This window comes from Danio aesculapii, chromosome 19 (genome assembly GCF_903798145.1).
Source record: "Danio aesculapii chromosome 19, fDanAes4.1, whole genome shotgun sequence".
In the NCBI taxonomy this organism is placed as follows: Eukaryota; Metazoa; Chordata; class Actinopteri; order Cypriniformes; family Danionidae; genus Danio; species Danio aesculapii.
The window spans coordinates 17,958,449-18,030,537 of record NC_079453.1 but is presented as its reverse complement, the minus strand read 5'-3'; the positions used below and the strand labels follow the sequence as shown (position 1 = coordinate 18,030,537).

Below are 72,089 nucleotides of genomic sequence, written 5' to 3'. Positions count from 1 at the left end.
AATAGATAAGTAAAAAACTGATGTTCTCCACTGCTGAAAACTTCATACGCGATGAGAGGTCTGTTCTCACCTCTCAGAGCACTCTGATCAGTTAAAGAAAAAATATTAATTCATTAAAAATATTACAAATATTTAATGGATGATTGTTTATTCAAAATAAACCAGTGCTAAGCATAAAAAGTTTCCATGTTTTTATAAAATAAGTTCATCAAGTTGTTTTAAGTTTACAGAAAACTAGAAAGCAATAATTGACTATTTTGACAGTGTTTTCTTAAATGCATATTCCACAAAATTGAGATTCTGCTGCTATGATAGAGATGACTGTGTTTTTCAATCACAAACTGCTCTTTGCACATCAGCATTGTTAAGTTGTTTGACAGCTGTGCGCTTGTTTTACATTGTTGCAATTTTAGAAACATGCTGTTATTAAAAGAAATGCATCAACCTTTTGATGCATTTTTTCCTTTTTGCATTTTTTTATAATTTTTTTTTTCATTTTTGATGCATTTTTTTCATGATATATTTGTGATATATCATGATTGGTTATCTTGTGATCTGTTGATTTATCGCAGAATCACTGATATCGTGATTGAAGCAACAGTGCACGGCACAGCAGCAAAACGCTTCATAAACTTGGTGATAAAAAATAAGCTTCTGATTTATACATTTGTTTCAAATTTCTTATTACACAGCCATTAACTATGGATGGTAAATACACTGCAAAAATGATTTTCTTTCTTCTTTTTTTGTCTAGTCCAAATATCTAAAAAAAATTTAACCAATAAACATTTTCTAGACAGATTTTTAGTCAAAATTATGTGCGTTTTTTTTTTTTTTTTCATAAAAAAAGCTCAATAACCTGCCAATTAGGGTAAATAAAAGAATATTGTTTTTGGTTTTAAATAAGATTATTTTATTTATCTCATTGGCAGATTAATTTGTTCACTTTACAGAAAAATATTCACTTAATTTATAATTATTTATGAAAATGAATATTTTTCTAGATATTTAGTAATATGCTATATGCGAATATATCTACAAAATGCTTCCTGATTTAATTTGAATTTGATGTAAATAGTTTTAAGCTATTTGAACTACAAAATGCATTTATCCATTTAAAAATATATATTTTTATTGTCACTATTTTTGACTGTTTGGCAGCGTTTTGTGACTGAATAATAATAATAATAATAATAATAATAATAATAATAATAATAATAATAATAATAAGCATGCTATTGGCTACTTCCAACTGTTTTTGTTTCTGTCAACATTAATTACAGCTTAGATTAATGTTTTGTGTCTAATTGTTTAGTTTTGTGGCAAGTAGTCATATAAAAAGTGGGATCAATAGGCAGTTGTTTCTGCAGTATAATATTTGGAATTGTCTTTAAACATATTTTATGATTTAAGTAACACAACTACAGCAAATAAAATCGATAATGCATGTTTTAAATTTACAGTGTGCGAATAATCAAGGATCAACGATAATTTGTCACATTGTTTGCACCAAGGGGGCCCCAACTAAAATCCTGCTTAGGGCCCCCTAAAGGCTTGGGCCGGCCCTGATTCTGGCAAACCGTTTCCCAATCACGTTTTGCAATCGGCAAAGCAGAACGTAGCACACACAGTTTACCAATTCATGATGGATTACTCGCAAAGCAAAACTTCCCAGCAAACATTGGTCGGACGCCGACGTGCTTTCCCCGGCCAAAAGATGTCGCTCCGCGACGGCATCAATTGTGTACTGATGGTCTAAAAGCGACGTGCTTTCCACAGCCAAAATTCGTCGCGACCGCACGGCACCAATGCACAACATGTCCTAAAATGCATTAATATATGCTTGTATACATTTAAACATGTCTATTTATATTGGGGTTGCGTGTATTTACGATTTTATGTACATGTAGTTTAATATATACCATGTCCTGATTAAGTCCACAAATGACGTCCTTTACACGTGCATTTATAGTCCATCATATACCCTTGCTGAAATTATGAAATATTAAAAGGTATTGCACTTACATCTGGGTATACACTTAATATATGTCTGTCCCAAGTGGGTACGTGGACAGATTTCAGGCATCTAAACTCATTAAAAACAGATTTATCTTTATGAAATACAGAAATCACTTTTATTTACATCTTGTCAACTGACCAATTACATTCATAAAGTGTCCTGTGCGGTGAAAGGATAGTAAAGTCACTGTTTCTAAAACCATAATGCAATTTTATTTATTTTTTGCACCTAACGCTAACAAATCTCGCGATATGACCGCGGGATTCTAGGGCGCTGTTTTCAAATTTCATTTTCTTCCGGTTTTGTCCAGCACCACGAGAACATGAGGACGCGGCGAAAAGTTGGACAATGATCACAAGACTCCTACCGTGTAAGTACAGTTTGTATTCGTTTAATAACATTATTGAGTTTTACACGAAGGAACTGAAATAAATGATGCACATTGCCAGTAGCGATGTGGAGTTACTTTGATTAGGCTAAAATTAGCCGTTATGCTAAAAGTAAGTCGCGTTTGAGCAATATGTCATGTTATTACAGGAATCTGGCGCAGTTTATCAGGGGTTCCCTACACTGGTCCTCGAAGACAGCTGGTCAACATGTTTTCCAGCATCTCTGCCCATCATCCACCTGCTGTGTGTTCAGTCAGAGCTGAAAATGACCATTTCAGGTGAGTTTGGAGTGGAATGGTGTATAAATAAAACAATTTAATAATGATAATAATGCACGAATTTGTTAGAAAAGCTAACAAAAAGCTATATAGTATCATTCTATTGTAGAGATCTCCAGCATTTATTACCATACCAGTATTAATGATTTAGTTTAGCCTACATTAATAGGCTGTCATTAACAATAAGAGCAAAACTTATGAGCATGTATATAAAAAAGTTATTTACTTAATATTTTACACTAACATAAAATGGTAAATATATGCATGTAGGTGTTATTAGCTCATGTGGAGATTTAACAGGTAAAGTCTAACCACTTTTCTTTTAACTGCTCCTGTAAAATAGTTTTTGTACTGTAATTAATTAAACTGCATTAAGGTTCAAATTTGTCTTGCAGGGTGAATAACAGTCAGTCATCTGTCAGACAGAATTCAATACTCTTTCTCCAGGCCAACTGTAAGAATCATATAAGGCTTTGCATTTATTTATTTGCTGTTCATTAAATAATTTCATTATTACCTTTCTCACTGTTGTTTTGTTTGTCTGTAGAATTGTCTCCAGTGCAAATAATCCTTTGTCATCCCACTCCCTGAGGACACTCCAGAGTAGGTGAGAAACTTGTTGAATGCTTAAAAGTGTATTTAGGTGTATAATGTGTATGAGTTCACATTTGCAAACCTAGAGCTAGTTTTTATACCTGTGGTGAGTATTGTGATCTTATTACTGCGTATCCTAATAAACGCTTTAGTAAATAATTGCAACTAGAAACGTTAACGTCATCATAAGCCTGATGTTAGCTATTGCTCTGTTACAGTAATTGTTATTCTGGACTCCAGCAGGTCTACATGTTCTGTTAAGAGACTGGATTCTGAGAGCGAGATCCTGTGAAGTGTTCATCAAAGCTGAAGAGAAGAACTGCATCTGTGTAAGTTTGAAATGTGAAAGAATGTGTGTCTCTGTCTGTCTGGATCGCTCTGACTGTGATTTTGGTGTCACATTTAGGTTCAGCAACTGTCCGGAGTTGGTGGAGGTTCTGTCCGAGCCTGATTAAAAGATTGATAAACAGGTACATATTTATCTTGCATTGTTTGTGTTTATTTCTGCGCAATATTTCAGGAAAATATGTTTTACTACCCCAACAATTAACCCCGTATATGTTATATTATTTAAACTATAGATTTCATCTGTTATTCATCATTGTACGTCTCCTTATAGACATGCCTAATGTTCAGATGTTTTAAAATGTTTGTACAGACTCAGGCTGTCAAGCAGACTAAAAATATTAAATTATAATTTTAGTGTAAGCCATGAATGGCAGTCTTTGCTTGTCACAAAACTGTGGATGTGTGGATATGGGCAGTTGTAAAATGATGAGTAGTAGGGAATGTGTATGTATTGACATTAGATACTGCTCGGCGCATTGCTGTTCATTCACAAAACATGACAGTAATTCTTGATATATTGTACGTTTTTAGTTGTAGGATAATACAAAATCATATTCTCCTCCCTCAGATGCTGTGAAGTGAGTCCAGATGCTACAGACACAGAAAAAGATGCCGCAATGGAGGACAGCAAGCACCTTCCAGGAAGAGCTGAAGAATATTAGAAATAAAGACTCTAAAATAACATTTCACTTGTGTTGTCCATATTTCTGTGTTGTTGCTTTGTTTATTCTTATTAGATGTGTCTGTTTAACAGTGATGTACATCTGTTACTATGTTACTATATGCACAATAAATAATTTGCTTAATCGTAACACTATTGCATCCTTACATAATGTATTAATTATGATTTACACGTGATTACAATGCTATAAAGACGTTCAGGTATAACTGGTCTGAAATTGGACCTGATTGCATTTCACAGCTTTAAATAATAAGTAAGATTGTTTTATATGTATAATTAGGCTATTAAAACACTGATAATAAAGAAATAACATGTTTTAAAAACAACCAGAAAACGTCCAGAACATGACATATTTCGACGTGCAGGGACCGTGTAGAAAAGACGTGCGATTCACGGCCAGAAGACGTAAAAGACGTCGGTTGGATTTTCATTTTGGCACTACTTTTCAACCAGCACGCAACGTGGCGGAGCGACGTCTTTTCAACGGTAATCGGACGTCCAAATGTTTGCTGGGTTTCCTGCGTGCTTTCTTAACATATCGCTATCAATACGCATTAAAAGCAAGAGACTATAAACGTAAGAGGCAGGGCAAGGGTTTACATTTTTCAAATTAAAAGTAGGCCTATGTTTAAATGAAAAAATTATATGCTTATGTTAATTAAAAGTACAGCGCATTTGCGTCCATTCTGTATTTTTAAGCCTACACTGTGTAGGCTAGTAATAGAGGGTATCTAGTTAAAAAATGATGTAAAAATAGCAGCATAATATTTAATTTTAGTATGTTAAATATAGCACGGAGGCGCAGTGGGTAGCACAATCACCTCTCTGCCTGAGCTGGGATAGTTGGCAGTTCTATGGGGAATTTGCGTGTTCTCCCCGTGTTGGTGTGGGTATAGGGTGGTATAGGGTAACATGTGGTATAGGGTAACTGGGTAAAATAAATTCACCGTATTGTATGTGTGTGAATGAGTGTACGTGTGGATGTTTCACAGTGATGGGTTGTATGGAATAAAATCACTGTCATTAATATTTCGTGCGTAAATACAATTCACGCATCCGTAATTATAAAATCATAAAGGAAAACGGAGCGTACTCGTAATTTTACGAGGCTACAATTTCAAAATCTGCGATTAGAACAGACACAGATACGACATTTTGTTTTTCTGTTTGTTTATGACTGATACATTTACGATGGGTGTACTTTACAAACACGAATTACAGTTTCACCACAGACACGAAGTCCTGATTACGAGTACGAATCAAACAGCGAGACTTCACTGTCAAAATTACGTCACCGCTTCCACAGGCATTAAAAAACAAGCGAGAGTCATCGATCATACCCAGCAATCATTTGGACGTCCGATTACCGTTGAAAAGACGTCGCTCCGCCACGTTGCGTCCTGGTTGAAAAGTAGTGCCAAAATGAAAATCCAACCGACGTCTTTTACGTCTTCTGGCCGTGAATCGCACGTCTTTTCTACACGGTCCCTGCACGTCGAAATATGTCATGTTCTGGACGTTTTCTGGTTGTTTTTAAAACGTGTTATTTCTTTATAATAAGTGTTTTAATAGCCTAATTATACATATAAAACAATCTAACTTATAATTGAAAGCTGTGAAATGCAATCAGGTCCAATTTCAGACCAGTTATACCTGAACGTCTTTATAGCATTGTAATCACGTGTAAATCATAATTAATACATTATGTAAGGATGCAATAGTGTTACGATTAAGCAAATTATTTATTGTGCATATAGTAACATAGTAACAGATGTACATCACTGTTAAACAGACACATCTAATAAGAATAAACAAAGCAACAACACAGAAATATGGACAACACAAGTGAAATGTTATTTTAGAGTCTTTATTTCTAATATTCCTCAGCTCTTCCTGGAAGGTGCTTGCTGTGTTCCTCCATTGCAGCATCTTTTTCTGTGTCTGTAGCATCCGGACTTACTTCACAGCATCTGAGGGAGGAAAATATGATTTTGTATTATCCTACAACTAAAAACGTACAATATATCAAGAATTACTGTCATGTTTTGTGAATGAACAGCAATGTGCCGAGCAGTATCTAATGTCAATACATACACATTCCCTACTACTCATCATTTTACAACTGAACATATCCACACATCCACAGTATTGTGACAAGCAAAGACTGTCATTCATGGCTTACACTAAAATTATAATTTAATATTTTTAGTCTGCTTGACAGCCTGAGTCTGTACAAACATTAAAACATCTGAACATTAGGCATGTCTATAAGGAGACGTACAATGATGAATAACAGATGAAATCTATAGTTTAAATAATATAACATATACGGGGTTAATTGTTGGGGTAGTAAAACATATTTTCCTGAAATATTGTGCAGAAATAAACACAAACAATGCAAGATAAATATGTACCTGTTTATCAATCTTTTAATCAGGCTCGGACAGAACATCCACCAACTCCGGACAGTTGCTGAACCTAAATGTGACACCAAAATCACAGTCAGAGCGATCCAGACAGACAGAGACACACATTCTTTCACATTTCAAACTTACACAGATGCAGTTCTTCTCTTCAGCTTTGATGAACACTTCACAGGATCTCGCTCTCAGAATCCAGTCTCTTAACAGAACATGTAGACCTGCTGGAGTCCACAATGACAATTACTGTAACAGAGCAATAGCTAACATAAGGCTTATGATGACGTTAACGTTTCTAGTTGCAATTATTTACTAAAGCGTTTATCAGGATACGCAGTAATAAGATCACAATACTTACCACAGGTATAAAAACTAGCTCTAGGTTTGCAAATGTGAACTCATGTGGCCGATTCATTTGAGAGATTTATTTATTTATTTTTATATGCAAGTACTAGTTAACTTCAGCAAAACTTGCATCTAATGTTTTGTTTTATTCACTTCAAGAGTTCCTATGTTTGTTGTAGGTGGGGCTGTAAATAGTGTGACACCGGGTGAATGTTCAAGCTTCCCTCTGTGTGCCCGCGCTCAGTCGCGTGGTGCACGCAGATGGTGAAGCAGAGGTAATTTTCGCTCTCCTCTAATCCTACAATTATTATCCCTTTGCAGTCACAATCATTATATTTTGACACTAAAATGCTGTTAAGGGTTTCTGTTGTAATGTGTATCGTTGTGATGAGTATATTTTACTTTAAATGGTGTGTTTATTGTGATTTTAGAGTTTTCATTTGCACGTGTATTTTTCATGTAGGATTGAGAGAGTTTCCGGTGTTAAAGAGCCCATATTATGGGTTTTTGAAAATGCCCTTCCATGTAGTGTGTAACATAGCTCTAAGTGAAGTGAAATATCCAGCTAAGGCTTAAATCTGTAAGTGTACAGTGTTTAAAACTATTGATTCATCTATAAAAGAGTCGACTCATAGTGCTTCAAACGAGTCGTCTTGATAACGAGTCATTAGGTGTTTCGCGATGACGCAGCTACGAAACACAAGTAGTTGGGCGCGCAAACCCGGGAGATTTGAAACCTGCGGCCCCGCCCACTAACAGAAAAAAAAGTCTCTCACACACACAGACACAGGTCGAATGAAGTCACGCTGTGCAGATGGATATTATTGACAGTCTAATCAAAGATGAAACATCAACAATATAGCCCAGCCTTGAGCAGTTCTGAGTGCTTCTGAAAACTATATGCTTTCAAAGAAGACTTCTTCAGTTTGTTAAAGGAAGGATCAGTATAGACTGTCAGAACATGGATCAGTGCATCATGGATCAGTTTCTACCCCCATTTCACAAGTGTAAGTACGTGTGATTAAAATTATTGCCTTGTTTACTCTAGCTTGCAAATTATGTATTTAGTTGTGTTTTGTTACTTGTAACTGCGTGTGCTGTATCAGGTTAACTCTTTATATTCTCATATCGCGTGTAAAGCCACGTTGAAAACGCGACGCGTGCCGCTTTGATTACGGATCGTCAGCTGTTTACACACATGCAACGGTCAAGTTTCAAAATATTTCAGCTCAATATTATTGTCTCCTCGTGTGTGTAACGCACGGGTATTCACGGATATAACTGAGCGCCGCTCCTCTATGGACGCGCCGGCCCTGTGTGTGTCTGTGTCTCCTCGTGTGTGTCGCCATAACGCACGAGTATTCGCGGATATAACAGAGCGCCGCTCCTCTATGGACGCGCCGGCCCTCTGTGTGTGTGTGTGTGTGTGTGTGTCTCGTGTGTGTAACGCGCGGATATAACTGAGCGCCGCGCCCTCTCTATTCAGCCGGTCCTCTATGGACGCGCAGGCCCTGTGTGTGTGTGTGTGTGTGTGTGTGTGTGTGTGTGTGTTTGTGTGAAAAGAGCAAGAAGACTGTGACCTCCTCGCCAGTTCTTGGACTTTTTGCTCAATAAAATAGTTAGTCGTCAGTATTTTCTAGTCCATCGTCTGTGTTTACATTCACCCACTGGCAGCCAAAATCCACTATGAAGCGTGTGTGCACTGTGACTACTTTTATACTGTAGATTAGCAGCTGGGCATTTCACTCTCGCGCTGAAGCCTTGTCCGTGTCGACCAATCGCAGCAGGCTGTCATCGGTCCAATCAGCGCAGATTAGCTTCGCGCTGAGGACGGGTTTGGGAACAAATGAATCGCTGAACGATTCATATGGGAGTCGCTGGGATAATTAGGTAAAAATAAATGCAGATTATAAGACCATCAAAGTGTTTTTTGACCTTGCATGCATATTAGACTGTTGTTGGAGACACTTACAACCTAAATATGACCCTATTTCATGTATAATATGGGCTCTTTAAACTATACTGACTGTGCCTCACTGTTTTGTTAAGGTATGTTGTTTTGGTTATTGGCTTGTTATTTTAAGGATTCAAATATGTAAATCAGTTTAAATTACAGTAATGGTGTGATTTAATTGTGTCGTGGCAGATTTACAACTAATAATTCAATTAATGCAAACAAAAAGGATTTTATTTTATCAGTGATCAAAAATTAATGCAATTTACAATTAAATACAAGTTAAATGTAAAGCTCATATGTAAACTTTGGAGAAGTTAAGTTATTTAATGTTATATATTTTATTTATATTATGTAATTTATGTGATTTTATTTTTATTGGCATTTAAATGTTTAAAATAGGAAAAAAAAATTTTCTCTGTGTGCCTGCGCAGTCGCGTAGTGCACGCAGATGGTGAAGCAGAGGATTGAGAGAGTTTCCGGTGTTAAACTATACTGACTGTGCCTCACTGTTTTGTTAAGGGAATAAATCAGTGTTTCTCCACCTCATCTGTGTGTGTGACCGTGTTTGGGAGGGAAGTCCATTTGAAGTCTGCTACATCTAACTGGTGCCGTGACCCGGATCCATTGGTCAGCCGCAGCCGATCGCCGGGGTCAAGCAGTGTGCTGAGACGTCCTGGTGCTGTACCGTGTGACAAGGATCTACGCAGCAGATATTCAAGTGATTCCACTTGGACATTCGCACACACATACGTCGCTATTCGTCTACAACTCCTATGAACTATACACAATTACACACATTTTACACATACACATTTTGGACATCAGCATACATTGGACATTAACATTCATTTGGTGACTGATTTTTCACTCAATTCTATACTCTGATTTGAGATTTTGTACATTTGATTATTTTGGGTTTACATATTCTCAAGTTTAAGTTGTAATAGTAACTCATAATTCAGTTTGTGGTATCATTAATTATGGCTGAAAAGGGACAAAATACATCGGATTTATTTACTCCATTAGGTGGGAGGGGTAGAGGTTTATACAGAGTTGAAGGGAATACAGGAGCCACACCAAAACTGTTATTTCCCAGTTCAGTTTCGTTACCAGAGGTGAGCCCGTGTCCTGATTTAGCGCAGACAGCATGTTCAACCCCTTCTGACAGTAACAACAATGTCACTCAGCAATTAAAGAGCCCATATTATGGGTTTTTGAAAATGCCCTTCCATGTAGTGTGTAACACAGCTCTAAGTGAAGTGAAATATCCAGCTAAGGCTTAAATCTGTAAGTGTACAGTGTTTAAAACTATTGATTCATCTATAAAAGAGTCGACTCATAGTGCTTTAAACGAGTCGTCTTGATAACGAGTCATTAGGTGTTTCGCGATGACGCAGCCACGAAACACAAGCCTCGCCAGTAGTTACGCGCGCAAACCAGGGAGATTTGAAACCTGCGGCCCCGCCCACTAACACAGAAAAAACACTAGACACAGACGCCGCCGGTCGAATGAAGTCACGCTGTGCTCAGATGGATAATATTGACAGTCTCTACCAAAAGATGAGTTGTGAACTGTGAAGAGTCAGTGGTTGAGGTTTATTCACTAGTGTAAGTAAGTGCGATTAAAATTGTTGCCTCGTTTAACTTGCAAATTATATATTTATTGTGTTTTGTTACTTGTTAACCTGGTACAGTACACGCGGTTACTCTTTAGTAGAGAGAGAGAGAGAAAAAGAACAGGTCGAGTTTGTGACGCCTAGGGGCTAGGAGACAGGAGACTCGCGTCGCTTTCCCTAGTTCTTCTGAGGAGCGGTGTGTGTGTGTGTGAGAGAGAGAGAGAGAGAGAGAGAGAGAGACTCGCGTCGCTTTCCCTAGTTTTTCTGAGGAGCGTTGTGTGTGTGTGTGTGTGTGAGAGAGAGAGAGAGACTCGCGTCGCTTTCCCTAGTTCTTCTGAGGAGCGTTGTGTGTGTGTGTGAGAGAGAGAGCGAGAGACTCGCGTCGCTTTCCCTAGTTTTTCTGAGGTGCGTTGTGTGTGTGTGTGTGTGTGTGTGAGAGAGAGAGAGAGACTCGCGTCGCTTTCCCTAGTTCTTCTGAGGAGCGTTGTGTGTGTGTGTGAGAGAGAGAGAGGGAGAGGGAGAGGCTAGGAGACTCGCGTCGATCTCCCCAGTTCTTCTGAGGAGGGTTGTGTGTGTGTGTGAAAAAAGCCTTACACTATGAAGCGCGGGTGCACTGTGACTACTTTTATATAGTTGATTACCAGCTGGGCATTTCACTCTGTCTCGTGCTGAAGCCTGTCACTGTCGACCAATCGCAGCAGGCTGTCATCGGTCCAATCAGCGCAGATTAGCTTCGCGCTGAGGAGGGGGTTGGGAACAAATGAATCGCTGAACGATTCATATGGGAGTCGCTGGGATAATTAGGTAAAAATAAATGCAGATTATAAGACCATAAAAGTGTTTTATGACCTTGCATGCATATTAGACTGTTGTTGGAGACCCTTACAACCTAAATATGACCCTATTTCATGTATAATATGGGCTCTTTAATAGATCTGATAGGAGAGCTGGGTAGTCAGATTGGTGAATCCATAGCCGGTCGCTTGTTAGCTAGCCAAAATGTTGCTAACACAACACCCACAACTACAACACAGTTAGGGCAACCCTCACTCGAAACTTCTAAGGTCAGTTTTATAGTGAGATCAGACATTAAAGAACCACCAATGTTTAAGGGTGATGAGAGTGACAAGTACACTGTCAATGAGTGGATAGATGTAATGGAGTTGTATCTGCAGAAGAGTAGCTGCCCTGAAGCAGAGAAAGCAAGCACTATCCAAAGTCATCTCCTTGGGAGAGCCAAAAATATAATTAAGGTAGGGCTTAAGAGCACTGGTTCAGTTAGTGTTGAGAAAATCTATGATATGCTGAGACACTACTTTAGCGACCACCCTGTGTCCCTTTTGCCACTGGCAGATTTCTACGCCACTCAGCCTAAATTTAAGGAGAGCCCTGTAGATTACTGGGTGAGATTAAATTCTGCAGCAGAGCGGGCTAACAGTCATTTAGATCGCAGTGGCAGTAACATGGAAAACATGAATGCAGAAGTGGCCATGATGTTCATACGAAACTGTCCTGACCCTGAGCTATCTAGTGTGTTTAAATGCAAACCTATGAGCAAATGGTCAATTGAGGAAATCCAGGAAGCTATTGATGAACATCAGAGAGAAAGCCAATCTCACAGAATCCCCAATACAGTCAAGCCCCACACCCTCCATGTATCTACAGCTAAGGCAGTTCCTGTTTCAGAGGAAGTAAAAGAAAGTGAATTAACTGCTGCTAATGCTACAGCGTGCACCCCCAGTAGTCATTCTGAAGCCAAAGTGTCCCCGTCTAATTCTGAAGCATTGGAACGTGTCCTCAACATGCTGGAGAGAGTGTTGGAACGAACCAGCCAGCCTGCACATAATTCTCCAGGGTCCTTTCAGACACATAGGGCTCGCTTTACCTCTTGTCGTGTTTGTGGAGATCCAGCACATTCCACCCGTTCACATTGCATGCGAGAGAGGCGGTGTCTAAACTGTTTGAGGGTCGGACATCAGCGTAGAGACTGTCCTAATGTGGTGGAAGCAACCTCGCAGCCAACTGGTACCTCACACTCTCAGGGAAACGAGTATGCTCGCATTGGGGAGGGGACAATGTGAGCATGGAGAATGAAACCCTCATTGACAAGGATGAACTTCAGATATTTGAGGAGAGCTGTAAGGCAACCCCTGATAAAAATGTACTCTTTCAAAATGTGATGAAGTTGGAAAAAGCTGACAGTCTGTTTTATACCGATGTCTCTATTGTAGGAGCAAACGTTACATTACGTGCACTCCTTGATAGTGGCTTTATGGCCTGTACCATAAACAAGGAAGCTGAGTGCAAGTTAAAGAGTGCAGGGGTTGTTCTTACATCAAGTGAGAAGAGACCAGATATCATCCTTGTCGGTTGCGGTGGAGTCAACGTTCAGCCTGAAAGTATCTGTCACCTCGAGATAGAAGTGTATGGATATGTGGTCAATGTCCCAATGTTAGTTGTCCCTGGTCAGCGAGATGAAATGATCCTAGGTACTAATGTCATCAAGTACATTATTAGCCAGATGAAAAATGTGCAGGGCTATTGGCATGTTCTGAGTCATCCAGAAAGTTCAGGAAATGATGATATCGCACAGTTCTTGAACATGTTGTCTGGCCTCCACAGATGGAAAGGAACTGAAATGCCTACTAAAGTAGGGTCAGCTAAACTTACCCAAGCTGTAGTGTTGTGTCCCCAGCGAGAGCACCTTGTATGGGCCAAGTTACCTGCCAATGTGCCTATCTCAGAAGGAAGTGCCGTTCTCGTTGAGCCCGCTAAATCACACTCAAGCAAGAATGTTGTTATTGGCCGTGTTGTGGCATCAATGAGTGGTGATGGATGGGTGCCAGTCAAAGTTCTAAATGCTAGTGACAAGCCTGTGACATTACGGAGGAATGCAAAACTGGCAGACGTATCCCCTTGTATAGCCCTCGAGGACCTGGACTTGAGCCCCCAATTGCCAGCCAGTCATGAGCTGATATCCTCCAGCCAAGTTACCATTTGCATGGATGACAATGCCACATCTTCTGACTCAAGATCTCCCAACAGACTTGACTCGTTTGGCCTAGGTGACCTCAACATAGAGGCATGCGAAGTGTCCCAGTATTGGAAGGAAAAGCTTGTGCAGCTGATCTGCAAGTATGAAGACGTGTTCTCAAAAAACAAGTTGGATTGTGGCAAGGTGAAAGATTTCTACCATCGTATACATCTAGTTGACAATCGCCCCTTTAGGCTTCCTTATAGACGAGTGCCACCAGCGCACTATCATAAGCTCAGACATGTTCTTTCAGAAATGGAAGAGCTGGAGATCATTCGTAAATCCTCTAGCGAATGGGCCTCCCCATTGGTGCTTGTCTGGAAGAAAAGTGGAGATCTGCGCATATGTGTTGACTATCGATGGTTGAATGCCCGCACTACCAAGGATGCTCATCCCCTGCCACACCAGGCAGATTGTCTAGCTGCGCTGGGTGGAAACGCTATTTTCAGTGCCATGGATCTCACTTCGGGATTCTATAACATAGAGATGGCCGAAGAAGACAAAAGATTTACTGCTTTTACAACGCCTATGGGGCTTTATGAGTTCAACAGACTTCCTCAGGGTTTGTGCAACAGTCCCGCAAGTTTTATGCGACTCATGATGCATGTATTCGGAGACCAGAATTTCCTGATTTTACTATGTTATCTGGATGACCTTTTAGTATTTGCGCCGAACGAGAGTGAAGCAATGAAGAGGCTTGAGTTGGTGTTTATTCGATTGAGAGCTCATGGCTTAAAGCTTGCTCCAAAAAAATGTCACTTGTTACGTCGGAGTGTGCGGTTTCTAGGTCACGTGATAGACCAAGAAGGAGTATCAGCTGACCCTGATAAAGTCCAGGCTATTGCTGCGATGGATGAGAGAGATCTCATGCTGGAAGATGGGGTCACACCATCTCAGAAAAAGATAAGAGCTTTTCTTGGAATGGTTATGTTTTATCAGCGATTCATACAGAACTGCTCTAGTATAGCCAAGCCTTTATTTGCATTGACTGCCGCGCCAAAGGGACAAAGGAACAATGGAGCAAAATTGTCTCATTGGAGGAAGCTAAGCCCAAGCGACTGGAAAAGTGAACAGCGTGACTCTTTTAATATGCTGAAGTCCGCTCTCCTAGAAACAGTGGTGCTTGCACACCCAGATTTCAATCGTCCATTCATTCTATCAACGGATGCTTCGCTGGATGGATTAGGCGCAGTACTTTCTCAGATCCCTGAAGGTGAGACTAGAGCCCGTCCTGTGGCGTTCGCCAACAAGGCCCTCACACGTGCCCAAAGCAATTATCCTGCTCACCGTTTAGAGTTTTTGGCTCTAAAGTGGTCTATCTGTGAAAAGTTCAGCCATTGGTTGAAAGGACATTCTTTTGCAGTATGGACAGACAACAACCCGTTAACCTACATCTTAACGAAGCCAAAGCTTGACGCGTGTGAGCAGAGATGGGTTGCTAAGTTAGCACCATATAATTTCAGCATTCAGTACATCCCAGGGAGCAAGAACGTAGTGGCAGACGCAATGAGTCGGCAACCTTTTGTTCAGGGACACATAAGTCAGAGACTTGTGACTGAACCGTATGAGACCCTGATGGAGCAGGCGGAGCAGTTCAAGAAAGATGTGGTCCAACATGTTTTTCGCATTAGTGCTCAGTGTCAGTCTGCTGAACCCCAATGCTTGCTTTCCTCGGATGAAGTGTCAGCCATACTGGATAGTCGGGCAGAGTGGAGTGCAGGACCAAAGGATAAAGTGCATCACTGGCTCATTCAGGACGTACACAACTTGGTCCCGGCAGGTCAGGACACATTACCAATGTTTACACTGGGAGAGCTTCAGAATAAACAGTTAGCAGACCCTGTCTTGGCCAGAGTTCTTTCTTATGTCACCCGTGGCAGAAGGCCATCAAGACGCGAGAGGACAAAAGAGGCGCCAAGCGTTCTGAAGACTCTTAAACAGTGGGAAAAACTAAAGCTCCTCGATGGGATTCTGTACCGTGTGTGTAAAGATCAGCTCACAGGAAAGAAACGATGGCAATATGTTGTTCCTACTTCACTGACTGATCAAGTCTTGACAGGGATACATGACAAAGCTGGCCATCAAGGCCAATCCAGAACACTCTACCTGGCTAGAGAAAGATTCTTCTGGGTCCAAATGGAGCGAGACGTCAGAGAACATGTTAAGTGCTGCAAGCGTTGTGTGGTGAACAAGACGCCTGAGCCAGAAGCGAAGGCACCGCTTGAGAGTGTGAGAACAACTAGGCCTCTGGAGCTAGTGTGTATCGACTTCTGGAGTGCTGAAGATCGCAAGGGTGGCACTGTAGATGTACTAGTAGTCACAGATCATTTCACTAAGATGGCTCATGCCTTTGCATGTAGCAACCAATCTGCCAGACAGGTAGCTTGACAACTGTGGGACAGATATTTTTGCATCTACGGGTTCCCAGAGAGGATCCATGCCGATCAGGGTGCAAACTTTGAAAATGAGTTGATCCAGGAGCTGTTACAGTTTGCAGGCGTCAAGAAGTCGAGGACGACTGCCTATCACCCTATGGGAAATGGTCTTACTGAGCGCTTTAATCGCACACTAGGCAGTATGATAAGAGCATTGCCCCCGAGAGATAAACAAAAATGGCCTCAGATGTTACAGACGCTAACCTTCGCTTATAATTGCACCGCTCATGAATCCACAGGATATACACCATTTTACCTGATGTGTGGAAGGATACCTCGTCTGCCAGTAGATGTTATGTTTCACAGCATTGGAAGAGATGATGACATTACGGACTATGATAGCTATATTGCAAAGATGAGGGATGATCTTAAAGAGGCTCTTAACTTAGCCCAAGCAAATGCGAGAGCGAGTCAGGAACGACAGGCAGAACTCTACAACAAGGGGACAAAAGGCTGTGACATTGAGGAAGGAGATCAAGTGTTGTTGGCTAATAAGGGAGAGAGGGGCCGCAGGAAGTTGGCTGATAAGTGGGAATCTATACCCTATGTGGTGATCTCAAAAGACTCTAGATGTCACACTTTTCGCATCAAAAACACCAATACAGGTAGAGAAAAAGTAGTGCACCGTAATCTCATGCTGAAGGCCAATTTCTTGCCTCTTGAAGTGGAAGTAGGAGAGTCTTGTGACGGTTCACTATCCAGTCAAGAACAATCAGATGGAACCTTAATGGAAAGCTTAACCCAGAATGATCCTGTAGAAACAGAGCGGATCGTTGAGTGGGTGGCTTCCTTACCTGCCGAAGACGATTCAGTGAGAGGAGGATCAGACATAGGAGGATCCAGTAGATTCTGGTGAGCATAGGAGATTAAAAAGCATCCAGCTCCAAGAGAATGAAAATGATAGAACTGGAGTCAATTCTCATACCGTTTCAACAAGTCTGACAGAAGAACTCAGTGTACCCAGAGTTGATGCAGTGCCCTGTCCGAGATCCATCAGTTCTCTGTCCATTTCCAGTGCGCCCCCTAATGTCTCTAAAATCATAACCCAGGTACGAACACGGGCTGGTAGGTTAGTTAGACCTGTGAACAGACTGATTCAAAACATGACACAGAGAGTAAATCACAACGCAGTCGTAGGGGTTACCAAGTCACTTTTATTTTAAGAAGTTAGGACATTCGGCCAAGTCATAGGAATATAGGCAAGCAAAATAACACAGTAGTCAAGTTGAGTAGTGTAAGAGGCACTTCTTTAGCAAGGGAATATCTGGAAGCCTGATCAACTTTCATTTGTTCCTTCTCCCGTGAGGTTCGGGTAACAAGTATGTTGCATGACTAAGTGGTGTAAATTGTCAGAAATTATTTGACTTAATTGCTTCCTTATTGAATTAAAGTGTGGTAGTTCAAGTTTTGTGAAGTTAAGGGGGGAGTATGTGGCCGATTCATTTGAGAGATTTATTTATTTATTTTTATATGCAAGTACTAGTTAACTTCAGCAAAACTTGCATCTAATGTTTTGTTTTATTCACTTCAAGAGTTCCTATGTTTGTTGTAGGTGGGGCTGTAAATAGTGTGACACCGGGTGAATGTTCAAGCTTCCCTCTGTGTGCCTGCGCTCAGTCGCGTGGTGCACGCAGATGGTGAAGCAGAGGTATTTTTCGCTCTCCTCTAATCCTACAATTATTATCCCTTTGCAGTCACAATCATTATATTTTGACACTAAAATGCTGTTAAGGGTTTCTGTTGTAATGTGTATCGTTGTGATGAGTATATTTTACTTTAAATGGTGTGTTTATTGTGATTTTAGAGTTTTCATTTGCACGTGTATTTTTCATGTAGGATTGAGAGAGTTTCCGGTGTTAAACTGTGCCTCACTGTTTTGTTAAGGTATGTTGTTTTGGTTATTGGCTTGTTATTTTAAGGATTCAAATATGTAAATCAGTTTAAATTACAGTAATGGTGTAATTTAATTGTGTCGTGGCAGATTTACAACTAATAATTCAATTAATGCAAACAAAAAGGATTTTATTTTATCAGTGATCAAAAATTAATGCAATTTACAATTAAATACAAGTTAAATGTAAAGCTCATATGTAAACTTTGGAGAAGTTATTTAATGTTATATATTTTATTTATATTATGTAATTTTATTTTTATAGGCATTTAAATGTTTAAAATAGGAAAAAACATTTTTCTCTGTGTGCCTGCGCAGTCGCGTGGTGCACGCAGATGGTGAAGCAGAGGACTGAGAGAGTTTCCGGTGTTAAACTATACTGACTGTGCCTCACTGTTTTGTTAAGGGAATAAATCAGTGTTTCTCCACCTCATCTGTGTGTGTGACCGTGTTTGGGAGGGAAGTCCATTTGAAGTCTGCTACACTCATTCACATTATACACCTAAATACACTTTTAAGCATTCAACAAGTTTCTCACCTACTCTGGAGTGTCCTCAGGGAGTGGGATGACAAAGGATCATTTGCACTGGAGACAATTCTACAGACAAACAAAACAACAGTGAGAAAGGTAATAATGAAATTATTTAATGAACAGCAAATAAATAAATGCAAAGCCTTATATGATTCTTACAGTTGGCCTGGAGAAAAATTATTGAATTCTGTCAGACAGATGACTGTTATTCACCCTGCAAGACAAATTTGAACCTTAATGCAGTTTAATTAATTACAGTACAAAAACTATTTTACAGGAGCAGTTAAAAGAAAAGTGGTTAGACTTTACCTGTTAAATCTCCACATGAGCTAATAACACCTACATGCATATATTTACCATTTTATGTTAGTGTAAAATATTAAGTAAATAACTTTTTTATATACATGCTGATAAGTTTTGCTCTTATTGTTAATGACAGCCTATTAATGTAGGCTGAAATAAATCATTAATACTGGTATAGTAATAAATGCTGGAGACATATCTAAAATAGAATGACACTATATAGCTTTTTGTTAGCTTTTCTAACAAATTCGTGCATTATTATCATTATTAAATTGTTTTATTTATACACCATTCCACTCCAAACTAACCTGAAATGGTCATTTTTAGCTCTGACTGAACACACAGCAGGTGGATGATGGGCAGAGATGCTGGAAAACATGTTGACCAGCTGTCTTCGAGGACCAGTGTAGGGAACCCCTGATAAACTGCGCCAGATTCCTGTAATAACATGACATATTGCTCAAACGCGACTTACTTTTAGCATAACGGCTAATTTTAGCCTAATCAAAGCAACTCCACATCGCTACTGGCAATGTGCATCATTTATTTCAGTTCCTTCGTGTAAAACTCAATAATGTTATTAAACGAATACAAACTGTACTTACACGGTAGGAGTCTTGTGATCATTGTCCAACTTTTCGCCGCGTCCTCATGTTCTCGTGGTGCTGGACAAAACCGGAAGAAAATGAAATTTGAAAACAGCGCCCTAGAATCCCGCGGTCATATCGCGAGATTTGTTAGCGTTAGGTGCAAAAAAATAAATAAAATTGCATTATGGTTTTAGAAACAGTGACTTTACTATCCTTTCACCGCACAGGACACTTTATGAATGTAATTGGTCAGTTGACAAGATGTAAATAAAAGTGATTTCTGTATTTCATAAAGATAAATCTGTTTTTAATGAGTTTAGATGCCTGAAATCTGCCCACGTACCCACTTGGGACACACATATATTAAGTGTATACCCAGATGTAAGTGCAATACTTATTAATATTTCATAATTTCAGCAAGGGTATATGATGGACTATAAATGCACGTGTAAAGGACGTCATTTGTGGACCTAATCAGGAAATGGTATATATTAAACTACATGTACATAAAATCGTAAATACACGCAACCCCAATATAAATAGACATGTTTAAATGTATACAAGCATATATTAATGCATTTTAGGACATGTTGTGCATTGGTGCCGTGCGGTCGCGACGAATTTTGGCTGTGGAAAGCACATCGCTTTCAGACCATCAGTACACAATTGATGGCGTCGCGGAGCGACATCTTTTGGCCGGGGAAAGCACGTCGTCGTCCGACCAATGTTTGCTGGGTAACGGCGCGCCTGCTGGACGTTCGAGCTTACACACACAGTCTCAGATAAGATTTCTGTTATTCCCTCTTTGAGAAATGTCCCAGCAAGCATTTTTTGGTCTAAAAGATGTCTATTAGACGTCTAAACATAGCCTAGACGTCTAGGCTAAATCACGGCTAAATTTGGGCTGTCAGTGAAAATCTAATAGACGTCTAAGCATAGCCCAAGTTTAGACGGCTACATATATATGTCTATTAGACGGTGAAATTTGGTCTAGGCTAAATCACGGCTAAATTTGGGCTGTCATTGAAAATCTAATAGACGTCTAAGCATAGCCCAAGTTTAGACGGCTACATATTTACGTCTATTAGATGGTGAAATTTGGTCTAGGCTAAATCACGGCTAAATTTGGGCTGTCAGTGAAAATCTAATAGACGTCTAACCATAGCCCAAGATTAGACTAGACGTGATTTAGAGGCCTTTTCAACGACTACATATATACGTCTAAAAGCCGGTGAATTTTGGTCTAGGCTAAATAATGGTTAAATTTGTACAAAGTACAGCCCAAGTTAAAGTACAGCCCAAGCATAAACAAGTCATCAAAATTTCAGCTAATGAATGATTATGTTTGTACATTTAATAAACAACAAAAAAACACATATACATATAAACATTTTTGATCAACAGGTTCTCAAAAATGCAATCCATTCAAACTAATTAAACAAAGCTTTTATTAATGAAAGGAACATTAACAATATTAAAAACATTAAACAATACAAAATAAATATATATATAAATGTCAAAGTTATGACAAAACAAATAAGATAAAAACTTTTTTTTTTTCCTGTTGAACACAGAAGATATTTTGAAAAAAGCTGAAAACCTGTAAAAAACATACCATGGAAGTACAGGTTATATATGGTTACAGGTATTCAGTTTTCTTCAAAATATCTTGTTCAACAGAATAAAGAAACTCAAAGGCTGTTATTTTTGCTTTATATGCACTCACAATTATTCTTGTAGCTTAAAAATATTCTGATTGAACAACTGAAAGCATGTGGTCTGTTTTGAGGATGTTTTAGGTATTTATTTGGACTTTAAACAAGTTGGGACCATTGCTGTCTATAGAGAATGAGAGCTCTCAGATTTCACCTGAAGTATCTTAATTTGTACTTCGAAGACAAATCAATGTTTAATACGACATCAATAATTAAACATTTTCATTTCTGGTTAAAAAAACCCTTTAAGTGTACATGAACCCAAAAAGTCCATCCAATCTATATGTGACATTCAGCAGGTTCAAAACTTCTACACCCACATCTGTAGGTCTGTCCCCAGGACCAGCATCCTCAGCCCAAACGATAAAGATCTCCACTGTTGTGTGTGCATTTTGAGATTCAGCCACTTTCAGTCCTGCAGAAAAAGGAGAGAAAATACTGAGATGTGTTCTAAACTCAGTCCTGTGACTGTGAGATTTACAAATACATTTATGAAAGGAGGGTGGGTTGAAACACTTACCACATATGCCTTTAAGTCTTCATTGAGGTAGATGCACAGACTCTTCAAATGAGGTAGGTCTTCAGGACACAATCACGCTTGATGGTTACGCATTAAGACTAGAAGAAAAAAAAAACACCTATTAACATAAAAAAAATAATTAGTCACAGGTTTACAGCTTAAAGCTTTTTACTTATTTACACATTTAAATTCAATTATTTATTCACTTTAACTATTTTAGTATCAATGTGTTATATTCAATGTTTCTTTATGTCAACAGCAGTTATATTGACTGCATTGATTTTTCTTAACTGATTAGATCTGGCTTGTTTTACCGTAAGATAAATGTAATATATTATAAATAAGATATATTATACCATATTCATTTTTAATTAAAAATAAAAAGGCAGTAAGTCTACAATTAATTTTTTATGTCAATTTTGCGAGGTGGGTAAAGCCCATCTAATTCAAAGCTAAATTATGGCTACAAATAGAACATGTCACGAAATTACACCTTAACACTTACTGATAATGCGTGCGTGATGTACGCGCTGCACTGCCAAATACAGTGAATCAGTTGAGGCTATCAGTGGGCTATAAATAGCCGGCCGATGACGAGCTAAATCAAGGCTATACGCTCAGACTATGAAAATAACATATATATTTTTAAAAGCCCAAACACCTTATATGCGATTGACTTTCCTTACTTGAAGGAATATCATACATTTCACAAGGTATTTTGCCAAAAAAAGACAGGTAAGCAAATTTAATTTTTTTGGGCTAGAGATAGGTTACACATAGCCAGACTAGATTGGGTCTATACTTCACCGAGAAACTGAAACTACGTCTATTTCTTGCAGGAACCTTATAATTGTTATTGACCTTTCTTGCATGACGAAGTATCATACGTATCACAAGCTTTATTTAGCAAAAAACAACATGCAACCAAATTTAAGGTTATTCGGTCTAAAATTGGGTTACACGTAGCCGGGTTAGACCTGGTCTACACTTCACCTAGCCGGTGAAATGACGGCTATTGCTTGCTGGGGTCCGTCATGAGCTGTAATAAAGGTTGAGACTCAATGAGGTCCTATTTCGCTGTGTTTCTTGGACATTTTACTGAATCAAAATTAAGAACGGGCAGAGGATAGAGAGCTAGCATAATGTCAGTTAACGTTACAGGCAGCGAGCGCAGAGTCTCTCATGGCTCGTTTCCACTGACCGGTACGGTACGGTACGGTTTGGTTCGGTTTGGTATGGGTCACCTTTATCAGGCTTGCGTTTCCACTAACAAGGGTACCCTTTTGGTGGGCGTGGTGTATGACAGACAGTTTCAGTCGACGTCATTCTCGCTCGAGGAAATGTCTACAATAAAGCTGTACAGGTCGCTCACATATCATATGAAAAGCACTTCTCACAAAACAGATGCTTCATACACATAAATGCTTGTGTATAAATGTTTATTAGAAATTTTTCAATGAACATGAGTTGATTATAACTGCAGATCAATGATAGTGCGAAACAGCCTACTGTAACGTCTGTGATTATATTAAATAACTAAATAAATGAACATATATAGACACATACAGCCCCTTGCAGTCTCCGAAATGTTACCAACTACAGAAGAAATACACACAGCAGACATTTTCGTCCGTATTTAGGTTCAAAACAATACAAATTATAGCCTAGTCAGTGAAAACCTCTCATCTGTGTCTGTAATCTTCCGCAGCACACGTAGCCTCTGTTAGACAGTAATTCCGTCAATCTGAGTTCATAATAGTCCAAAATGTGAAGATAATAAGTTAGTTATACATGGCATTTTGTTCATGTTTGCTGAAAAAATAATGTGCTCCTTTTTTTCCGGCTTCTCCTTTGTTTCTTCACGCTTCACTCTCGCGTTTGTCAGTGTCTGACAGGATCGGGTTTTAAAAGCACATCAATAATCAAGCGCAGGTAATTATCATCAGCTCAAGAAGTTTGTTATTTCAGATATAATGTTAGAGACGCGCGCGAACGCTAGCAAGAAAGCGAAACCGCTCGCGCCTCAGACTGCCTCGTAAAAAACTACGGGGCACAGGGTAAATCTGCTCTTCTTCTTGGCTTTGTGGCTGTTTATCAAGACGACGACAAGGTTTGTTTGAGCCCAGGTCGACCATGGCTCGTTATTATATGTATACATCATTCCGCTGTAATGTCTCGGCTCGTCGGCTGTGTATTTCAAACATGGCGGGTTTTTTGTTTTCATTCTGGCTTGTTGCGTAAGCGAATGACGTATCTCTGTAAACCAATAGCGTTCAGCTGCGCGTTTAGCTCCGCCTTTTGGTACCCTTTCTCGTCTTTGGTACCCTTTCGAAAGGGTGCCGAAAAAGTGGTACGGTACGGTTCGGTTCGGTACGCTTTTTGACAGTGAAAACGGCTATAAAAGCGTACCAAACCAAACCGAACCGTACCGTACCACTCAGTGGAAACGGGCCATCAGTGAATCACTTAACTATAACATGACATATGTTGATTAAGTCACCTATTTTAACTGTTTAAATAACTCTCAAATACTCTAAGATCACCGAGAACACAAATTAAATTAGACAGATTTATCCAGTATAGGTAGATAAAACAAAGAAAAGTTTTACTCTTATCAATTATTTAACTTTAAATAAACCAGAATAAGCTAAATATAATGTGGTAATTAAACAATCACCAATATAGAACAAACACACACGGAAAGAGAAAAACGCACCGAATAGTATACGGCTAAATGGTAATATAAATGTTTATGGTAATAGTTTATTTTTTATAGTAATACAATATAATGTAACTAATAGTTTAATCAAGTAATATAACAAACAGATAATAACAAATAACATAACAAACATTTATATCAATAGTTACTAATACCTTTGTACAAATTTAAAGATAATATATATATATATATATATATATATATATATATATATATATATATATATATATATATATATATATATATATATATATATATATATGATCTTGTCATCTCCTCTCCATACATCAATGAGGAGCTTAATTATTCAGCTTTCAGATGACATACAGGTCTGTTTCAGATGATTGCCCCTGATGTCTGGTTTTGTGGTCCGGGGTCACATATTTAACATTTATTTATTTTGATTCATAGTCTCATAAATGTTTAACGTTACAAACTTCTGGTTAGCACAAACCCTCAAATATTTAAACTGCCTTTTGCTGATATCTTCATTACATAATAGATCAATATTCGATCTGGCTTTAAAAAAGGTGACTTAATCAACAGATGTCATGTTATAGTTTAACACCGTTCAGTGATTCACTGAGAGACTCTGCGCTCGCTGCCTGTAACGTTAACTGACATTATGCTAGCTCTCTATCCTCGGCCCGTTCTTAATTTTGATTCAGTAAAATGTCCAAGAAACACAGCGAAATAGGACCTCATTGAGTCTCAACCTTTATTACAGCTCATGACGGACATTTCTCAAAGAGGGAATAACAGAAATCTTATCTGAGACGGTGTGTGTAAGCTCGAACGTCCAGCAGGCGCGCCGTTATGATCGATGACTTTCGCTTGTTTATTAATGCCTGTGGAAGCGGTGACGTAATTTTGACAGTGAAGTCTCGCTGTTTGATTCGTACTCGTAATCAGGACTTCGTGTCTGTGGTGAAACTGTAATTCGTGTTTGTAAAGTACACCCATCGTAAATGTATCAGTCATAAACAAACAGAAAAACAAAATGTCGTATCTGTGTCTGTTCTAATCGCAGATTTTGAAATTGTAGCCTCGTAAAATTACGAGTACGCTCCGTTTTCCTTTACGATTTTATAATTACGGATGCGTGAATTTTATTTACGCACGAAATATTAATGACAGTGATTTTATTCCATAGGTTGCGGCTGGAAGGGCCTCAGCTGCATACATGCTGGATAAGTTGGCGGTTCATTCTGTTGTGACGACCCCAGTTTAATAATGGGACTAAGCCGAAAAGAAAATGAATGAATGAATGATAAAATATTTGCTCCTTATGGGCTTTCTAATGTTAGGCTAATTATTGCAAATAGCAACAATTATCGGTGAGTATTGTAGCACTTTAAAAAAAAAAAGTAGGCAATAATAATTTAAATACAATACCAGTCATAGTTATGAAGATGAACAACAACTAACCTAATATTCTTTCTTCAGATGAAATAACTCATTATTGTAGCCTATACCTTCACACTCTGACTATTTTTAATCCAAGTAGTCTTCTATTTTTGTACAACCGAGAGATGACAATTTGGAGGAGCCAGAGTCAGAAGTCTTTTGTCAGAAGATTAAGAAACTGTTCTAACAAAAAAGGATGTAATGCCATTTGACAGAGAAGACTGAATGCACGAATTAAGAAATTTCATTAATCAAAATAATTATTTGTTTTTTATTTATGGGTCATTCCTATTATTCAGTGCCATTTCAAGGTAGTAACTGTCACTTTTTTTTTTTTTTTTTACATTTACCAGGATTTTTATAATTTCAGTTGAAGGAGTACATATTGAACTATAAGAAAAATAAACTGGTCCAGTTCAGGATATTACAGTTTAACATTTTTTACTGAATTTTCACATGTAACACAGGCCAAATGTCCCCCTCTTACAGAACATTCTCGTACCTTTTTAAAGATAATTAAAATAAATAGTTACTGTAATATTTACATTTTCTAAGGACTAAAATGTCCCTCACTTTACACTGCAATAGTATTTTTTTTAAAGCTATTACTAAACAAGAGTTATCTAAAAAAGGCTTGTTATGATTTATGGCACATTGTAAATTTAATGTATTTCATTTAGTATAAAAAGAGATTGCAATGCAGACTTAATTTTGTCAGTTCTTTGGATACAAGTAACCAGAAAATTATTTATGTTGATTTTATTTAATTAATATGAAAAAACTACATTATTAACAGGGTGGAGAGAGGAGTAACAGGGTGACCATTACAATAAGAACTAGGGCAACTTGTTTGCCTCACTCTCATTCGATTATCAATAAAAAAATTATGGTTACTAAATTATCAAAAGAAGAAACAGCAATATTTTTCAATGTCTAATACATCACATCAATTGTCCAAAAAGCCAAATTAAATACAAGGAACATTTTAAATTTCATACAGATAGTACAGCACAAATGGTAAAATACTGAAAATTGCAAATAAAACTATTATTTTAAATTTAATCTTTTATTTTGGTTTGCACCATGACATGCCTTGTATCATCTCTGCTTTTCTGCAGCAGACAAGAGTGCCATTCCCTGAGAAAATCATGCACATGGTTTAAACTGATCTTTAAACCATGTTTAAACCATGAGCAAAACGGTAACAGTGTGGACAGTAACAGCAGTGACATTTTTTGCAAAACTCAGGCATTACTACCTATATGATGAATGACGAGCTAGCACATGATGGCCTGAAGATTCGAAACATGTTTATTAACTGTATTTCTCAAAATGACAAAAAAAAGGAAATAAAATGTTTCCCTTATATAAAAATGGGTAACAGGGTGGACATGTTATGCTTTACCACAAAAGAAAACTACTCTGAAATGTTGAAAATAAAAAGATAAAAGACTGAGACTAACTCTGCTTCTTGTAGACAATTTCTGTCCATAATTGTGAGAATTCCTGAGAATCATATGACTCGAAGAGCAATCAGTGGGCAGTTTTATGCGGATTACAATTAAAGTAACAAGGGCGACATTCATTTCAGGGACACATTTATTTAAAGATTTTATTAAAATATTTTAATTTATAAAAAATATTGCATTTGGTGATAAGAATATGACAATACAGAATCAATAAAAAGTATAGTATTTATTAGATTTTTCAAAATTATATTTGTAACTGAACATGAGCATACATGACCTGGGACATGGCAATTCAGCTACTTGCACTGAAATTAGAGTCATTATTTTAAATTTAATTTAATTTTGAGCACTTATCATCGTGTCCTATTGTGGAAATGGGATAATCTTATCAGACAAACTTTAAGAAATTTTTTCAATTGCATTTTTAAATATTCTGTACCATATAATGCCTAAGGGACACAAATGGCACCGAATAGTAGGTATGATCTTTATACATTCATTACTTGTTTATTTCTGTAAACTAATTTCTGTAAAGTAAAAACTGGAAGGACCCCATACAAATCATGCGACTGAAGCTCCCTGTGAAGCCCATGTGCAATTGTTAAGCTTTATCTCAGAGTTTATTTACATTTTTAACTTTCATAAAATAGTTATAAAATAGTCCACTATAAAATAGTTAAGTTTTGTTGTCCAACAACTCTGAAAAGTCATAGAGAAAAAATATATTATTTATGGTTTCATAAAAAAAAAACACTATATGAAGATAAATATCCATTCAAAGCAGATAAATAGCTCTCACGCTATTATTGTATCAAGATTTTTTTCTTTGCTTTTTTTAGCAATGTCACACATATAGGTATAGTTTTGGCTGTATTTTGGCAATATTTTTATGGTACAGTTCAGTAAAACATTCAAAACAAAACAAAAAAAAAAGAAATTTAGTGAGCCATTTTTTTTTTCAAACTACATAAATATAAAATTTTTTATTTAAAAATTGTCAACTGCATATCAAAATGTTTACTTTTATGGCACATATTTTCTTTCCTGGTGAAAATTGCCATCCATAGATTTGTTTGTATTTGGTGTGTTCTTACATGCAGATATTACCTTTTGTTTACTCCGATACATCTGTACCATTTACACATACCATCTTAACCAAAGGTATTTACATATCATATGCACATAACCAGTCATTCTGTATAAATAATATACAATAAAAAAAACATACATTTGTGCTACTGAAACACATTTTGCACAAAATCTATCCTGTTAATTTATCTATTTATAGTTATACTTATTTTGATGTGACTTGCTTGTTTTGTGGCTTTGTAGATGAAGTAGCTCCACAATTGTTTTTTTAATGCGGTGTCACTAACAGATTTTGGGTTGAATTAAGATGTTAAATGTGCAAATGTTACACGTTTGTCCTTAAAATTGTGTTTTTCTTTAGAAAACGTAATTTGAGCAAAACTGGCTTATGAAAAATGAAGTGCTTTTTTTAATGCATTGTGACAACCTTTTTAAGGATACACTTTAATCGCTTTTTCGCCTTTTTATATTATGTTCAAAGCTTGAATTATGCAAACCCATTAATGCAATCCCAAATTTTTTGTTGTTTGTTTTCTTTCTTTGTTGTTTTTTTCCCCTGTATTTTCTTATTACACATTTAAGAGATATAACTCTCTCTGTTCCTGTTTTGGCATGACAACACATTTTTAAAAGGGAGAGAAATGCAGACAAAAAGGCTTTAAGTGCTAGACATCGTGCTTGATTTTGCAGGACATTTTTGTACATATACATGTGAGGAATTAATGAAATATTTAAACAACAATGAACAAAGTTAGAAACCTATGTAGGCTATTGTACACAAATGTTAATAGGGATAGATATAAAGGTAATAGCTTATAAGGTATTAATACAATATATAATACTGAACGACTGAATTTTGGCATAATGTAATAAAAGTGTAATTTGAACGGACTAAGAGGTATCAAAATCGGGGAGGAGGGGTCGTGATAAAAGGTTTTTCATTAGTTAAGGGTATTTTTTTCCGGTAGGGGCGTGGCTAAAGGTTTTTCATTGGTCAAAGGTTTTCTTTCAGGTCAAATGCCTTGGCCAGTTAGATTAACATATTAAATAAGCTGCTCGTTTAGCTTAAAAGGTGGATCATTTTACTTTATGCTACTGGTGTTTAGAATAAAAAAATAATTAACAGTTCTCAACAAGTTCACAACAAGTTTCATTAAAGTAATGGGTAAATCAGCAGTCTAATGGATAGAAATGCTTTACTGTTATTAGGCAAATTATGTTTTTGTTCTTTTTACTGACTATTTATAAATGCACTACTTACAAAGTGTTTTATTCAGTACAAATTAATTTTTTGCATGGTAAATATATATTGTTCAAATATCACAGATTTATAATGAAGATAATAACTTAGTATCTTTATGTTAAGTGATATTAATCAATTAAGAACACAGACACAATGTATTGATCTGAGCGGGGATCGAACTCGGGTTTACGGTGTGGTTAGCAGTAGTTCTAACTACATGAGCTAAGTCAGCAACTGGTGGCCCAAGAGCAGAGGAGAAACAAAGTTAGTCCACAACGTATGAATTCCAAAAAAAAAAATAAAATAAAATACAGCCTTTACTGAAGAGAACTTTACAAAAAGGAGAGACAATATATCTCTACAGCCAGGGTTGAAAAAGTACAACAAACATAGGAAAGCCGAGCTTCCTAAAATACAAAATAAAATAGACACGAGGGTCTCAGAACAAACAAACAGGAATATAGCAAACAAAAAGACTTGAGAATAGCTTAACTGCACTCTGGACGAGGCAGCAAGAGATAGAGTTCAGGACTGAACACAGAGCAGGATATGAAGCGGTCTTATATAGAGCTAAGAACAGGTGGTGGTGATTAGGCTGATTACAGGGGAGTTTAGAGGCACAAGAGTCACTACCGCCATCTAATGTGGAGGAGAATAGGGCAATATCTGCGCCCCCTGGTGGGTTGGAGGACGTGATAAAGTGCAGAGATATTACACACGAGCTGCACAGTGGCACAGTGGGTAGCACGTTCGCCTCACAGCAAGAAGGTTTCTAGTTCGAGCCTAGGCTGGATCAGTTGGCTGTGTGGAGTTTGCATGTTCTCCCCGTATTCGCGTGGGTTAGTATTCCACTGGGTGCTCCGGTTTCCCCTACAAGTATATGTGTGTGAATGAGTGAATGAATGTGTATGTTTACCAGTAATGGATTTACGGTTTATTCCGCTGTGGCGACCCCAGGTTAATAAAGGGACTAAGCTTAAAAGAAAAGAAAATGAATGAATAATATTATGAATATGAATGAATAATATAATAGTCTTGAACTGCGGGCCTTGATGGCGAAACAAATTGCGCAATTCAGATTCTGTTTGCAGTTCAGCTGAAGGGGACACATTTGACTCCACTGAATTAGATATGGATCTTATTATAGTCGGCGAAGCAAGAACATTTCGCAAAATGTTAATTATGTCTGTAACGTAACGCTATCACTGTTCATCATGGTCATTCAAATGGAGAAACGTGGCAAAATAGCTTACTTCGTCTTATTTTCTGAATGGCAGCTGGCAAACCAACAATGTGCATTCCTGCCACCTTCTGGACTGAAGTGTGGACCCAAAATAACCCATTAAGGATTGCGACACGATACAGAAAATCATATTAGACAACAATGTATTTATTCTAATAATAAATAATATTATATACTTCATATGTGACCGTGTATTGATTAAACCTACTGCTTTCATTTATTTGAGGATTTTTAATAAACATTTTGCTGGGGCAGTCATGTCATGTTTTCAATAATCAAAAGACCTAATACCTCAATTAATCACATTATTTATATTTTATAAGCTTGAAGATAGGATAGATTGCACTACAACACAGCTAATTAAAATTACCTGATACAGGCTTATAATTATAAATAATGATATATTTCGTTTTGGCTGTGACTTTTACACTAAAATATTACTGTTATACTGAAATACCTTCCGTTTAAAGTGAAAAATTCATGCGCACTTACATATGAAATCACTTGCATATATGTATATACACAAGTCATTAAATATATATGGGTGTGTTTGCATAGATGCAGTTTATATGTATGTGCGCGTGTGTGTGGGTGTGTTTGCATAGATGCAGTTTATATGTATGTGCGCGTGTGTGTGGGTGTGTTTGCATGGATGGAGTATATATGTATGTGCGCGTGTGTCGGTGTGTTTGCATGGATGGAGTATATATGTATGTGCGCGTGTGTGTGGGTGTATGCGAGCGTCAAGTTTATATGTATATACACAAGTTTCATATATGTTGTTTTGAACATCTAAAAGTATAGGTGTATATGCGAGTAATTTATAGGTGTATATGCACGTGTTTATGTGTGTGTTGATAAGCAAAGTTTGATTTAAATCCTACACGGCGCCTCATAAACAAGCATGCTTACACACAGCATTTATATTGTATATATATATATATATATATATATATATATATATATATATATATATATATATATATATATATATATATAAATAGGCAGATCTCTATCTAATAGAGTACCTTTGGGATGTGGTGGAACGGGAGATTCGCGTCATGGATCGGCTGCGTTTGATTAGGGTTGGAGCAAAACTGCAGAGCTGCGGCCCTCTAAGAATTGACTTTGACACTTATGTAGTAAGGTGTACCTAATAAAGTGGCCGGTGTGTGTACATGTATAAGAAAAAAAACCTATTTATATTAATTATTGCGTTATGACAATTTACTGACAGGTTCCAGTTATTTCAGCAGAAATCTGTGATTAGGAGTTTGACTCTTTTGCAAGTTTTTGAGCATGAGAATTAAGCACACTGATGAACGTCAGTGCACAGTTGACCATATAAAATGGACCTTATTTGCCAACCAAATTTGCAAATGTGATGCACCTTAAGAACTCACATAAAAGACTAATCCTGCAGCTAAAAGTGCACATTTTCATAGTTTTCTTTTCTCTTTATCTGTTTAGGGTACCCCTGAAGATGACCACTTCCAGTTATCTTTTCTCCATTGCTAAACTGGGTAAATACATGAGTTTTGTTGTTATTTGGTCCGGCATACATGTGCAAATTTAAAATTTCTGTTTTAAGGTTGGAGCGAGCATCATTTGGTATATGGAGGAGTAGGTAACTTAACCATTCTTGGTGTGAAATTCCATAGCATTTTTTTCCTCTGTTGAAGTCAGTGGGGACGATCAAGTTTTTGATTTGCTTTGTCTATTAAGTTCTCATTTGTGGTCAGCAGAAAAAAAATAGATAAATCAACAACTTGAGGCTGAGTAAATGATGAATACACCCAAAAATCGGTGAAACACCCATACACTCATTCAGCAGGCGAATCCATCATGTCCTGGAGCTGGGTCAGTTGGCATTGCTGTGTGAAGTTTGCATGTCCCTCACAGTCCAAACGCATGCAGTATAGGTAAATTTAATAAACTAAATTGGCCGTAGTGTGTGGGTGTTTCACTGATTTTTGGGTGTATTCATCATTTACTCACCCTCAAGTTGTTGATTGATTTTTATTGATTTTTATTTCTGTTGACTCCAATTATAAATTTAAAGGACAAAGCAAATCAAAAACTTGATAGGCCCCACTGACTTCATCATAAGACAAAAATGCTATGGAATTTCACTTTGGACCAAGAATGGCTACCTATATTGTTCAAAATATCATGTTTTGTGTTTTGAGAGTTAGAACAAGGGGAGGGTGAATTAATGTTGACAGAATTTCCATTTTTGTGTAAAATATCCCTTTAATAAATCCACTGTACTGTTTGCATGGCATGGATTTAAGTGCTGTTTTTCTTTATTTATTTTTAGATTGCTCAGGACGGGTATTTTATACCCACACACCAAAGAAACTTTTTTAAGTTTGGGGAGATGCATGGGGACTGCGGACCCTCTCGTATTGCAAAAAAAGGGAAGAGAGCCTTGGATCTACCAGTTCAAGCAAACATTTCATCTGGTGAGACAATCCTGCATAACAGCTCTGTTTTATTCCCAATTTGTTCACCTTTGATATAAGGGGCTTGTTTTGACATTAATTATTGTGTATTTTCTGTTTGATATAAAGACAGCCTTGGAGATCCCGCTTTGGAGATGGTGCTTTAACAACTCAGCCAGCTATCATTTCTCCACTGCCATACAAATTGTGCAGCAAGATGGTTCGGCCCTCATACCAGGAGGAAAAACAAGAATTTGTTGATTTGCGACTTCTAGGTGCATTATTTATGACAATAAATGTTGGACATTATTTAATTCATGTGTGTATAGTTGTATTTCGTTCAGTACTTAAAAGAGGAGGAGCAACAGAGACAGAACCCTCTTGTCCTGCTGCTTGGGGATGAACTAAACTGCTCTCAGACGATTGTTATTGTGGTAGGAGTGCCACTAAATTCATGGATTTAAATAAAGCTTTGCCAATGTAATAAAAGCGGTGTATTTTTTTATTTACATATAAAGATGACTACTACTATAATAATAATAATAATAATTTATTATTATATAGTGGTTAAGCCACTTTTTGGCAAAATAACCCAACAAATTAGTTATTTTTATAACCCAAATTGTTGGGTTAACCTTATCAACCCAATGGATTGGGTTAAAATAACCCAACAGAAGGTCGGTGCCAAATTGACCCATCTATGGGTTGCCTGTTGGGTTATTATTAACCCAACTGTTTTAAGTGAGTATGAATCCTTGTGTCACATGTAATTTGAACTCAGTATTTAGCATTTGTTGTAACATCTCCGACCTCTGTGGTTCCCCCCGATCTCCACCAGAGGTCACCGTCACCGGACTACTAAATCCAGCTTCACTACATATCCCAGCATTCCTCCCGTCTGATTACCCTAGCACCTGAAACCTATCCCAATGACTATTTATACTCCATATCCGCCGTTACTCATTGCGAAGTCTTGTTTTGCCCTGCATACAATTCCGAGCGTTTCTCTATTTCTGACCTGATTCTGTGTTTTGACCCTGGACTGTTTCCCCGTTTATGTGATTGTTGATGCCGCCTGCCTTCTGTGACCCTCTGCTCAGTTTAATGGAACACTCTCTCTGTTGTCTCTCTCTGTTGTCTCACTCTCTCTGTCTCGACTGATCGCCTACCCATGGACTTTGAGTTAAGTTTCTCCTTCGCCATTCTCGTTTGTTGTTATCTGACCCTGCCTGTACGATCATCCTACTGTGATTTAATAAAGCTACAAATGGATCCTCAATCTGCCGACGCATCATTACAGAAGACTTCGCCAAACATTGATCCAGCAGCTGTTTATCAACTTTCGTCTGAGGTATCTTCACAAGCTAACATATTAGCAACGCATCAACAACAGCTGGCCCGACTCACCTCGCTCACGGAAGAATTGGTAAAAGTCATTCAAAACAAAAACATATTTCAAAACCGGCGTCAGCACCAGGAAATCCTTTATGGCAGGCCCGCGTCTAGCATACCCGGAGAAGTTTGACAGCACGGCGGAAAAATGTAAAGGCTTCCTTCTCCAGTGCTCTCTGTTTATCGCGCAGCAGCCTTCACTTTACACAACGGAGAACGGTCAAATCCCCTTTATCTGCTCACTGCTCACAGGAAAGGCTCTAGAATGGGCTACAGCTGTCTGAGATATAAATCGTCCAGTGTTTCCAAGTTATAAAAGTTTCACGAACCGACTCAAAGAAGTGTTTGACATTCCTGAAACGGGAGAGGAAGCGGGTGAGCAAATTCTAAAATTACGTCAAGGAAAATCTACGGCTGTCGAATTTTCCATTAAATTTCGCACTTTAGCAGCCCAGTCAAAATGGCCCGATGCACCTCTCAAACTGCATTTTCGCAGAGCGCTGAATTCTGAACTGCAAACAGAGCTCGCCTGTAGAGATGAAAGCAAGACACTGGAGGAACTCATTAATCTCACCATACGGCTTGACAATCTCATGCGCTCACGCAAATCAAATTTTAAGGAAAATGCATTTCTCTACCAACCCTCAGAAACATTAGAGCCAGAGGCTATGCAAATTGGCCATACTCGCCTCACTCCAGCTGAAGGACAACGCAGACTTCATAACAATTTATGCCTTTATTGTGGAGAAACTGGTCATATGAAGTCAAATTGTCCGGTTAAACCCCAAGCTCCGCCCACTTCAACGGTAAGCACTTATTTCCAGTTCCCAAAGAAAGTTTGCTTGCCTGTGCAAATATCTTTTTTTAACCATGTCATTAACACGGCAGCATTTATTGATTCGGGTTCAGCTGGTAACTTCATTGACCTGGCGTTTGCAAAAAAACACATTATTCCCCTCATGCCTTGTGTATCTGTGTTGACAGTGGACGGCAGACCATTAGGTAATGGTCAAGTTCAAGCCATAACTGAAGAAATGACACTTTCCACTGGAGCTTTACACACTGAAAAAATTCATCTGTTTGCCATACAAACCCCTGATAATCCCATTATTCTCGGACTCCCATGGCTCCAGAAACATGAACCAACAATTTCCTGGTCAAATGCTCAAGTCATTCAGTGGTCAGATACATGTTTCAAAACTTGCATCAAACTACCAAAACCCCATAAAATTCAAGCAGCATCAGTTGATTTAACCCTTTCTGACAGTCCCATTATCCCTTCTGAATACTCAGACCTCCTCGAAGCATTTAGCAAAACCAGAGCCTCCCAACTTCCTCCTCATCGGTCATGTGATTGTGCTATTGAATAAATTCCAGGAACTGTTCCACCAAAGGGTCGAGTTTTTCCTCTCTCACAACCTGAGACAGAAGCTATGAAGTCTTACATAGAAGAGGAATTATCAAAAGGCTTTATCGTTCCATCAACCTCCCCAGCCTCTGCAGGTTTCGTTTTTGTGAAGAAAAAAGATGGTTCACTTCGACCCTGCATCGATTATTGAGGTCTGACTGTGAAATTTCCATATCCACTTCTTCTTGTACCCTCAGCTTTGGAACAGCTTTGTTCCGCTAAGGTATTTACTAAATTGGATTTTCGCAGTGCTTATAACCTCATTCGTATTCGTAAAGAAGACAATTGGAAAATTGCCTTTTCCACGACCACTGGTCACTATGCGTACAGAGTAATGCCCTTTGGATTAGCCAACAGTCCTTCTATATTCCAAGCATTCATCAATGATGTTTTCCGTGACATGCTCGGAAGATGGGTCATAGTTTATATGGACGATATCTTGGTCTATTCTAATTCCCTGGAGTCACATGTCAAACATGTCAGGTCAGTGCTCCAACGTCTAATTACACATCAGCTATATGCCAAAGCTGAAAAATGTGAGTTTCATCAAACAACCATCGCATTTCTTGGATATGTAATTGGCGCTGATGGAGTCACCATGGATGATCACAAAGTTCAGGCAGTCTGCAAATGGCCTAAGCCTACTACTATTAAAGAAATGCAGAGGTTTCTAGGGTTTGCCAACTTCTATCGAAGGTTTATCCGAAACTTCAGCACAATCGCAGCTCCACTTACCTCCTTGACGAAGGGGACTAGACGACACATTATCTGGACACAGGAAGCGGAAAGTGCATTCTCCCACCTCAAACAAAGATTCTCTTTAGCACCTATCCTGCGACATCCAGACCCTGAACGTGAGTTTATTGTAGAAGTTGACGCATCCAACACTGGTATTGGGGCAGTTCTCTCTCAACGTCAAGGCAATCCAGCTAAATTATACCCCTGCGCCTTTTTTTTCCAGGAAACTTAACTCAGCTGAACAAAATTATGATGTGGGCAACCGTGAATTACTTGTAATGAAGGCAGCTTTTGAGGAGTGGCGACACTGGCTAGAGGGAGCCAAACTCCCCTTTACTGTACTCACAGACCACCGAAATCTAGAATATCTGCGCTCAGCTAAATGACTAAATCATCGCCAGGCTCGTTGGGCTCTGTTCTTTACACGCTTTAACTTCGTTGTTACTTACCAGCCTGGATCGAAGAACACAAAAGCTGATGCCTTATCTCGCCAGTTTGAAACTGAATTACAGCCCATTCCCTCTGAACCCATTCGTCACCCAACCATCATTGTAGCACTCATACAGTGGGACATCCAAACTGAAATTCGGGAAGGACTACTTACTGATCGCACTCCCATTGAGTGTCCCCTGGACAAACTCTATGTACCAACCAACTTGCGTGACAGAGTTCTTCTACTTACCCACAACCTTCCCAGCACCGGCCATCCTGGTATCAACGCCACGCTCGAAATAATTTCTAACAAATACTGGTGGCCCTCTCTACGCTCCGACGTAATCAAGTATGTAAAGAATTGTGAGGTCTGCAATGTTTCAAAAGCCTCAAAACAATTACCAGCCGGTCTGCTGCAACCACTACCCATCCCACAGAGACCTTGGTCTCACATCGCGATTGATTTCATTACTGACTTGCCCATCTCCAGGGAAAACACTACCATCCTTACAGTAACTGATCGTTTTTTCCAAAGGATGTCGACTCATACCATTACCTAAGCTACCCACAGCTCTTGAAACCGCTGAAGTACTCTGTCACTATGTTTTCAGATTTTATGGCATACCTGATGACATTGTTTCTGACCGTGGACCCCAGTTCACTTCTCGTTTATGGTCTGAATTCTTTAAAGCCCTCAATGTAAATGTAAGCTTAACATCTGGATACCACCCTGAGTCCAACGGACAAACTGAGAGATTGAACCAAGAAATTAATCGTTTCCTCAGATCATACTGTCATAGAAATCAGCATGAATGGAGCAACTTCTTGTTTTGGGCCGAATATGCACAGAATTCCCTTAGAAAGCAATCCACTGGACTCACACCTTTCCAATGCATTCTAGGATTTCAACCACCTCACTTTCCCTGGTCTGGGGAACCGACCAGTCTACCTGCAGTCAATGATTGGCTTCGAAGTGAAACAACATGGAATGAAGCACATATTCATCTACAACGTGCCATTAGAAGACAAAAGGAGCAGGCTGACAAGCATCGTCGACCACATCCTAATTATCAACCAGGTTCCTGGGTATGGCTTTCCACCAGAGATCTTCGTCTAAGGCTACCCTGTTCCAAGCTCAGTCCTAGGTACATAGGTCCTTTCAAAATCATTAGACAAATTACACCAGTTTCTTATCGCCTAGATTTACCTGCTCAATATCGTATCTCACCCACTTTCCATGTTTCTCTGCTCAAGGCCGCTGGTGCCCCGAGAGGGGAGGATGACCTAGACAAGGATCGGTTACAGAGACCCCCCCCCCTCATCATCGATGGAGAAGAAGCATATCAGGTTCAGGAGATCCTGGACTCACAACGTCAGGGTGGTACTCCAGTATTTAATTGACTGGATGGGTTACGGTCCAGAGGAGAGATCTTGGGTAAATGCGAAAGACATTCTTGACCCTTCTCTCACCATCGACTTCCACAGATCCCATCCCAACAAACCAGCTCCATGCTCCCGTGGGAGACCCCGACGTCCCGTGACCGCTCACGTCAGGAGCCGTTCGCAGGGGGTAACATCTCCGACCTCTGTGGTTCCCCCTGATCGCCACCAGAGGTCACCGTCACCGGACTACTAAATCCAGCTTCACTACATATCCCAGCATTCCTCCCGTCTGATTACCCTAGCACCTGAAACTTATCCAAATGACTATTTATACTCCATCTCCGCCGTTACTCATTGCGAAGTTTTGTTTTGCCCTGCATACAATTCCGAGCGTTTCTCTATTTCTGACCTGATTCTGTGTTTTGACCCTGGACTGTTTCTCCGTTTATGTGATTGTTGATGCCGCCTGCCTTCTGTGACCCTCTGCTCAGTTTAATGGAACACTCTCTCTCTGTTGTATGTCGCCTGTCTCGACTGATCGCCTGCCCACAGACTTTGAGTTAAGTTTCTCCTTCGCCATTCTCGTTTGTTATCTGACCCTGCCTGTACGATCATCCTACTGTGATTTAATAAAGCTGCAAATGGATCCTCAATCTGCCGACGCATCATTACATTTGTAATGAACAAACTATACAATTTTCTCCACTCAAACTCATATAACTTTTTAGTTTTACCAGTCTACCTGGAGACAACAACAACAAAATATCACAACTCCATTAAAGTTCTTCCATAAACCTATTAAGAAATTAAGTTTAATATTTATTAGGAAATAAAAAAAAATCATACTTTAATAATGATATTAATAATGTTAATGATGATGGTGACGATTATTATTAAGTAGGATATTTTTTATTTTATTGAAAAGTCTACTTTTACAATTTGACTATTATTATTATATAGATTCGTATATTATATAGATTTATTACACACCAATTGATATATTTCAAGTGTTTATTTAATATATGAATTATATTGAAATGGTGAAATTAATCAACTTTGATGACATTCAAATTTATTTAAATGTTTTATTTGTAGATAGCTTGATGTTCAATGAAAATGACATATAAAATTCATAACCATTGAAATATGTTAGGTTACCACATATGGTGACTGATTATAATATTTAATAAAGGGATAAAGGTTATTTGTCAGTCCATCATCTTCCTCTTTTATAAAGCAATATTGACCAGACTCACTTATTCTTAGATACAGTTGATCTGAATTTTAGGTCACTGAATCCGATGAGTAAAAACAGATAGTTCACCCCAAAATGAAAACTCTGTCATCATTTACTCATCCATGATTTGTTCCAAAGCAATATGAGTTTCTTCTGTTTAACACAAAATATATATATTTTGAAGGATGTTGTAAACCCTGACATCCCTAGCAAAATCCCCACTCTCCCCCACTGTATTTATTAAATTTTTTTGTAAAAGGATGATCTATGCCTGACTCCAATTTCAATGTGATTTTTAAAAATCTTTATATTTTTGCTTTTCAAGTTTTATTAAGACGGTCGAACTTTACCCTATTGATAACAAATTTCTAACTTGTGACATTTATGTCTAGAAAAACTTAGCAAAAAAAAAAAAAAAAACACCAGAGGGAATATCAGTGTCATTTAATTGTTACTTATACCAGTTGCTGACATGTAAACATTACTGCAAATTGTAGGGCGCAAGATTTCTGTAATGTCTAATCACTAATTTTGACCCTGTTGTTTCTTAAAGACATCAAACATGCATCCTTAGAGAAAAAGAGAAATAAGAATTCTGTAGGCATATATATTTTCTGTCAGAGTCAATGACCTTTATAAAGATTTCAGAAAATCAGATCATATGGAGGAGCGTCATGAGTCATTTTATTAAACATTATTATCATTAATATGAATATAAGAAGAGACTATGGCAATTAGTTTCAGATTCAGTGACTACAGCATTTGTAAATAAATATCTGGTCAATATGCTTTAGATGCATAAGATATGAGATGAGTTATTTTATTAAACATTTATCAAACAAACTGGCATTTCAATAGCTGAGTTTCAGATTCCAGACACAGTTTAGATAAAAATATATATTAATCTGGTCAAAATGTTATACAAATAGAAAGAAGATTGCCTGACTTAACTTTAAACATTGTAATCTGGCATATGCAGTAGACTATTTAGATGGCTATGAATGTTACCTCAGATTCCGTGAAGCCGATCTACAGTGTCATATGTCAGTAGTTTGAATCTGGAACGCATAAACTATTTCATAACGAAACCTACAAACTACGAGTCTATCAGGATTCTTTACAAGAATTTGAATGGACGACATATCAGGACTTCATTTAAGTTCTCGCATGAACCTGTTTTCTGAATCCCAGGATTTAAAACATAATTTTACAGCACCGCTCGACGCTGCTTGATTTCGGTGTCTGCGCGTTCACGGTCGCGTGCATGAGCGACAAGCACGTTCCCGAGCGAAATTTTTACTGAACAGCGCCCTCTTGTCACAGTTTTCGACGGGTCACAGATTTCGGGACAACACCGGCACAGCACACAAACAGTCGCGCACCTGCGTCTGGTTCTCGCAGCTGCAAAGAGGAAGCAGGCATACAGTGTTCACAGATCGATCGCATGAACCACAACAATGAACTGAAATAATGCTTCCTTACCGTTTCTAGCCTCTACACTCACTTTAGCCTTGATAAAATCATAGCAAACATTAAGCAAAGCAATATCCAACCCGATTAGTCTTCCCAGACCTGCCGAGGGCACTTGAAGTGACGGAAGCGCGTTCACTACGCCGCCGCTCATCAGGTGACATTCCAGCATTTTCCCCTTACAAAGACAAAGACTCAAATTAAAGACGCTATGCAACCAATTATCTCTCCTGCCACACCTGCATGGCATATTTATGGGCAAAGCGGGCATAGGTTTTAACTGGGAATGCATATATTGGTCCTGCATGGCATATTTATGGGCCAATTGGGCATAGTTTTTTTTTTTTTTTTTTACATTTTCATGGATTAATCACTTTTTTTATTGTCAGTGTGTGAACAGCTCGTAACACAACTGAAAAAAAATGAGACCTTCCAACTTTCTTGGTTGTCTTTGAAAGCCTGTGGATGAATGAAGGACTCGCTATAACATTATGACCTCTATAAGTGCTTACAATAGCTTCTCTTCTATTTTATTTCAAATTTCTTTTATTAGGTTTTTACATGGAATATCAACCACAACAGTCATTTTATAATTATCCATCCATGTTAGTGTTTACCCTACCCCAACCCCAGTTGAACATTTCCCTCCCTCAACAGCCTCTGACTTCTCATTAAGAAAAAAGCAAAAATAATAATAATAATAATAATAATAATGATAAATAAAATTAATAATTAACCATAATGATAAAAAGGTAAAAAAAAAAAATAAAATAAAAATGTTAAAAATAAATAACTAAATAAGATGAAAATAAATAATAAATATGTTTTTATTCCTATGTTATTGCTAAGTTTAAGAATCAAGAGAGTTTGCTAGTAGATAATCTAAAAAGGGGCGCCACAACTTGTCAAAGGTGTTTAAAGAACCAGTAAGTGATAGTCTAATCTTTTCCAATTTAATACAAGTAAACACTTCTTTTATCCATGCATCAAAAGATGGTGGAGTGACATGTTTCCACTTTAAAAGAATGAGACGTCTCGCTATTAAAGTAGTAAAAGCTAAAGCCTTTTGGACCATTACTGAAAGGTTGGCATCTACTGCCAACCCAAAAATGGCCAAAAGTGGATTTGTATCCAGATCTATGCCGAATGCATCTTTTAAAGTTTTAAATATTTTAGTCCAATAAACAAATCATTTGGGGCATTCCCACAACATATGGATGAGATCCGCTGGTGATTGTTTGCACCTATTACACGCAACGCTGACAGAAGGGTATATTTTAGCAAGTCTAGCATTAGTGTAGTAAACCCTGTATAGGATCTTACATTGTATAAGCCCATGTCTTGCACATATAGAAGAGGTATGTGTGAGCTCAAGAATATGCTCCCAGTGTTCATCAGAGAACTGAAAACCTAAGTTCTCTTCTCAAGCACCTCTGGTTTGATTTGCAGAGCTTGGGTTAATATTGTGATTCAGGTTATAAATGGTAGAAATGCAATGTTTTGAGTGTGGTTCAAGCTTTAATAAGTTATCTAATGGAGATTCAGGAGGTCGATTTGGAAAATGAGGAAAGAGTTTTTGCACAAAGTGTCTGATTTGAAAAAAACGAAATAAGTGTGAATTTTGAAGGTCAAATCTTTTAGAAAGGTTATTAAAGGATGAGAAAATGCCACTCTCATTGAGGTCATCAATTGTTTTTATGCCCTTATCAAACCATACTCTGAAAGCTGCGTCTGTATTAGATGGTGCAAAACAGTGGTTTTTAAATATTGGAGAAAGGATGGAGGACCTATGTAAACCTGTGTGTTTCCTAAATTGAGCCCATATCTTAATTGATTGGGATACTACTAAATTTGAGATGACCTTTGCAGGTAAAGGTAATTGAGAGGATAAGAGCTCAGAGAAAGGCGAGTTGAAGACAATTCCAGATAGACCCAACACGGAAGTTCAGAACTTATATTGTTCCTCCAATATAAAATCTTTTGAATATTGCAAGCCCAATAATAATGTAAGAAATCTGGAAGTGCAAAACGGTAGGTTACTTGCGTAACCCCGGTTCTCTGAGAACAGAGCGAGGTATCTCACTATGGGAAACGCCTGAGGCAGACTGTGGAAGCACCAATTACACCACGTCCGTCCGAGGACGGACAAATCACAGCTCGCGATTAGGAGCCCACCCTCTCCTTTATAATCCGCTGTGATTCCCCGAATCGGCATTCGAAGCACGCTCTTCCCGAGTGTAATGCGTGAAGGGAAGTCTGGTGAGATACCTCGCTCTGTTCTCAGAGAACCGGGGTTACGCAAGTAACCTAGCGTTCTCTTTCAAACATTCGCTCGGTATCTCACTATGGGAATGATATATACCACTCCCGTAACGCATGCTTTCCGAAGCCCCGGACAGAATCGGTAGAAAGACAACCTTTCAAGCTTATAAGGGACACACATTAAGAACCGCGTGAGCCAATGAAGGCGCGGTGACGTCAAGGCGGTAAAACCTGATAAATGTATGCGGGGAAGACCAACTTGCCGCTTTACAAATATCTCTTACCGAAATCCCTCTGAACAAAGCCCATGAGGTAGCGATACCTCTTGAAGAATGAGCTCTTAAACCCTCTGGGGAACGAAGACCCCTAGATGTATAGGCCAGTTCGATCGCCTCCACTATCCAGTGCGAGAGCCGTTGAGATGAAACTGACCTTGGGAACGAATGCCGGGTTTGGTAGCAGTTTAACCCTGTCATCATCCCGGCTAAAATCCATGCACGCTTGATGCACCGACAAAGCATGCAGCTCGCTCACTCGCTTAGCTGAGACTAGAGCGAGTAGTAAGGCCGTCTTCAGTGATATGAGCTTAATAGGAATATCCTCCAGAGGTTCGAATGGGGCTCGAGTTAAAGCGTCCAGAACGAGAGATAGATCCCATGACGGGACCAGCCGTTTCACCGCTGGTCTCACGCGCTTCACTCCTTTCATAAAACGGCATATAAGGGGGTGCCGTCCCACTGAAACCCCTTCGAACCCTACATGGCAAGCGGAAATAGCGGCCAGGTAAACTTTAATGGTAGAGAACGCTCTCCCATTATCCAGTAAGCTTTGCAAAAAGCAGAGAATATCTCTCACCGAGCACTGGAAGGGGATAAGCCCTTCACTAGTGCACCAGTCCTCAAACACACGCCATTTCAGGTCGTACAGTGAGCGCGTTGAAGGAGCCCTAGCGCTCTGGATAGTGCTTATGACCTCCCGTGGAAGCCCGAGAGCATTTAGATTTAACCCTTCACGGGCCAGACCCAAAGGTTGATTTGTTCTGGGTGAGGGTGAAATATCTGTGCCCCCGCTTGTGACAGCAGGTCCCGTCGCAGCGGGAGCGGCCAGGGCTCTCCTTGCAGAAGTTCGGCGATCTCTGCCAACCACAGCCTGCCCGGCCAACGGGGGGCTATTAGAAGGAGAGACAACCCGCTTTCTCTTACTCTGTCCAGGGTGGGAGAAATTAGACTTAACGGTGGGAATGCATACAGCAGCACGTTTGGCCACGGGTGCGCCAGCGCATCCACACCCAACGGCGCATCCTCGTCCTCGAGAGAGAAATACAGCGGACATTTTGCGTTTGCCCACGAGGCGAAGAGATCTACGGCAGCCTTGCCGTACATCTCCCAAATTTGATTCACCACCTGCGGGTGGAGAACCCATTCTCCGTACGTCGGGTTGCCCCTCGACAGAAGATCCGCCCCCACATTTCTGACTCCCGGGACGTGCGTCGCGCGCAGTGAGCTCAAGTGAGCGGCGCTCCAGACAATCAGCTTGCGCGCTAGATTGTGCAGCTGCAACGATCGCGTTCCCCCTTGGCGGTTGATGTACGCCACCACCGTTGTGTTGTCCGTCCTGACTAAAACATGAAAACCCTTCAAGAATGGTAGAAAATGTTTTAAAGCCAGAAAAACTGCCATCAGCTCCAGCATGTTTATGTGAAGCTCGCGCAGTCGGTGTGTCCAACGACCGTTCACCGATCTGCCCTGAAATACGGCTCCCCATCCCGTTAGGGATGCGTCCGTAGTGACGACTTTTCTCAGAGACACGCTCCCCAGCGGAGCCCCTGATCGGAGTATGCAGGGGTTTTTCCAGTGGTGGAGAGCCATCACACACTCCGTGGATACCCGTACCCTGCGCGCGAGGTGCCTGCGCGGGCACAGGCGCTTCGCGGAAATCCAACGCTGAAAATCTCTCATCTTTAATAAACCCAGTGGGATCACAGACAGAGATGAAGCCATCATGCCCATCAGACGGAGACAGGTTCTGAACGAGACCAGGTTTCCTTTGCGAAAATGGGTCAGGCATAGACCGAACGCCGTAATCCTTCTCTCCGAAAGCATGGCGCGGTAAGTTACCGAGTCTAGGCGCAGGCCCAGATACTCTATCTCCTGGGACGGAATCAGCTGGCTTTTGGCGTTGTTGATTCTGAATCCCAGCCTTGTGAGATGAGACGAAAGAGTCTCTGCATCCCGCTCCGCGCGCTCGCGTGTGCGGGCGCATATCAGGTAATCGTCCAGATAAGCGGATATGCGCAGGCCCTTGTGTCTCAGCGGAGACAGCGCTGCTTCCATGCATCTGCTGAACACCCGCGGAGCTAGACTGAGCCCGAATGGAAGAGTAACAAATTCGAACACTTCGTTCTGAAAGGAAAACCTGAGATATTTCCTGTGTGCTGGATAGATGCTTATATGAAAGTAAGCATCCTTGAGATCGATCAAGGCGAACCAATCGCCCCGGCGGATCGAACGAGTGAGAGCTCCTACTGTGAGCATCTTGAATTTGTACTTCCTTAAGTGCTTGTTTAAAGCACGCAGGTCCAGTATTGGGCGCAGACTCCCATCTTTCTTTGGGATTAGAAAGTAACGTGAGTAAAAACCCGTCTGAGTTTCCTCCACTGGAACTCGTCTTATAGCTCCCTTCCCCATGAAGGAGAATATCTCTGCGTCCAGCACCTGAGCCGAATCCTCGTTTGCCACAGATGCTATAACCCCGTTGAAAGGAGGGGGTTTTCCAGCAAACTGAAGCCTGTAACCCCTGGTTACGGTTGCGAGGACCCACGGGTGTGGAGAACACTCTATCCAGGCCTCCGGGTGAAGAGACAGAGGCTGCTGCCGAACCGGCCCCACTGATGGAGTGCTGGCGCCCTCTTGTGGCCAGAGAGAAATTTGGCAAGGATCTGTTTGGCTCAGAGACTGGCCCGTCTCTCGGCTTTGAGCTTTCGCTTTTCTCTGTGTCTTTATTTTGTTTTTGGCTTTCTGCGCCCTCGGCATTGAGCCTGGATGCATTTTTTATTTGCCATGAACACAGGGAATGAAGTGCTTTGTGACAACGCACTTGCGAACGTGTGCCTGAACTCGGCAGACCGCATGGTGGCCGAATGCTCTGCACATGAACTTGTGGAACTGCCGTCGGCAATCCACGGAACATTGTGTGTTGAGGGGAAGCTGAACTGGCCTGAACACAACTCTGAACCATTTCTCCGCCCAAATTCCACCTCCTCAGCATTTTTGCGGGTGGGGAAACAACCGTGGCGGACTGTGGAGAAGACATCGCAGAAAACCCTAGGTGCTGCCCGTCTCTCCTCTCCAAACATAGCGTCCTAGGAGTCCCTCTTCTTTTTGGCGGAGGGGTTAGCGGATCTGGACTTTGCAGCCGCTGCCGCGAATGACTGCTTTCCCCATGGCTTAGCGTTTGGAGCAGCGGGGGGGCGAGCCGTCTGCTCTGTGCTGTGGGGTTTAGGCGGTCTGGACGCACTGACAAATTTTCTGCCCTGCGTCGGAGGAGTGGGCCGAGTAGCAGGAACAGGAGGACGTGATGTCCTTTTACGAGGCAAGCAGAGGTCAAAAGTCTCCTCGTCCTTCTTTTTAAGGTTGCATCTCTGCCTCATCGACGCGACCGACTGACCGAATAACCCACTCGAGTCTACGGGAGCGTCGAGATAATCCAATTTTTCCCTGTCCCCGATACTCAAGAGATTCAGCCACAGCGATCGCTCGCCCGCAACGGCGAGAGCCATGGTACGGCCGGAGCTTTGCACCGCCCCGCGTGAGGCGCGCAGATTGAGGTCTGTAATGTTGCAGATCTCTTCCCAGACTGCCGGGTTTGGATTGCCGGCGTCCAGCTGCGTGCCAAGCTCCTCCAATAATTCGGCTTGATAGGCCGTCAGCAATGAAGTGACGTTCAAAGCCCTCACTGTTAGCGCCGAAGATTTATATATCTTCTGATACATGGAAGCAGTGAAGCGTTCCATTTTACCAGGGAGGGACGGTGTGGCCGATGAAACAGCAGCCCGCCTGTTTGGATGCAGGTGAAGAGCCACCGTCTGCTCGACCACTGGAGGGTTAGAGAGCCCTAGTCCCTCCATCTCGCTCACGTCGAGTGACGAGTAACCCTTGACGGGCACGCGGTTGGTAAAGGGTTTATCCCATGACCGCTTCATCTCCGTGATGCAATCTGGGAGAGCGGGAAGTAGTTGTTTTGCTGGGGGAGCGCGGGGAGCGAGCCTTTTCCCGTCATACACATCCCGTTTAACTCCTGGATGACCAGGAGTCACAGGCCACGCCACGCCGAGCTTGGCGGCAGCACGTTTGCAAACCTCTGTGAGGTCGCAATCCACCACGGTCGACGCCACCTCACTGCTTTGCGCGCTAGTCGGCCTGGATGTGTGGGAAGAAGGGCGGCATCCTCCTCCTCATCGTCCGGCTCATCTCGGAGGAGACGGGCTAGTGTCTCATCATCCTCCTCCTCATCCCCTTCCATCTCATCCCCGCCCGCCAGTAGCTGCTGGTCGAACAGCGGCTCATACACGGGGGATTCTACCTCCATGATGTCCCCCCACGAAGCAAGATCCCGCGGAGGAGAGGATTTGGCGTCATTAGCTGACGACGGAGCGGCAGAGAGGACCGGATCATCCTTGGAAGATGCCGCCACTCGAAGCCTTCTCTCCAAAATCCTCATCGGCATTGCCTGGCAGTGCACGCAGCTTTCGGTGTTCGCCAACGAGGCCTGGGCATGCTTCGCACCCATACATGCGATGCACATCGGATGTGAATCCCTGCCCGAGATCATAAATCCGCACGCTGACGGACAGGAGCGCGAAGAGGCCTCCTTCCCCTTCTCCACTGTGACTTTAGACATGGTGAGTCAAAGTCAGAGTTAGCTCCCCTTAACGCGTTAGCTATATCAGTTGCTGCTAGTAAAAGCAGTAAAAAATACTCCGTAACGAGCAAAGAACCCACGACAGATTCAGATGACTGAGCTGCGTTCGGCAACGTTAGCCTTGACGGTACGTTTGTGAACAGAGCAGCGCAGCCTGGGTGCTTAAGGAAAGTCTTCACGAGGAAGAGTGCTAGAATGCCGATTCGGGGAATCACAGCGGATTATAAAGGAGAGGGTGGGCTCCTAATCGCGAGCTGTGATTTGTCCGTCCTCGGACGGACGTGGTGTAATTGGTGCTTCCACAGTCTGTCACGCCTGAGGCGTTTCCCATAGTGAGATACCGAGCGAATGTTTGAAAGAGAACCCCCTCTGTTTTTAGGGAGCTGCAAAATATATTTCTTAATTCGAACTGGTTTATTTCTCCATAAAAAGGAGGTGATACATTTATCCAAATCTATAAAAAACTTTTTCTTAAGGTAAATTGGAATGTGTTGGAATAAGTACAAAAACTTGGGAAGAACAATCATCTTGATTAGGCTTATGCGCCCAGCAAGAGAAAAGGGAAGTTTGGACCAGCGTTCCATGTCAGATTCACAATTTTTAAGTAACGGGATAAAATTAGAGACATACATTCCACTTAAAGATTTGGTCACAACGATACCTAAATACTTAAATCCATCAACTGCCCATCTAAAAGGAAAAAGTGAGTGTGTAAGGTTTTTTGCCAGTGGATTTAAAGGGAACAGCTCACTCTTATGAAAGTTAATTTTGTACCCTGAAATTTTACTAAACTGGTTTAGAATGTTCAAAATAATAGGGACAGCAACCACTGGGTCAGAAATAAAAAGTAAAAGATCGTCCGCATATAAGGATAATTTATACTCTCTATCTAGTCGTTTGATACCTAATTAACATCCTCACGAAGCCAGATTGCTAAGGGCTCAATGGCAATGGCAAAAAGTAAAGACGACAAAGGGCAGCCCTGTCTAGTGCCCCTCTGGAGCAAAAAAGGAGTTGAAAACACACCATTTGTTAACATAGATGCTTGCGGAGAGACGTACAACAATTTGACCCAGGAAATGTACCCATCATCAAAACCAAATTTCTCCATTACACGAAATAAATATCCCCATTCCACTCTATCGAACGCCTTCTCCGCATCAAGAGCCAAAACCACCTCTGCCACATCTGAATCGGGCATATTGAGAATATTTGAGTTTCCTTGTGTTAAAGAAAGAGTGTCTTCCATTCATAAAACCTGTCTGGTCACCTAGAATTATTTGGGGTAGCACTTGTTGTAACCGCAAAGATAAAATCTTAGTTAAAATTTTGTAATCCACGTTTAATAGTGAAATGGGCCTATAACTGCTGCACAAGAGTAGATCTTTATCTTTATTGGCAATCAAAGTAATTGTTGCTAATGATAAGGTGGGAGGTAAGTAGCCCTTAGAAAAGGCCTCGTTAAACATGTTCTGTAATGCAGGGGCTACTGATGTAGTAAATGCTTAGATTTAAGCAGTTGAACTTCTGCATTATTTGTGGTTAAAAAATCAAATTCCAATTGAAGACGAAGCCGTTCCTTATACAGATCTTTGTTCGGTTTAGCAGCATACTGATCATCTAAGTTTTGTAAATTCTTCAAAATTGCATCTAATTTCAGCTTATTGGCTGTATTTGTACCAGATATATAGGAAATTATCATGCCTCTTAAGTATGCCTTAAGCGTTTCCCAAAGGGTCCCTCTGCTAATGCCTGGTGTGTCAATAATTAAAAAAAAATTGGGTAATTTGTTCTGACAAAAATTGTTTAAATTCCTCTCTAGTCAAAAACAGAGAGGGAAAGCGCCACGGTTTAGAAAAAAATTTAAACTGAGAAAAATTAATATCAACGGAAGTGGGAGCGTGATCTGATATTACGATGCTGTGATATTCACAGCTCGATATATTGGAAAGAAGTCTGTTGTCTACTAAGAAAAAAGCTATTCGTGAGTATGAATGATAAACGTTGGAGAAGAAAGAATAGGCCTTATTAGTGGTCTGTTTTGATTTCCAGGGATCAGATAGCCCTAATCGTTGTGCAAATGTGTTTAAAATTTTGGCTGAGTTGGTTAATGAACTCGGTTTGCTTGAGGATCTATCTAAAACTGTGTCCTGAACAAAGTTAAAATCACCCCCTAAAATAATATGTCTATTTTCAATATCAGGAATAGCTGAAAAAAAGTTTGATATGAACATGTCGTTATCCCAATTAGGAGCATAAATACTTGCCATAATGACAGACACTTTTCGAAGTTTGCCGGTAATTATGACATAACGCCCATTAGGATCGGATACAACCTCTGTTAACTCAAAAGGGACACTTCTATGAATAAGAATAGCGGCACCTCTTGCACGCGCACTAAACTTTGAGTGATACAGATGGCCCACCCATGCTCTTTTAAGCCGTTGTATATCAGTTATTTTAAGGTGGGTCTCTTGAAGAAAAAAAATGTCACCCTTAAGGTGTTGGAGATGAGATAGAATGCGGCTCATTTTGACATTGTTGTTCACCCCTTTAACGTTCCATGAAATGAATCGTGTGCTGAAACTCTCTTTAGTCTTAGCCATTGTCAATCTGCCATGAGACAGTTTCATGTCTGAGCAAAGTAGAGAAATATAAAAGAAAAATAAAGTACTTCAAAAAGGAAAAGTTAAAACACAAAAACAAAAAACAAAACAAAAAAAATAAATACATAACCAAAGCCTGATTCCTAAACCCCATTCCTAACTTATCAATATAAACCCTAGCAGAGAACCTGCTACACATCAATCTCTTAATGAGATTGCATACTGGGCCCCAGCTCCACAGAACTATACAAATTAGCCCATAAATGAAAAGAAACAACAGGTCAGAAGAAACAGTCATAATTAAAAGCAGCAAGTATAAAAATTGACGGTCGACATAACGCTTCTCATAAGCAGTGATAGGTATATAAACTTACATTGTTGGAAGTCTTAAAATTACACAAATGTAAAATGATCCATGCCAAGTGAGCTTTAGTGAGTCCCAATAGTCATAAAACATTTAGTGAGCATCATTTGGCTCATAGAATTGCAGGAGTATACAAACGAGGTATATACACAGCAAAATCCTCAGAGTAAAAATGACTCAATTCAGAGAATATTTGGTCCCTCTCTAAACTGAGTAAAATGTACTCAACAGCAGAGTTAAAGTTAATGAGACAATGATGGGGTTAATTAAGCGATGATTGAGCATTGATGATGAACACCTGCGGTTAATATGTAGAAACAGAAGAGAAGCAGCAGCAGCAGCTTCGCTCATTTCTTACCTGTTTGACTTTATTTCCGTCAGATGTTCACAAAAGTCTATATGAAATTTATTGAGAATTAACTGTTTTAGTTATTTACATTTTACAAAAAAAAAAAAAAAAAAAAAAACATGTTTCCCACATCATGTCACCATCATGGAGAAAAGTGGTTGATTTACTTGGGCTCTTTGACTTGATCTCTAATGTTGATATATCTATGTTATCAATGTTAAGTATTAAGAGCAAATATGATCAGGTTGATTGATTCTTATGCTTGATATGAGTTACTATGAAAGAGTATATGTTTGATTTTGCAAATTAAATTTAAATAATTGTTTATCATTTTAGAAACAAAATTCAGTCTTTTTCAAGAGAATGGACCTCAGCTGAGGGTTTTATACATTTTTATAACACACTGAGCATCTGAGTCACTTTAGAAACACAGACATCAATAATCAGCGTATATATCTCAACAGTGGTTAGAGATTTTATTTATTTTTTGGCTGCAATGTATGCTAAGAGAATCAAACAACAATCATCCATAGTTCCCAGCATGCACTGCAGGAAAAAAACTCACCATAGTTGAGAAGCACACGTTTATGTCTGTGTTTTGAGTGTTTTATGATCTGAGAAAAGTATTGCTGAGTTCCATGTTCTTGATACAGTGCTCCTTTTGTGATAATACATTATTCAAACTTAACTGGTCAAAACTAATTTTACTGATTTGATCAGTGACCAAAATCACCACAGAATCAATTATCCAGAGCACAATTGCTCTCTTTATGCAATATTTGCCACAATACACTATATGGCAAACAAAGAGAAACAAAATTTAGAAATCGAGTCAGAGTCCAAGTAAAGTAACTGCTGTTCTCCTCAATGGTGACACCTTAAACAAAAAGTGGTGGTGTTTTTTTTTATTGTTAATTGTTAAGTAAAAATTGACTTAGTTCTTAATAATATCACTATATGGAATTTTTCAGAGTCTGGCAGAAATAAGGCCAAACAGGTTGGTAATAAGTAAAGCTGTCGTTTGTGGAGTTGCTCAATGATCCTCTGCTGAAACTTTTGAGAGATTTGATGTGTTTTATTCCAGTTTATTTCATCTACTACTGTGACTGAAATCAGTTGTAATTTTGTGTTTCTCTTCTGTTTCTGCTTATTAACCGCAGTTGTTCATTATCAGTGCTCAATCATCACTTAACCCCATCATTGTCTCATTAACTTTAACTCTGCTGTTGAGTACATTTTACTCAGTTTAGAGAAGGGCCAAATATTCTCTGAATTGAGTAATTTTTACTCTGAGGATTTTGCTGTGTAGGTAGAAATAAGCACCTTGGAACATTTGTATAGAACTTTACACATATGACGTATCGATAATAGTTCACCAACCTCAAATAGTATAATTGACTATCATCTGAAATGCCCAGATTGCCGCATGTCAGATTAATACGTCAGATCCAGAAAAAAACAAAAAAAAAAAACAGCATCGGGTTAGTAAATTTCCAGAGGTTAAGATAAATACTGCTCACACAGCATCTGTCGTCTCGCGCCGATAAGCTTTAAGAAACTCGGTGGCCTCCTGAACTGACGGCAGCCACTTCTTCTTACCGTCTGATGTAGTAATGAAAAGTTTGGATGGATAATGAAGAGACGGTCTCATACCCAGCGTGTATAGTTCCTTAATTACAGCTCGGTATTTGGTGCGCATTTCCAGTACTTCGGGACTATAGTCCTCGTTGATTAATATTGGAGTACCACGATATTGAAGCTTTCCTCTCAGCTTGCGGGCTTTGCGAATGACCAATTCCTTGGTCTGGAATTTATGAAAGCGGATTATCACGGATCTGGGTCTCTCCCCTGGTTTTGGTTTCGCTGTAAGAGCCCGATGAGCACGATCCAACTCGGGAGGAGAGATAAAGAGGCTCGCGCTAAAAACTTCCATAAGCAACTCTGTGAAGAAAGTGGAAGGTGAGGACCTTCAATCGTCTCAGGTAGGCCGAAGATTCGTATATTGTTCCTCCTACTTCTCCCTTCTAGATCCAGAACTTTAGCTTTGAGTTTAGCATGCTGGTCCGCCAAGGTTGTGTACTCCGACTCCAGTGTTCTGACAGTCAAGCTGCTGGCATCAGCATTTGCTTCAAGTGAAAGAAGCCGCTGTTCGTGGTCATTCACAGTGGTGTGTAATGTATCCATCTTTGCTTCCAAACTGGAAAACGCCGATTTAAATTCGGAAGACAGTTCCGCTCTGTGCTCTTCCAGTAGCATTTTTAAAGAAGTAATGTCGGCTAAGTTCCCGCTAGCCTGTGCTTCATCTTTTCTAACGCCGTCTTTCTTAGTGTTGTGTCTTGCTTTCGAAGCCATTATCTCACAGAACGTTTCACAATTGTAGACCGACTAATATACTGATAAGTTGATATCTTTTGGGCTCGAAAAAGGAAGTTTTATAAAGAAACTGTGGGAGCGTGAGCGAGACGCAGCTACTCCACACGCATGTCAACCGGAAGCCCCGGGCATAGGTTTTAACTGGGAATGCATATATGGGTCCTGCATGGCATATTTATGGGCCAAGTAGGCATAGGTTGTAACTGGGCATGCATATATGGGTCCAGCATGGCATATTTATGGGCAAAGTGGCATTGGGTTTGATCTGGGAACACATAAGGCCCTGGGCTCCATGCCCTGCCTGTCCCAGGCGGCTGGCTGCGTGGCGGGGTCGGCGGATGCCATTCTCGGCCCTCCACAGCTGTGGGGGGTGTCTGCCACCGTCTGGGTGGAAGCATGTCCATCTCTGTGGTGTGGTGGTTGGGGACATGTGCCCTGGGGTTGATGCTGCTGGCCACACTCAAAAAAAAATTTCCATAAAAAAAACGGGAAAATGTACTGGCAGCTCATTACACAGATTTTTTTTTTTACCGTAAATTAAAAAAACGGAAAACTTCTGTTATTTGACAGTAAATTAAAAACGGAAAACTTCCGTTAATTGACAGTGTGTCCACATTAAAAAAAAAAAAAAAAATCTGTTTTTTGACGGTTAAACTACTGTAAAATAATGAAACATTTTATAGTAATTTAGGGGTTTTCTATATTTAAAAAACATTAATTTTCTGTGTTTTTAAGGGTATACCAACAGTAAAAAAAAAGTGGAAATATTCTGTGTTTTAATAGTATACCTAAAGTTAAAACACAGACAGATTCTGTGTTTTAATAGGATACCTACTGTAAAAAAGAGACGCCTTTTTGATGTTTTAATGGTATACCTACTGTAATTTTTTTTTTACTATTTTACTAATTTAATGCTATATAAGCAGCATAAAAATGGCAACTTGTAAGGATACACATATATACATATGGGAAAATACAATTTAAAAACATTTTTTCTACACTGCATGTGTACAGAAGCAGTAAATAGTTAACTGTGCACTTAGAATAATTAGTAAAAAAAAACAACAACAACTTTGCAATAAAAACAGATTCTTTAATGAATACAAATCATTTGAATTCCAAATAGCTAGTTATACACATAATAATACATATTAACATGTGAATCACAGTGAGAAGTCTTGGCAAATAATCTCAAAGCAAATTAGTTTTAAATGTTAGCTTTAAGATAATTGAGGACAAGTGGGCAAGTTACAAGTACTTTACATTAAGAAACCAGGTTAACTGCAAGATGGCAGGAGACAGACGATATAACTGGGTCTTCTTCTCCATTACTGATACTTCTATGGCTGTAAAAAAACAAAACAAAAAAAAAACATTACAAATGACATTTCACTTACAGCTGGGATGATTCCTTGCAAGTCAATAGTTTACACACACAAAAAAAGAATGTTTTATCATCGTCTTCTTGTCTCACTCTATTATCATTTCAAGCCTGCCTGACTGACATACTTCCACAGAACACAGTAGGAGATATTTTGAAAAATTATGGTAACCGAACAATGGCAGCACCCATTCACTTGCATTGTACTGACACATAATCAAAGCAAGAGAATGGGTGGCACCCCTGTTTGGTTACCAACATTCTTTAAAATATGACATTTTGTGATTTAATAATGAAACAAGGTCATACAGGTTTAAAATGTTAATTATATAAATTATGAATTATTAATTATTCAGTTTTGGGTGAACAATTACTTTAAGATTTTTCAAAATAAAGTGAAGGTACTTTTGACAATATTCTGAACATTATACCCTGCAAGAGAGAAACAGTAAGATAAACAAAGTGTGCTGGTAACACTTTATAATAACTACAGGCTATGATTAATTTATGAAGCATTAGCAAATAGTGAATTCATTATTTGTTAAGCATTAACATTACATTAATAGATGTTAGCAATCAGTTTATAAATACAGCTACAAATGCTGTAATCTTGACTTATAAACACATCAATAATGTGCTTAATGATTGTGTTTTCATACTTTAATGATTGAATTTTCAATACTAAATTAAATATTGCATTATTTACAAACCAGTTATTTAGGAATAGTTGGTGGGTTTTTTTTTAATCATTCAGAATGTGTAAGTAAATGATTTATAAACTTATCAAATTAACATTTATATATTTGATTATTCAGGCATATAGTAATAGGTAATTTTATGTTAATAAATGCTTTATTAACTCAATTTCATCCAGTTTTATGACCTAATCTAAAATGAGGACTATTTATGCTTTATAAATCCCTATAAATGACAGTTAAAGGCTCAGTATCAAATGAACAATACATCTTTGCAATTTTATCTAAAAGAATAAAATTACTGTAAATATTATACATTGCTGAATAACAAGACTGCCAAAATATAACATAAAACTGGATAAAACAACAACAATATAATAATTTTATGATATATTATGATGCAACGTTTCAGTGTTATTTAGCGATGTATAATCTACAGTAATTTTATTTTAGATAAGATTTTTTTTCATTTAATACAATAGAATGAATTTCATTTTTAGAATATAACTGAGGCTTTTATTGTCATTTATAAGAGATTTACAAAGCATAAACTCTGTGGATAAAATCCTCACTTTAGGCTACAAAACTGGATGAAGTTAATAAAGCACTTTTAAAAATACAAATTAACTATTACTATTTATTCATGCATTTTCCTTCAACTTAAAGTGTACTCACACTATGTACAGTTGCCTTGAACTGGGCCGAAAGCCCGCTTGTCCCCCCTCCCGTCTCCCCCGATGGCCCACACCCACATTGCATTCGGGCCTGAGCACACTTATGTCATCATAAGAAGCGCTTTCACTCAGCACAGTGGACATTTCTTTAGTTATATCGTTTTAGTCTTTAAGATATACAGTGACACGCAGTCTAATAATTCGCCGAACAGATCAGCCACTTTTGACGCTCATAAACAATCATAAAGTCCTCGTGCTGCAGGAATTAGGAGGTTTGCTGAAGGTGCAGCTGTGGTGCAGTGTGGGGTTTGCGTCTTTAAAAATCTACGACTGTTTGCATTCATTGAACAGTAAGAATGATTAGTTAATCCATATGAAACAGTCCCTTAAAAGTCACATCTCGTCTTCAGTTTCAGGCTCAGGAGCGCTTTGCACTCACACTACAAGCCTAAGTAAACTGCGCTCTGGCACACCTCTTCCAACCGGGCCAGGGCTGGCCAACTGAACCTCACCTGAGCCCGATTCAGAGCACTCACACTTTTCAAACAATCCGGGAAACGGGCCTGGGCACGGTTCGGATAGCATAGTGTGAGTGCGCCCTTAGTTTCTAATTCAGGGGTCACTACAGCTAAATGGACCGCCAACTATTCCGGCATTTGTTTTACGTGACGGATGCCGTTTCAGCTGCACTCACACTATGCTATCTGAACCGTGCCCAGGTTTGTTTCCCGGATCATTTGAGAAGTGCGAGTGCTCTGAATCGGGTTCAGGCGCAGTTCAGTTGGCCGGTGCTGGCCCGAAGAGGTGTGCCAGAGCGCGGTTCACTTGGGCTCCGAAGCTTAAGGCAAGATGTGACTTTTAAGGGACTGTTTCATATGGATTTATTAATCATTGTTACTGTTCAATGAACGCAAAGTGTCGTAGGTTATTAAAGACGCAAACCAAAACTGAAACTGAACAGCGAATCATCCTTGACATAAGCGTGCTTAGGCTCGAATGCAATGTGAGTGCGGCTGTCGGGGGAGACAGGAGGGGGGACAAGCGCACTTCAGCCCTGTTCAAGGCAACTGTACATAGCATGAGTACACCATTGGAAACACCCATACATACTCATTTACACACACACACTTATACAATACGGCCAATTTAGTTAAAGGGCACATAGGTTACCCCTTTTTTCATATTTAATATAAGTCTTTTGTGTTCCCAGAATGTGTCTATAAAGTTTCAGCTCAAAACACGCATCAGATTATTTATTATAGCTGTTTGAAGTGTCTATATTATAGCTGGAAAAAAGGTTTTGCTGTTTTTTTTGTACTAGCCCTTTAAGGCTAGTCCTCCCCGCCCACCGTTCCCACGTGCCTGTCAGCAATCGCCACCCTCGGCTGCCTCAGGAAGCAGATCTCACGTAACGTGTGTGAGAAATACTACAGTAAGAACTTTAACAATCAGTATTTGATGCATTTTTTTTGTGGATTTGCAACAATGAGTCACACCAATGTCATTACAAAGTTCATGCACACACACAGCAAGGACACAAACACACACACACAAACGTAGCGCAGACATACACACACATAGCTCAGACACGCAGACACACACACAGAGAGAGAGAGAGAGAGAGAGAGAGAGAGAGAGACAGCGCGTTAAGCTTGGCACTCGTTTTGCACGCATATGTGTCATGATAACTGGTAATATCCACTGCTGTATGGATATCTCTTAAATTAATGTACAACATAAACCTGATTTAACGTCCACAAACCGTGATTGAAGCTTCTTCCTTTATAAATGTTCTGACATGCGGCTGTGCTGATTAAGTGCATCTGAAGTGAATCGCTGTAATTCATTACACACGTGCTCTGTTTTAAAACATTTTAAACTTGTGAAACTCACTCTTGATCACGTTTGATGATGATTGATGATCCTAGCAAACTGAACACACCTTTTATTCCCGGCTGCTTTGCGCTCATCCTCTCTTGATGATATGATTATACACATGTTAATGCACGCAGCTGTCAATCAATATTGGTGGGCGGGGGGACCGCACTCCTACGTAAAGTTGCGGTCGATCTGAAAACCGCTCCAATTGGTCCACCGTTTTTATGTTGTTAAATTTGAAAAAAAAGGACTGGGTGTGTTTATTTTACCCCAATATGAAAGTTTATACACTACCTACACACATTTCTGTCCAAACAGCTTGCAAAGTAGATTTTTCACCATAGGTGCCCTTTAATCAATTCCCCTATAGTGCATGTGTTTGGACAGTGGGGGAAACCAGAGCAACCGGAGAAAACCCACACCAACATGGGGGGAACATGCAAACTCCACATAGAAATGCCAACTGAGACTTGAACCAGCGACCTTCTTGCTGTGAGGCAACAGTGCTAGCCACTGAGCCATTGTGCTGCCCAACTATTACTATATGCCTGAATAATAAGATATATAAATGTTCATTTAAAAAAAGTTTAATAATCTTTTACTTACACATTCTGAATGATCTGAAAAAAATACACAAACTATTCTTAAATCAATGGTTTGTAAATAATGAGATATTAAATTTAGTAATGAAAAAAAATCAATCAATAACAAAATATGAAAACACAATCATTGAGCACATTATAGATGTGCTTATAAGTCAAGATTACAGCATTGTAACACGTGGATGACAGACAACGTTAGGATCCAAGTGCAGGTTTATTCGTAGTCAGGCAAGCAAGGGTCAACACAGGTGCAAACAGATGTATATAGGCAGTCCAGAATCGTAAACAGTCACAGGCGAGAGGTCGGTAGGCAGGCGGCAGACAAGGATAACTCAGAAAACAAGACTAGGGTAAATACACTGTGAAACAAGACCAAGGAAACGCGTTGTAAAGTCACTATACAGTAAACAAGACTCGGCCAGGAAGTGAGTGTGTGTGCTGCTAAAGTAGTGTGTGTGATTAGTCCAGAAGCAGCATCAGCTGTGGGAGTCCAATCAGTGGAGACTTGGAGCAGGTGTGTGTGTGTGGCATGACTGAATTTGTAGTTCATAAGATGTAGTCCATGTGAATGTGAGTGTTTACCAACGACCTCTGGTGGTTAGATCGCTGGTAATCATGACAAGCATTTGTAGCTGTAGTTATAAACTGCTTACTAAGGTCTATTAATGTAGAGTTAATGCTTAACAAATAATAAAATTACTATTTGCTAATGCTTAATAAATGAATCAATAAAGTGTAGTTACTATAAAGTGTTACCGGTGTGCTTAATTACCTTTAAATCTTCAAAGGATTCTGAAAGTCATGCTGGTCTGACAGGAATTGAAGGAGTTTAGGTGGTAAGTTTCTGTTTGGTGCACTTTTTTCTGCTTTGGACCCAAGTTCTGGATAATTACTCGGCAGGCTCCTGTTGTAAAAACAACAAACATGTATCACCTTATTTGTCTTGTAAATATGAAATAAACTTAAAAATTTAAAAACATACCTTCACATAAACTCCAGAGTCAGGGCTGCTCCCTTAGGCTACATGATGTTTAGCACATAAGTGACTAAACGTGTAGCTGACCACAATTTGGGCACACTCACACTATGCCATCCAAACCATGGCCAGGCCCGTTTCCCAGATTGTTTGAGAAGTGTGAGTGCTCTGAATCAGGCTTAGGCACGGTTCACTTGGCCAGCCCTGGCCCAGTTGGAAGAGGTGTGCCAGAGCGCGGTTCACTTTGGCTCACTTGTAGTGTGAGTGCAAAGCACACCCGAGCTTAAAACTGAAGACGAGATGTGACTTTTAAGGGACTGTTTCATATGGATTTATTAATCATTCTTACTGTTCAGTGAACAAACTGTCATGGATTATTAACGACGCAAACCCCTCACTGCACCACTGCTGCAACTTCAGCAAACCTCATATTTCCTGCAGCACGAGGACTTTATGATTGTTTATGAATGTCCTTACAGGACAGCCCGATGATCTTGCTATTGTGGACTCTGATTAACATATATTTGATTTCTTCCTTCATCTGAAAAAAAAAAAAGAAAAGTGAGTTGTGTGTTGGGTCCGGTACACATCTAGCTGATGCAAAATGTGCATTAACATGCAATTACGCGTTAACACATTGGTACGCGTTAACACGCAATTTACGTGTTAACACTTTTTTTTAAAACTAGTGTCATTTTTTTTAAGTATTATCATTTAAATTTCTCCAACCTGCTCATTTTAAAATGTATATCAATTCACTTAAATCACAATAAATGTTCTGCAGTCAATGATCTGTAGTAGATATTTTGTATTATGAAAGGCCAGACATCTTCTGCAATGTTATGTTTGATGGCCAGGGACATTATATTTCTTGTAATTCAGCTGCTGAGATTTCTTTAAAAAATGTGTCCAGAGAAATCAGTATGAGCTTTATTTAACAAGTGTGGACAAACACACAAGAAATGTTTTGTGTGTTTTTTTCAGGAGCACAGGAAATCAACACAAGAACACAGAATGGCATAAGTGGATATAAAATAAACCATAAAACATTTTGGTTACAAAAATCAAGCAGTAAGGGTTGTGTATATGTATGACCATAAAAATAAACAGGTAGTAACTGATTTAATAATAAAGATCTATAGCGATAAAGATGTGTAGAGATCTGAAGGTTTGGCAGGTGCACAGCAATAATCCTCTCCGCTGTCCTGACAGTCCACTGCAGTCTTATGTCTGATTTGGTGGCTGACAGTAATTGAGGTTTTGTTAGATGAAGTGGCTGCAGATTGTACATTCTCATACTATATGCAACACGTCAATTACTAAACACATAAATTATTTAATGCAGAGTGGTGCACTTAACTTGGTGAGGTTTATGTCTGCAAATAATGCACTTATTGTAGAACTAACATTTTATAGAAATACTGTTTTTCTTTATAATTTTATGTTATACATGTATGCTTGTAATATATATTTATTGTTTGCAGAACTTTGCACTATGTACTTTTTTGTCTTTGTACTCGAAGCTCTAAATCACCAAGACAAAACACTGTTGTGTGCAAACAATTGTGGTAAGAAAAACCCAAATTATGATTAACTAAATCAAAATTACAAGATAAAAAGCTGAAATAATGATTTAATAACTCAAAATTATGACTCAATAAATCTGTAGAAATTACATTACAACAATAGGTGAGAACAAACCACCAACTAAATGTGGAACTTAGTTCTCCAAAGATGATTTTATAAGATGAAGTTTTATTTTTAAAGAGAGTTATTGAAACTTTCACTTAGAATTGTGTGAAAATATGGATTTATTTTACTTAAAACATGATATATTCAAAAATGTATTATATATTTGAACATGTAAATATTTGTAATGGTTATATATATAGGCTAAGGGGCAATTTTCTCGATATTCATGTTCTTTTCAGCTTAGTCCCTTTATTAATCTGGGTTCACCAGCGGGGAATGAACCACCAACTCATCCAGAATGTTTTACACAACGGATGCCCTTTCAGCTGTAGCCCATCACTGGGAAACATTCACACACTCACTACAGACAAATATCTTACCCAATTTACTTATACAGCATTTCTTTGCACCCGGAGGAAACCCACGCAAGCACGGGGAGCAGGGATGGGCAAAAATACATTGGAATTCATTCATTTTTTTCAGCTTAGTCCCTTTATTAACCAGGGGTCGCCACATTAGAATAAAACCACCAACTTATCCAGCATATGTTTTACGCAGCGAATGCCCTTCCAGCTGCAACCCATCACTAGGAAACAGCCATACACACACTATGGACTATTTAACCTTCCTAAGTCACCTGTACAGAATGTCTTTGGACTTGTGGGAAAAACCGGAGCACCCGGAGGAAACCCATGCAAACGAGGGGAGAACATGCAAACTCCACACTGAAATGCCAACTGACCCAGCTGAGGCTCGAACCAGTGACCAGTACTGCGCCACCGCATCACCTCAATACATTGAAATGCATGTTAAAATAAAATACTAAAATGCATCAATTTTACGTGTATCGAAATAAACTACAAAATACAGCAGCCACAAATGTATCCAAATAAAATACTTTTACAAGAGAGCAAGGCATATTTGGTCAATCCCTTCACCATTAAACTGACTAAGTTAAGTAAACAATGTTTGACAGCAACAGTGTTTGAGCAAGTTTAATTCAGCTTCTGTCAACTTATTCACCTCTACATAAGGAGGTATTCATACACTAGTTTCTTTTTAGTATAAATTTTGTACAAATGTCATACAGAAAGTCCTGTCTTGAAGATGTTCGCTTTTAAAAAAAAAAATAAAAAATTATAAGACCTAGACTATATTACTTCATTGTGTTTTCATCCATTGAGTGGCCAGTAAAAATGGACAATCTCTTAACAGTCTTAAATTTTAAGTTATATGAAGAGGTTATTTAATTTTTTTTGTTTACATGTTTTTATTAATAAATCTTTTCAAATTAAAATCTTCTATACTCAAGTGTAAAAACTTTTTTTCTGAAAACTACTAAAATGTTTTCAAGTGTACTCTTTAATGGTTTACTTTTTTTTTCTAGTCTTTGTTTAAAAAAAAAGGTGTAACAGACTAAAATTTGGTACAAATATTAAATTAGAATTAAAGCGGAAAACACAGTTCAATCCTCAGCCCCAGAGTAAAGAGTCAGCACAAGGTTAAGGAAAAAAAAAAAAAAAAAAACATTAGAATTTATTTTATAGAAATAAAAAGAACTTTATTAGAAATATAGGAACTTTAACATAAACTAGATGTCAATCTGAGGAAGTATAGCATAACCACAAACAGAAAGCAGCTAGGTTTAGAGGACTAGATTACCTAATACAAAAAAAAATAAATAAATAAATAAAACTCAAAGATGAAAATCAATCACAAACGTCCCTGAGCTTCCTCTCTCTCAAACAAACAAGTGAAAAGATTAACAAAATAAAATAAGGCACTCACCCTTTAGTCACACTTGGACGTAAATCTTAAATTAAGAACACAAAATAATAAATAGTAATGGACATGCGGGCACAATAATGTTAATTTGGCTTTAAGGCTTAATCCAACTACCACAAACACTAGTGAACACTATCACAAAAACCAACTAAGAAGTGTTCCTCAACTCACTATAGCTTCAGAAGGCAATATTTATAGCCAAACCACTCTAAAGCTGCGGTCACACTGGGCTCCCATAGACTGGGCATCCCATCCTCCCATAGACTTCCATTCATACGCACGCGAATGCGTCAGACCGGAAATGCAAGGTCATGCGTCAAGTTTCGCATGTTGCTGAGGTGCAGAGTTCAAGCTTGGTGAACTCTGGCCTGCGAAATCGCATCACTTGACTGTGTGAGACCAATCAAGGATCAAAACAACCTCTCTGGAAAGAAATTTAAAACATGGAGCAAATCGCTCGCTTTTTTAATGTCTAATTATCTTGTTTAATCCCACCCTTTTCGCAGCGCCGCATGACAGAATTTTGCACACACAAAGCCCAGTGTGACCGTAGCTTGACTCAGGCAGGTTCATAATGATTAGCAGCTGGAAGTTAATTAACCTGAGAGCCAGGGAGAGCACAAGGTTGAAATTTTTGGAAAAGGTCAAAGGTGGAAAAGCAGGGTGGAGCACAACACAATATGCAGGGCTTACACATAAAATTATGTTTTGACTGTAACAAATTCAAAACATGACATCCATAAAAATGGACTTATCCGTTTTTGCAAAGTCTGGACTTTTTGACCAGTCTGTGTAGGCTGGAGTAGTATTATACATACTGTTTTATGCCACTTTGCCATCTTTAGACAGAATATAATTTAATATAATTTAAACCTTTTATTGGGTTATTTATTTAATAACTCAACCAGTTGGGTTACAATTTTTTAATTTTAACAGTCAACTGATTGAACTGACACAGAACCGCTGTATTAATAATATGCGTACGTGATGTTGCTCTTGCGTTATAAAGTTTATGCAAGCTCTAATGCAGTAATATTGTTATTTTTTAAATCAAATTGCCTCTCCGTGTCGTGTTTTTTTATATCTGTTTCACCTGGACTCTTAATTATTGATAATACAAGCGTGCACGCTTCACAGCCAGTTCTCATCTCTACAGTTGTTTTGGAGGAAATGATACACGTATTTGAGACATTCCGCCGTCATTCTCGTCTTTAGGACCCAGCAGAGACATCAAACCGGAGTCGCGTCCAGTCTTGGTGAAGGTATGTTATGTTGTCTTAAAAAACACTGTCCTTTCGCTAGGAAACTATATTGTAACAACTAAATACTAAAATAGACACATATATGTGCTACGTTTTGTTCAGGAAGTTGCTGGTTTTCCCAAGAAGTACGGAATCCGAGCATTATATTATTATTGGTTATTGTTCGCCGCTGGAGGGCGCTGAATGGATCGCAACGTGAGAACGTTATCCTGGACAAGAGCTGAGCAGAAGCTTGCTACATCATCTTTTATCAGAAGAGGATTCATTATCCATTTCAAGGTACTTGATTATTAACTATTGAAAGTTAAATGTTATTATTACTGTTTGTGTGTACTATATTGAAAGCCCTGAAAATTGCATTTTCCGTACATCTTATACTAACCTACAGGGATGAAACCACAACCCTGATCATGTTAGATGCTAATATAAATGTTTACTCAGTTATATATGTCATACAACAATTAAATATAATCTTAAAAATTATATATATATATATATATATATATATATATATATATATATATATATATATATATATATATATATATATATATATATATATAAATATATCAGAATCAGTTTTATTGCCAAGTGTGCTTCACACACACAAGGAATTTGTTGTGTACATAAACACTTCCAGTGTACATAAAGTGACAAGTGACAACACAAAATAAATATGAAAAAAAAAAAAAGATAAACATTTAACAGATGCGGTTAGTCAAGAAACCTGAGTTGTATGTACAGATTGTTATAAATATACAGGTTATAAGGTGCTGTGTACAAGTGTGAATGTAGAAAGTATTGCATTGTATATTGATATAAGGTGCTGTGTACAAGTGCTTATGAGAAGTATTGCACATATTTATTGCACAGTAGGGGAATATTTAACTGTTCATAAGGTAGACAGCCTGAGGAAAGAAACTTTTCCTGTGTCTGGCTGTTTTTGTGCTTGGTGCTCTGAAGCGCCGACCAGACGGTAACAGTTCGAACAGGAAGTGTGCTGGGTGTGAGGCGTCCAGAGTGATTTTGCGAGCCCTTTTACTTACTCTGGAAGAGTACAGTTCTTGAAGTGTAGGAAGGGTTGTGCCAGTGATTCGTTCAGCAGTCCGGACTATTCGCTGTAGTCTACAGAGGTCAGTTTTGGCAGCTGAACCAGACGGTGATTGAACGGCAGATGATGGATTGGATGACAGCTGAGTAGAACTGTACGAGCAGCTCCTGTGGCAGGTTGAACTTCCTCAGCTGACGAAGGAAGTACAGTCTCTGCTGGGCTTTCTTCACAATAGAGTCTATGTGAATGTCCCACTTCAGATCCTGAGAAATGGTGGTGCCCAGGAACCTGAATGACTCTACTGCAGCCACAATGCTGTTCATAATAGTGAGTGGGGGGAGTGCAGGGGGGTTTCTCCTGAAGTCCACTATCATCTCCACTGTTTTGAGCATGTTCAGCTCCAGGTTGTTGTATCTGCATCATAACGCCAGCCGCTCCACCTCCTGTCTGTATGCAGACTCGTCACCGTTCTGGATGAGGCCGATAACAGTAGTGTCTTCTGCAAACTTAATGAGTTTGATAGAGGGGTCTTTTGCAGTGCAGTCGTTGGTGTACAGGGAGAAAAGTAGTGGGGAGAGAACACATCCCTGGGGGGCACCAGTGCTGATGGTATGGCTGTCGGATGTGATTTTGCCCATTCTGACTAGCTGTTGTCTATCTGTCAGAAAGCTGGTGATCCATTGACAGACAGAGCTAGGAACAGAGAGCTGGGCCAGTTTGTACTCAAGCAGTGATGGGACGATGGTGTTAAAGGCAGAACTGAAGTTCACAAACAGAATCCTTGCGTAGTTCCCTGGTTTGTCCAGATGTTGCAGGGTATAATGCAGTCCAATGTTGACTGCATCATCCACAGACCGGTTTGCTCTATAGGCGAACTGCAAGGGGTCCAGCAGGGGTCCAGTGATGTCCTTCAGATATGCTAGCACCAGTCTTTCAAATGACTTCATGGCCACAGATGTTAAGGCCACAGGTCTGTAGTCATTGAGTCCTGTGATCTTTGGCTTCTTCGGGATTGGGATGATAGTAGAGCGCTTAAAGCAGGATGGAACTTTGCGCTGTTCCAGTGATCTATTGAAAATATGTGAGAAAATGGGAGCCAGCTGGTCACCCCAGGTTCTCAGACAGGCTGGTGAGACACCATCTGGCCCTTGTGCTTTCCTTCTCTTCTGTTTACTGAAGAACTGACGCACATCATCCTCACTGATCTGAAGTGCAGGGGGGGAGAGGAAGATGGCTGGAGGTGTTGATGGCTGTGTAGGGAGATGGTCCGGGCTGTGTTGATGTGGTCTTGATGGCTGTGTAGGGAGATGGTCCGGGCTGTGTTGATGTGGTGTTGATGGCTGTGTAGGGAGATGGTCCGGGCGGGTGTGAGGTGTCTGGTCATAGGTGTCAGATCTACAGTAGAACATATTCAGCTCGTTTGCAATATGTTTATTGCTGTCGATACTGGGGGACGGTGTCTTGTAATTAGTGAAACCTTTTAAGCCTCTCCACACTGATGCAGGGTCGTTAGCTAAAAACTGGTTTTGCAGCTTTTTGGCATAGCTTTTCTTAGCTACACCAATCTCCTTTGTCAATGTGTTCCTGGCCTGATTGTACAAGATCTTGTCACCACTCCTGTAAGCATCCTCTTTGGCCTGACGAAGCTGTCTGAGTTTTAGTGTGACACATGGTTTATCATTGTTAAATGACAAGTAGGTCCTCGTAGGGATGCATAATGTTACAGTCTCTGTGAGCTTGTCCAGATCTGTGGCTGCAGCTTCAAAAACATTCCAGTCAGTGCATTCAAAACAGGCTTGAAGGCCTGCTCAGTGTCGTTGGTCCATCTCTTGACAGTCCTTAATACTGGCTTAGTAGTTTTAAGTTTTTGCCTGTAAGTTGGTATAAGATGAACCAGGCAGTGATCAGAGAGTTCTAGAGCTGCTCTGGCGACGGAGCGATATGCATCCTTTATTGTGTTGTAGCAATGGTCCAAAATGTTATTGTCTCTGGTGGGGCATGTAATGTGCTGTTTAAATTTAGGCAGCTCATGTGTGAGTTTTGCCTGATTAAAGTCCCCAAGTATGATAAAAACAGAGTCCGGGTGTTGTTGTTCTGTCTCTGTGATCAGATCATCCAGCTGTTGCAGCGCAGTAAATACGTGTGCTTGCGGTGGAATGTAAAAATAGACGAGAATGAACAAGGAAAATTCTCTTGGTGAATAAAAAGGCTTACAGTTAATGAAAAAAACTTCCACATCAGGACAGCACATCTTCTTTAACACAGTTACATCCGTACACCACCTTCTGTTGATGTAAAAGCATGTCCCAACCACCGCGCATTTTGCCCGTTGACTCCGTATCGCGATCTGCTCTGTACAGCTGAATGTCCGGTAGGTTTAATGCGCTGTCCAGAATGGCTTTGTTTAGCCAGGTTTCCGTGAAACACAGGACAGCAGAGTTGTTAAAGTTCTTGTTTTTGCATGTGAGCAGAAGTAGTTCATCCATTTTGCTAGGAAGAGAGCAGAGATTCGCCAGATTTATGCTGGGCAGCGCCGTTCTGAAGCCGCGCTGTCTTAGCCTGACGAGTGCGCCGGCTCGCTTCCCACGATGACCACGTCTTGTAGCGTTTCCACAGTGCTGCTGCTCCACCGACTACAATGTTCCGCAAAACGCCACAAAAATCAAAATCCAGTTCTTGATTAGTTGGTGTGCATTGCCGAATGTTCAGCAGCTCGTCCCGGGTGTAACTGATCGTGTTTGATATACATAAAACAGGACAGAATAGCAAAAACAGCGCAAACACTGGAGAGCTCCACACCGAGGCGCCCATCCACGGCCCCATCTTGATGAGGTTAAATATATATATTTCTCTGTATTTTGTAATATGTACATGATGTAAAAATGCACAGATACACACTCTTAAGCAGTATCATATACTGTAAAGATGTCTTTACATCACCATATTGTAACGAGGGGTCTGGGACAGTATTAGAATCCATATGCAGAAGTTTTATTAAAGGGTTTAGGCAGAGACATCAGTGAGTAAACAGGCGAAAAGTTAGCAACACATAAGTAGTCCAATCCAGTCAACAAACACAGGGGCAAATCCAGACGACGTAGTGAGAGTGCAGGCAGAGGTTCAGTATAACAACAAACAGTCCAAAACTGAGCAAGAGGGCAAAGACAGATAACGTACTTGATCAAGGCAGGCAGGGTCATACACAGACAGGCAGTCATGAAAGTCTCTTGGAAAACGATTGGTAGTGCAGGTAGACTGGCAATACTTCGCAAACAAGCTTGGCCTTAGCTCTCACTGAAATACTACACAAACAGGAAGTGACTGCAGAGGGAGCGGAGCTGAGTCAGTAGTCGGGCGAGGGCTCCCTTTGCTGGCATGGTGTTACACATATGTCTTAAAATCAAATTATGCATTTGTAATTCTTCTGTAAATGCATTTATTCTTCTCTGAACAACACTGGTAGTGTGTAAAGACACCAATGCCTCTTTCAAAAGAGTTTCTGTGCCTTATTTGAGTTTGGTATTAGACTCTGTATCAGGCATGAGGCCACAGGTAAGTACAGATGACTGATATATGGCTCGTTTCCACTGACTGGTACGGTTCGGTATGGTTCAGTTCAGTTTGGTACGGGTCACCTTTATCAGGCTTGCGTTTCCACTAACAAGTGTACCCTTTTGGTGGGCGTGGTGTATGACAGAAAGTTTCAGTCGACGTCATTCTAGAAATGTCTACAATAAAGCTGTACGGGTCACTTACATATCATATGAAAAGCACTTTTCACAAAACAGATGCTTCATAAACATAAATACTTGTGTAGAAATGTTTATTACTAACTTTTTAATTAACATGAGCTGATTATAACTGCAGATCAATGACAGTGCAAAACAGCCTACTGTAACGTCTGTAATTATATTAAATAACTAAATAAATGAACATATTTAGACACACATAAACCCCCTTACAGTCTCCGATATGTTACCAACTACAGAAGAACTACATATAGCAGACATTTCGTCGGTATTTATGTTCAAAACAACACAAAATATAGCCCATAGTCAGTGTAAACCTCTTATCTGTGTCTGTAATTTTCAGCAGCACATGTAGCCTCTGTTAGAGAGTAATTCCGTCATTCCCAGTTTATATTAGTCCAAAACGTGAAGATAATAAGTTAGTTATATATGGCATTTTGTTCATGTTTGCTGAAAAATAATGTGCCTTTTTTCCGGCTTCTCCTTTGTTTCTTCATGCTTCACTCTCGCGTTTGTCAGTGTCTGACAGGGTCGGGTTTCAAAAGCACGTCAATAATCAAGCGCAGGTTATTATCATCAGCTCAAGAAGTTTGTTATTTCTTATATAATGTTAGACGCACGCTTGCGCTAGCAAGAAAGCGAAACCCGCTCGTGCCTCAGACTGGCTCGTAAAAAAACTACGGGGCACAGGGTAAATCTGCTCTTCTTCTTGGCTTTGTGGCTGTTCATCCAGATGACGACAAGGTTTGTTTGAGCCCAGATCGACCATGGCTCGTTATTATATGCATTTATAATTCCGCTATAATCTCTCGCTGTGTATTTCAAACATGGCGGGTTTTTATGTTTTCATTCTGGCTTGTTGCGTAAGCGAATGACGTATCTCTGTAAACCAATAGCTTTCGAAAGGGTGCCGAAAAAGTGGTACAATACGGTTCGGTACGCTTTTTGACAGTGGAAACAGCCATAAAAGCGTATCAAATCGAACCGTACCGTACCGTACCACTCAGTGGAAACGGGCCAATAGAGTCTAAGCACAGTTCAGAAATTTCAGAACTCCACTCCTGGAACATTTGGCTAAATAAATTGAGATTTTACAGACATTAACCTATTTTTATTAATTATTGCGTTATGACAATTTACTGACAGGTTCCAGTTATTTCATTAGAAATCTGTGATCAGGAGTTTGACTCTTTTGCAAGTTTCTAAACATGAGAATTAAGCACACTGATGAACATCAGTGCACAATTGACCATGTAAAAGTGACCTTATTTGCCCACCAAATTTGCAAATGTGATGCACCTTAACAACTCACATAAAAGACTAATCCTGCAGCTAAAAGTGCGCATTTTCATAGTTTTTTTTTCTCTTTATCGGTTTATGGTACCCCTGGAGATGACCACTTCCAGTTATCTTTTCTCCATTGCTAAACTGGGTAAATACATGATTCTTGTTGTTATTTGGTCCGGCATACTGTACATGTGCAAATTTAAAATTTTTGTTTTAAGGTTGGAGTGAACATCATTTGGTATATGGAGGGGTAGGTAACATTCTTGGTGTGAAATTCCATAGCATATTTTCCCTTTGTTGAAGTCAGTAGGGACGATCAAGTTTTTGATTTGTTTTGTCCTTTAAGTTATTATTTGTGGTCAGCAGAAAAAAAAAATTAAATCAACAACTTGAGGGTGAGTAAATAACGAATACACACAAAAATCGGTGAAACGCCCATACACTCATTCAGCAGCAGAGGCGAATCCACCATGTCATGGAGCTGGGTCAGTTGGCATTGCTGTGTGAAGTTTGCATGTCCCTCACAGTCCAAACGCATACAGTATAGGTATATTTAATAAACTACATTAGCCGTAGTGTGTGGGTGTTTCACAGATTTTTGGGTGTATTCATCATTTACTCACCCTCAAGTTGTTGACTGATTTTTATTTATTTATTTATTTCTGCTGACCACAAATGATAACTTTAAAGGACAAAGCAAATCAAAAACTTAATAGTCCCCACTGACTTCAACAGAAGAAAAAAAAATGCTATGGAATTTCACTGTGGACCAAGAATGGTTTAGTTACCTTTATTGTTCAAAATGTCAGGTTTTGTGTTCATCTGAGGAGAGATTTAGAA

At 39.4% G+C, this 72,089-nt stretch overlaps 5 long non-coding RNA genes across 9 annotated transcripts; 2 read left to right on the top strand and 3 right to left on the bottom strand.

Moving 5' to 3' along the window:
- Positions 1-2,110: 2,110 nt before the first annotated feature.
- On the top strand, positions 2,111-4,385 carry LOC130247296 (uncharacterized). 3 transcript variants are annotated; one of them, XR_008839520.1, is made up of 7 exons: positions 2,111-2,390; positions 2,558-2,687; positions 3,083-3,141; positions 3,247-3,294; positions 3,522-3,610; positions 3,688-3,751; positions 4,198-4,385. It is a non-coding gene; the product is annotated as an uncharacterized LOC130247296 (long non-coding RNA). The 3 variants fall into 3 exon arrangements; XR_008839519.1 differs by having other exon boundaries at positions 3,235-3,294; positions 3,525-3,610; positions 4,198-4,384; XR_008839518.1 differs by having other exon boundaries at positions 2,114-2,390; positions 3,235-3,294; positions 4,198-4,383.
- Positions 4,386-6,162: 1,777 nt separating this feature from the next.
- On the bottom strand, positions 6,163-6,994 carry LOC130247298 (uncharacterized). Its single transcript, XR_008839523.1, has 3 exons — positions 6,867-6,994; positions 6,726-6,789; positions 6,163-6,281 (listed from the first exon to the last, which is right to left on the bottom strand). It is a non-coding gene; the product is annotated as an uncharacterized LOC130247298 (long non-coding RNA).
- Positions 6,995-18,538: 11,544 nt separating this feature from the next.
- LOC130247297 (uncharacterized) lies at positions 18,539-19,559 on the bottom strand. Of its 2 annotated transcripts, none has more exons than XR_008839522.1 (3): positions 19,450-19,559; positions 19,153-19,282; positions 18,539-18,607 (listed from the first exon to the last, which is right to left on the bottom strand). It is a non-coding gene; the product is annotated as an uncharacterized LOC130247297 (long non-coding RNA). The 2 variants fall into 2 exon arrangements; XR_008839521.1 differs by lacking the exon at positions 18,539-18,607 and adding an exon at positions 18,740-18,755.
- An 11,767-nt stretch (positions 19,560-31,326) lies between these two features.
- LOC130246403 (uncharacterized) lies at positions 31,327-33,754 on the top strand. Of its 2 annotated transcripts, XR_008839441.1 has the most exons (4): positions 31,327-31,383; positions 32,310-32,362; positions 33,160-33,304; positions 33,413-33,754. It is a non-coding gene; the product is annotated as an uncharacterized LOC130246403 (long non-coding RNA). The 2 variants fall into 2 exon arrangements; XR_008839440.1 differs by lacking the exon at positions 31,327-31,383 and having other exon boundaries at positions 31,909-32,362.
- A 21,594-nt stretch (positions 33,755-55,348) lies between these two features.
- LOC130246404 (uncharacterized) lies at positions 55,349-61,107 on the bottom strand. Its single transcript, XR_008839442.1, has 3 exons — positions 60,430-61,107; positions 60,220-60,351; positions 55,349-55,563 (listed from the first exon to the last, which is right to left on the bottom strand). It is a non-coding gene; the product is annotated as an uncharacterized LOC130246404 (long non-coding RNA).
- Positions 61,108-72,089: the final 10,982 nt, after the last annotated feature.